At 40.6% G+C, this 72,089-nt stretch overlaps 4 protein-coding genes across 6 annotated transcripts in view; 3 read left to right on the forward strand and 1 right to left on the reverse strand.

The window, feature by feature from the left end:
* Nucleotides 1-595: 595 nt before the first annotated feature.
* LOC135089163 (uncharacterized) lies at nt 596-5,716 on the reverse strand. 2 transcript variants are annotated; one of them, XM_063984462.1, is made up of 5 exons: nt 5,573-5,646; nt 4,509-4,636; nt 1,879-3,048; nt 1,511-1,675; nt 596-935 (listed from the first exon to the last, which is right to left on the reverse strand). In XM_063984462.1, exons 3-5 carry the CDS (start codon nt 3,011-3,013, stop codon nt 745-747), a joined length of 1,491 nt encoding a protein of 496 aa, XP_063840532.1. In that variant the 5' UTR covers nt 3,014-3,048; nt 4,509-4,636; nt 5,573-5,646; the 3' UTR covers nt 596-744. The 2 variants fall into 2 exon arrangements, with proteins under 2 accessions (XP_063840532.1, XP_063840531.1); XM_063984461.1 differs by lacking the exon at nt 4,509-4,636 and having other exon boundaries at nt 5,573-5,716.
* A 7,305-nt stretch (nt 5,717-13,021) lies between these two features.
* Nucleotides 13,022-17,695, forward strand: LOC135089166 (mitochondrial import inner membrane translocase subunit TIM14-like). 2 transcript variants are annotated; one of them, XM_063984464.1, is made up of 5 exons: nt 13,022-13,175; nt 13,873-14,007; nt 14,141-14,203; nt 16,493-16,603; nt 17,333-17,695. In XM_063984464.1, the coding sequence occupies exons 1-5, from the start codon at nt 13,173-13,175 to the stop codon at nt 17,432-17,434; spliced, it is 414 nt and encodes a 137-aa protein (XP_063840534.1). In that variant the 5' UTR covers nt 13,022-13,172; the 3' UTR covers nt 17,435-17,695. The 2 variants fall into 2 exon arrangements, with proteins under 2 accessions (XP_063840534.1, XP_063840535.1); XM_063984465.1 differs by lacking the exon at nt 14,141-14,203.
* A 702-nt stretch (nt 17,696-18,397) lies between these two features.
* Nucleotides 18,398-45,141, forward strand: LOC135089168 (2',5'-phosphodiesterase 12-like). Its single transcript, XM_063984466.1, has 9 exons — nt 18,398-19,093; nt 20,680-20,819; nt 21,296-21,435; nt 36,795-36,957; nt 37,163-37,295; nt 38,197-38,352; nt 43,272-43,392; nt 43,615-43,766; nt 44,800-45,141. Exons 1-9 carry the CDS (start codon nt 18,422-18,424, stop codon nt 44,911-44,913), a joined length of 1,791 nt encoding a protein of 596 aa, XP_063840536.1. The 5' UTR covers nt 18,398-18,421; the 3' UTR covers nt 44,914-45,141.
* Nucleotides 45,142-71,911: 26,770 nt separating this feature from the next.
* LOC135089169 (cell adhesion molecule Dscam1-like) overlaps nt 71,912-72,089 on the forward strand; it is a 181,000-nt gene continuing 180,822 nt past the window's right edge. Inside the window, exon 1 of the mRNA XM_063984467.1 lies at nt 71,912-72,089. This exon is cut by the window's right edge and continues 425 nt beyond it. The gene's annotated coding sequence lies outside the window, so the exon portion shown is untranslated.

A 72,089-nucleotide genomic window follows, 5' to 3' on the forward strand; every position in this document is an offset into this window, starting at 1 on the left:
CATCAGCAGAAGCAGTAGCAGCAGCAGTAGGCAGAGTAGAAGCAATAGTAGGATTAGACATTGTAGAATTGCCATTTCTTAAAAAAAACATTTACCAAAAAATAAATAAATAAATAAAAAATACACAAGAAAGAAAAAAAATGCACAAGAGAAACGTACATAAAAAAGTAAACATAAAGACACAGAATATAAATGAATAATATATCAGCAATAATTAAAATATATATAGCAATAATGTGATAAGTGGAACAATAACAGTGAAATGTAAGCAAGTGACAAAAAATTCTAAGCAACTGCTGGCCAGATATGACAGGAATTAAGCAAATATTGGTTATATATATATATATATATATATATATATATATATATATATATATATATATATATATATATATATATATATATATATATATATATATATATATATATATATATATATATATATATATATATATATATATATATATATATATATATATATATATATATATATATATATATATATATATATATATATATATATATATATATATATATATATATATATATATATATATATATATATATATATATATATATATATATATATATATGGACAAACTATCATAGTGTCAATGGGGTGATAATAATATTGTGGGCGTGGTGTGGAGTACGCTGGACTCCTACTTCGTCTCGCCGCCCCTTCCCTCTTCTTACTGCAGGGTATTGCACAGCTAATGGTGGTGGCCGCCCCTCACACCGCAGTCAAGGCACACGGAAGGTTTTCTGCAGGGTGCTCTCATAGCAGCACGCCTGTTTAGCCTCGCCGTCAAACTTATTCTTGCAGGAAAAAAGAATCTGGTGCATGGTGTTGGTGACGCGCTCCAGCACCTGTGTGATGTTGTGGCCGCGGTGCTGCTCCATCAGACGGCACACGATGTCCACGTACATCGACCCTACAACAAGCCAGCACGTGTCACTTGCCATTGTCTCTTTCACTTACTTTGTTGTATCTCGCGTACATCAGTTCATGAGCAGCAGCTGGGATCACAGTATGTTAACTTACATCAGATGTAAGCATCTCCATTCGCTGGATTTTTAATTCTTAATAGGTATATGTTAAAGTTTTTGTTTTATTTTATTCCTTTTAATGAGAAAAATGTCATAATTAGCGAACACACACACACACACACACACACACACACACACACACACACACACACACACACACACACACACACACACACACACACACACACACACACACACACACACACACACACACACACACACACACACACACACACACACACACACACACACACACACACACACACACACATTAGGGAATCGTACATATTTGTGTTTTATACCAACGGCTACGTGCTTCTCTGAGTAACCACGATTCCTCGCCACAAGACTACGGCATATGTGCATGATTGTCGAACAATGGAATTAATTAGATTAGTGCTACGTGAAAATAGGTTGAGGGTCCGTGCCCTTGCCTGAGTGAATGAGGTGAACACCTTACCTCCATCGGGGTGGCGGAATGCATACTGCCGAGGCAGCGTGGCGCTGGCCACCAGGCGGTCCATCTGGTAGTACACGGCGGTGATGTTTAGGTGGTCCTCAGTCACCTCCGAATATGACACATTGCCTTTAAAATGGCTGTCCATCGTCACGAGCATTGCACTTCCTTGGAGGAAAATGAGGAAAATAAGACTCAAGAAGCTAAAGAAGAAATGAAGGCAGGAAAAATCTTTCATTCTTTAGGCTTCAGTGAAATGACTGCAGTGAAGTGTCATTCAAAATTGACAAAAATACTTCATGAATTAATTTGCATATTCATAACACGTTACATCAGCCAGGTAGTCAGGATGTTATCCTCCCTCTACTCACTTTTCCTTCGTAGGCGAATGGTAGAGTTGCCTTGGCATTGAGTCATGAAAAAGATTTTGGGTTTTTTCCTGAAATGGTCCAGTATAGAAAACTCGTGAATGATAGCTTTCCTCTCAATGCGATAGCCGTCCGCCAATTCCATAGTCTCCTCCGAACCATGAGACATAAACCAGTATACGATGGAGTCATAGTATTTATATTTAGGTTTTCGAAGTAACCTAAGGCATTCTTCTAACTTCTCCTTATCTGGGTTTTCTTCGATTTGCACTGTGTAGCCCAGAGATTTTCCAAATGCGTGTTTCACCTTCTCAATCTCGGCCTCCGCCCCTTTCCTACCACGAGTGACGCAGAACACCACGCAAAGCCCTGCGGGGCGTTCCCCTGCAGGGTAGTCGTCCATGCTGCTGATCGCCTCTGACAGCACACGCCTCTCAGCATCGCTCTCCGTCTGGCTCTGCAACTTTTCCAAGAGAGCCTTTAGCTTACTGGTGTATATGCGGTTCAGCTTGTTGTTTAATTCTAGTGTCCTAATTAAGTAGAAGAATAGAGCTTCTTTGAGGCCCTTCGTTTGTTCTAGTTTGTCGGCAGAAACCTTGAGATGTGTATCCACAAACTCATTCAGCACATTGTTTTCCACAGTAAGGCCGAACAGCTGCATCACTTGGCGGTCGGTGAGCGCGTCACAAAGTCGGAGCATCCTCAGATTCTCAGCATAAATTAACAAGTTTCCTTCTATTTCCTCCTCAGTAAGGCTGAGTTTTTTCTGCACATTCTTGGTTTTCTCTTCGAGGTGGCTACATTCTACGCCTAAATGGCGGCACACGTGTACCAGCGTCAGCAGGTCTTCGTCGTCCTTTCTTACGCTCAAATCATTTGCCAGTGTCCCAGCGGCTAGACTGATAAAGGGATACTCCTGCAGGTGTTTAACTCGGGCCTTCAGTATGTCCGTCACACACACAAATCTGTGCTGCCTGTCCTGAAGCACCGACAGGAAGGCGTCTCTCGCTTTCGTTGGCGCTGAGGTGAGATCGTCTTGGTGGTCGATGTCGTGGGAAGTCATATCGCCGATATCTAGAAGGAATAGGAGTTTCACCTGCACGGCTGGAGCCAGGCAGTTCCACTGCAACACTTCCATCTTCTTTCCTCTCCTGGGAAGCACGTTGCCGTCTCCTGCAAGACACCACGTTTAGAAAACTTCTCCACTATTCAACACTTGCCTGACTACAGTCGTTTATGATCTTATTTTGTCTGTGATGTCATATCCGATGTTGTAATATCATATTACGTGATTATTTTATCCCGAGAGAGAGAGAGAGAGAGAGAGAGAGAGAGAGAGAGAGAGAGAGAGAGAGAGAGAGAGAGAGAGAGAGAGAGAGAGAGAGAGAGAGAGAGAGAAAGAGAGAGAGAGAGAGAGAGAGAGAGAGAGAGAGAGAGAGAGAGAGAGAGAGAGAGAGAGAGAGAGAGAGAGAGAGAGAGAGGGGGGGGGGGAGGAGGGAGGGAGGGATTGCAATGTGTCACGTAGAGCTGCCAAATGTGACACGTGAACGTCCCAAGTGATAAGGAGGGCCAGCATAGTGCTAGACAACAGTTACTTAAGGGAATGGTTTTAATGCTATTACCAATATTACTATTGCTACTACTACTACTGCTGCTACTATTACTACTACTACTACTACTACTACTACTACTACTACTACTACTACTACTACTACTACTACTACTACTACTACTACTACTATTACTACTACTACTACTACTGCTACTAGTATTGCACTCCACGCACTCCACGTCTGTCTCTCGTACCTGAGTCAGCAAATTCTTCAGGATGCACTTAAGCTTTGAAGGGGAACAGAGGAGTGGCGTTCTCATGGGATGAATTTGGGTGGTGATGTGGTGAGTGAGCGGGTGTGTGGAAGTATTGGTGATATGGTGGTATAACCCTGATATGGATAGTATTATGGTGCTATAGGTGAAATATGGTGATGGTGGTGATGTCTTGTGAGGTTTGAGGAGGTGAAATACGGGAACTGTTATTTAGTGATGCGTTGACGGCGTCTGGGAAGATTCCTGCAGCTGGGAAAAATATTCCAGTGGCCTGTGAAGGAGTAAAAGAGTTCTAGTGCTTTGTGAAGAGACGGGAATGTCATGTATTGGTGTGTATAAATTTTACGCAATAAGGGAGGCGATATAAGAGCCTGAGTAAAGAGAAACTTATGGTGATTGAGTGTGGGAATTAACCTGTATTGGTCTAAGGCAGGAATTTGTTCCCTAATTTCCTTTAATTGCACTACCTTAATTTACCTGTAAGTTAACAGGATTTCGAATATATTCTGTTATTATATAGAATACTTATGTTTTCTACCCCAACACTGACTGAGGTGATTTCTGGTGTGCTGTGTGGTTTTGGGTGAGAGGGTTTAATAGCTGGCGATTTCGGATAGGTCGGATAGGTATTTCGAGGCCTTTAAAATCCAGACCTTTAAAACTTTCTGGGATCAGTATAACGTCCACTTTCTTGGAAAGGTAACAGGGATCGTGACACTACTACTACTACTACTACTACTACTACTACTACTACTACTACTACTACTGCTACTATTACTACTACTACTACTACAACCAGCACCAACATAAATAGTAGTAGCAGAAGCCGTTGTTGTTGTTGTTGTTGTTGTTGTTGTTGTTGTTGTTGATGCTGAATCATTGACAGACGTACCACCGACCATCAGCGATCTTTACCCCCTTCAGGAGTACATAACTGTAACACCGATATACGTTTCGATAAAGCAAACTAGTGATGTTGAAATTTAAACAGTGAATCAGCACGAACACCACTGAGAGGCTGGCTATAAATATGAAAAAAAAAAAAAGTCATGTTATGGAGTGGAATGATAAGCTAAACGAATGGTAACGTGACCATCTAATGAAGACGAATCATTAACTTCGCCGAAATTAATGCAAAGTAGCCATGTTTCTGAGATATAATGTATGTAGTGATGCGCTCTTTACATTTCTTCTGTGCTCTTAGAATTCTGGCATAATGTTGCTTCTTCACCAGTCGTTTAGCTATGCTTATGGTTAGACTTCGTAGAAAGGGAGGGTGAATAGGAAGGGAGATTTAGCGGTCATTCAAGAGGGAACCAAACACACTTGCTACACTCGAAAGGAAAGGGGCATTCTTGTTATTTCAGCAAGGCAGATACGATTATAAATGGAAGCGTAGAACAAGGTCAGGAGGTGACTGATGAGATCATAGTGTGAAGTAATTTCGCATGTGTTTTTTAATCATAAGAGTGATATTGTATTTGTGCACTGAACTCTGACCACCATAAGCACATTTGCAACTCGGTGGGCTACTGACCTAAAGTTTGCCTCTGATGGAAGGACTGAAATTTAGATGGAACTTATTTGATACTGACTATGCAACACTCAGGACTTTAGCAAGACATCTTACCCTTTCAGTGCTACACAGCCTGGAGAATACTTAACATATCTACAATTCTCTTGTTTTATGTGGCATGTGATTGTTAACAATGATCTGGATGTTAGTATGAGATGACCGTAGTAGAAAAAGGTGTTACGGCAGCGTAGCGACCTCAAACCACTGGGGAAGACCTTTATCCTGAAGTAAAGCCATATAGGATGATAAAAGAAAATTAAGTAAAGCTAGACCAATATCAGCAGAACTTCTCACCTTCATCCTCCATCGTTGGTGAGTCGTGGTTATGTGTCGCTCCTGTCCTCTGTCCTCATCACGCGTCACTCCCTCACCACAGTAATGAGTTCCTCATCGCCACGGTATCTGCCATCTGCTCTTATCAGCGTTATCGATGTGGATTTTCGTTTATGTTATTAATATGTGGTGCGCGTCACACAAGTTAATCTGAGATATCAACCCACATTGATAACAGTGGTTCGGCTGCGTCGTTTAGGATTGCCACATTTTCCGTAGTTCGTGTGTGTGTGTGTGTGTGTGTGTGTGTGTGTGTGTGTGTGTGTGTGTGTTTACTCATTGTGATACGATAAAAGACTTCTCCTAGTTTCCCTCGGTGTGTTTGTCTTACTGAGCTCCACAAATTATCTAAAAACGCCAATGTGTACGGATTAATGTATTAAAGTAACACGTTTTATAGCTGATGTCACTTACCTAAACAGGAATAGAACTTAAAAAAAAAAAAAAAAGTTAAATTTATGCGTAGGAACTATAAGTGGATACAGGTATGTATGTTTTACACAGGTACTGGTACATGTCAGTCTCCTTAATTACAGCATCCCCTATGTTTTTTATGTTGTTATGCTCTTATTCAGTTACTGGTCGTTGTTATCTACATTAAGATTAAAACTTTATATGATAAGTATATTTACAATTTCCACACTTTTATTAGCACATATTAATTATTTCTTATTGTCCTTGTCGATGTCATTGTTGGTGGCCTTCCTTCAAATACTTCTTTTTCTGATCAGTGAAACGGTTAGCCATCTCACCATGACTATTTTCAAAGACCACAGAGATGATTAGCTGAGTTCTCAAGAATGTTTCTCATGTTAATAATGTAGAATCTTGTTTCAATAGAACTGTAAAACACCTTAAAAAACCATGTAACTTCATCTATAACCTATTGAATGTACTAAAGGTGCGGCCAGAAGTGTTTCAGAATATGGTCTCTGATTGAAAAAACTCATTTCCAGTTATTACTGCACAAAAAGTTCAGTCCGTCAGTCAGTCATTCCCTCCTGGTACATTAACTCCTTCAATGAGATGACTCCTACGTCGGCATCATGAAGCAACAATGGAATATACGATGACACATAAGTAGGCGTCAAGGTTATATTCTACTTTAGTTGTTGTTGAGCAATCCCGTATCCTGTTTTGACTTGTCTTGACAGGCTCAGTATATGTGCTTGAGGTTCTGTTGATCCTCCACCCTCCCTGTTTCCACCGGTCACATAAATGAACTACCCCATGCCTCACCCTCTATCCAGAATGAGGAAGTCTCAATGGCAGAGCCTTACATCATAGTTTCCTTACCCTGTGGTCCTTCCTTTATCTTCCATATCCCCCTATCCTTCTCTTCCTCCTATATCCCCTCCACCAGGCAGGGGAGACCGTAAAGGGGGGTACAGTTCCCCCGTTGCCTTTTTACCCTCCTCTCCCTTCCTCCTCCCTACAATCTCTCTCTCTCTCTCTCTCTCTCTCTCTCTCTCTCTCTCTCTCTCTCTCTCTCTCTCTCTCTCTCTCTCTCTCTCTCTCTCTCTCTCTCTCTCTCCAGGAAAGGGAGATAGTGCGGGGGGTACATTTCCTCCCTTCCTCCCTACATCTCTCTCTCTCTCTCTCTCTCTCTCTCTCTCTCTCTCTCTCTCTCTCTCTCTCTCTCTCTCTCTCTCTCTCTCTCTCTCTCTCTCTCTCTCTGTGTGTGTGTGTGTGTGTGTGTGTGTGTGTGTGTGTGTGTGTGCTGATGCGGCTGGGAAGGTCGTCTTATGATAATTACTGATGAATGAAGATATTGGACGCGAGTCTATTATTTCCTTTCGTACGTGTGTGTATATATATATATATATATATATATATATATATATATATATATATATATATATATATATATATATATATATATATATATATATATATATATATATATATATATATATATATATATATATATATATATATATATATATATATATATATATATATATATATATATATATATATATATATATATATATATATATATATATATATATATATATATATATATATATATATATATATATATATATATATATATATATATATATATATATATATATATATATATATATATATATATATATATATATATATATATATATATATATATATATATATATATATATATATATATATATATATATATATATATATATATATATATATATATATATATATATATATATATATATATATATATATATATATATATATATATATATATATATATATATATATATATATATATGTAATTTCCAAACTATCCTCCTGCGGCTTCTATCCTTCTCTTTGTAACTTCATCTCAAGCTTCCTTTCTGACCGTTTTATTCCTGCTGTGGTAGACGGTCACTGTTCTTCTCCTAAATCTATTAACAGTGGTGTTCCTCAGGTTTCTGTCCTGTCACCCACTCTCTTCCTATTATTCATCAATGATCTTCTAAACCAAACTTCTTGCCCTATCCACTCCTATGCTAATGATACCACCCTGCACTTTTCCACGTCTTTTCATAAACGTCCAAACCCTTTTAGGAAGTACACAGTTCACGCAGGGAAGCCACAGAACACCTGACTTCTGATCCCTCTAAAATTTCTGATTAGGGCAGAGCAAACTTGGTATTGTTCAGTGCCTCAAAAACTCAATTCCTCCATCTATCAGCTCGACACAACCTTCCATACAACTATCTCCTCTTCTTCAGTGATACTCAACTGTCCCCCTCTTCTTTCTTTTCTTTTTTTTTTATGTAGGAAAGACACTGGCCAGGGACAACAAAATTCAATAAAAAAAATGCCCACTTAAATGCCAGTCCCATAAAAGGGTCAAAGCAGTGGTCAAAAATTGATGAATAAGTGTCTTGAAACCTCCCTCTTGAAGGAATTCAAGTCATAGGAAGGTGGAAATACAGAAGCAGGCAGGGAGTTCCAGAGTTTACCAGAGAAAGGGATGAATGATTGAGAGTACTGGTTAACTCTTGCGTTAGAGAGATGGAAAGTCTTGTGCAGCGAGGCCGCGGGAGGAGGGGAGGCATGCAGTTAACAAGATCAGAAGAGCAGTTAGCATGAAAATAGCGGTAGAAGACAGCTAGAGATGCAACATTGCGGCGGTGAGAGAGAGGCTGAAGACAATCAGTTAGAGGAGAGGAGTTGATGAGACGAAAAGCTTTTGATTCCACCCTGTCTAGAAGAGCAGTATGAGTGGAACCCCCCCAGACATGTGAAGCATACACCATACATGGACGGATAAGGCCCTTATACAGAGTTAGCAGCTGGGGGGTGAGAAAAACTGGCGGAGACGTCTCAGAACACCTAACTTCATAGAAGCTGTTTTAGCAAGAGATGAGATGTGAAGTTTCCAGTTCAGATTATAAGTAAAGGACAGACCAAGGATGTTCAGTGTAGAAGAGGGGGACAGTTGAGTGTCATTGAAGAAGAGGGAATAGTTGTCTGGAAGGTTGTGTCGAGTTGATAGATGGAGGAATTGAGTTTTTGAGGCATTGAACAATACCAAGTTTGCTCTGTCCCAATCAGAAATTTTAGAAAGATCAGAAGTCAAGCGTTCTGTGGCTTCCCTGCGTGAAATATTTACCTGCTGAAGGGTTGGACGTCTATGAAAAAACGTGGAAAAGTGCAGGGTGGTATCATAAGCGTAGGAGTGGATAGGACAAGAAGTTTGGTTTAGAAGGTCATTGATCAATAATAAGAAGAGAGTGGGTGACAGGACAGAACCCTGAGGAACACTACTGTTAATAGATTTAGGAGAAGAACGGTGACCGTCTACCACAGAAACTTGAGATAAAGATGAGGTTATAGAGAGGAGAGAAGCCGTAGGAGGGTAGTTTGGAAATCAAAGCTTTGTGCCAGACTCTATCAAAAGCTTTTGATATGTCCAAGGCAACAGCAAAAGTTTCACCAAAATCTCTAAAAGAGGATGACCAAGACTCAGTAAGGAATGCCAGAAGATCACCAGTAGAGCGGCCTTGACGGAACCCATACTGGCGATCAGATAGAAGGTTGTGAAGTGATAGATGTTTAAGAATCTTCCAGTTGAGGATAGATTCAAAAACTTTAGATAGGCAGGAAATTAAAGCAATAGGACGGTAGTTTGAGGGATTAGAAGAGTCACCCTTTTTAGGAACAGGTTGAATGTAGGCAAACTTCCAGCAAAAAGGAAAGGTAGATGTTGACAGACAGAGCTGAAAGAGTTTGACTAGGCAAGGTGCAAGCACGAAGGCACAGTTTCGGAGAACAATAGGAGGGATCCTATCAGGTTCATAAGCCTTCCGAGGGTTTAGGCCAGCGAGGGCATGGAAAACATCACTGCAAAGAATTTTAATAGGTGGCATGAAGTAGTCAGAGGGTGGAGGAGAGGGAGGAACAAGCCAAGAATCATCCAAGGCAGAGTTTTTAGCAAAGGTTTGAGCGAAGAGTTCAGCTTTAGAAATAGATGTGATAGCAGTGGTGTCATCTGGTTGAAACAGAGGAGGGAAAGAAGAAGAAGCAAAGTTATTGCAGATATTTTTGGCTAGATGCCAGAAGTCACCAGGGGAGTTAGATCTTGAAAGGTTTTGACACTTTCTGTTAATGAAGGAGTTTTTGGCTAGTTGGAGAACAGACTTGGCATGGTTCCGGGCAGAAATATAAAGTGCATGAGATTCTGGTGATGGAAGGCTTAAGTACATTTTGTGGGCCACCTCTCTATCATGTATAGCACGAGAACAAGCTGTATTAAACCAAGGTTTAGAAGGTTTAGGACGAGAAAATGAGTGAGGAATGTATGCCTCCATGTCAGACACTATCACCTCTGTTATGCGCTCAGCACACAAAGACGGGTCTCTGACACGAAAGCAGTAGTCATTCCAAGGAAAATCAGCAAAATACCTCCTCAGGTCCCCCCAAGTAGCAGAGGCAAAACGCCAGAGGCACCTTTGCTTAGGGGGATCCTGAGGAGGGATTGGAGTGATAGGACAAGATAAAGATATGAGATTGTGATCGGAGGAGCCCAACGGAGAAGAAAGGGTGAAAACATAAGCAGAAGGATTAGAGGTCAGGAAAAGGTCAAGAATGTTGGGCGTATCTCCAAGACGGTCAGGAATACGAGTAGGATGTTGCACCAATTGTTCTAGGTCGTGGAGGATAGCAAAGTTGTAAGCTAGTTCACCAGGATGGTCAGTGAAGGGAGAGGAAAGCCAAAGCTGGTGGTGAACATTGAAGTCTCCAAGAATGGAGATCTCTGCAAAAGGGAAGAGTCAGAATGTGCTTCACTTTGGAAGTTAAGTAGTCAAAGAATTTCTTATAGTCAGAGGAGTTAGGTGAGAGGTATACAGCACAGATAAATTTAGTTTGAGAGTGACTGTAGTCGTAGCCAGATGGTGGAAAACTCGGAAGATTCAAAAGCGTGGGCACGAGAGCAGGTTAAGTCATTGCGCACATAAACGCAGCATACAGCTTTGGATCGAAAATGAGGATAGAGAAAGTAGAAGGGAACAGAAAAGGGGCTACTGTCAGTTGCCTCAGACACCTGAATTTCAGTGAGGAAAAGAAGATGAGGTTTAGAAGAGGAGAGGTGGTGTTCTACAGATTGAAAATTAGATCTTAGACCGCGAATGTTACAGAAGTTAATGAAGAAAAAGTTGAGGGGGGGTGTCAAGACACTTAGGGTCGTCGTCAGAAGGGCAGTCCGACCTGGGGACATATGTGGTCGCCTCCCCAGATGGGGACTCCGAGGCTGGTATAGGTGTCGCCATGAATTTTGAAATTTTGAGTGAAGGGTGTGTGTGTTATTAGGTGCTTGTAGTTTTGTGTGGAGGAAGAGAGTTGTCTTTAGAGGGCAGGCTGTGACTGCCCCTTTGTGTTGTGAGACACAAAGGGAAACGTTCAGTGAGGTCACAGCTGGGTTTAATGATGAGTTCACAGCACTCCCTGAACAGTGCTTTAGACCTCACTGGGAGTAATTATCGTTTCGGCAGGTGTCTACTGCCTCCTCCTTCTACATAGAACATCCTCGGTCTGTCCTTTTCTTATAATCTAAACTGGAAACTTTACATCTCATCTCTAGCTGAAACAGCTTCTATGAAGTTAGGCGTTCTGAGACGTCTCCGCCAGTTTTTCTAACCCCCCTCCCCCATCTGCTAACTTTGTACAAGGGCCTTATCCGTCCATGTATGAAGTATGCTTCACATGTTTGGGGGTGGTTTCACTCATACCGATGTGGAATCAAATGTTTTTGGTCTCATCAACTCCTCTCCTCTAACTGACTGTCTTCAGCTTCTTTCTCATTGCTGCAATGTTGCATCTCTAGTTATCCTCTACCTCTATTTTCATGCTAACTGCTCTTCTGATCTTGATAACTGCATGCTTCCCACTCTTCCGTGGCCTCGCTGCACAAGACTTTCTTCTTTCTCTCACTCTTATTCTGTCAACCTCTCTAATGCAAGATTTAACCAGTATGCCCAATCATTCATCCCTTTCCCTGGTAAATTCTGGAACTCCCTGCCTGCTTCTGTATTTCCGCTTTCCTATGACTTAACTCCTTGAAGAGGGAGGTTTCGAAACACTTATCCTTCAATTTTTGACTACCGCTTCGAACCCTATTCGGGGAACGGCATCTCAGTGGGCTATTTTTTTTTTTTATTGAATTTTTGTTGCCCTTGGCCGGTGCCCCTCCTACATAAAAAAGAAAAAAAGAAAATAAATAAATAAATAAATAAATAAATAAATAAATAAATATATATATATATATATATATATATATATATATATATATATATATATATATATATATATATATATATATAGAGAGAGAGAGAGAGAGAGAGAGAGAGAGAGAGAGAGAGAGAGAGAGAGAGAGAGAGAGAGAGAGAGAGAGATTATGGTATTAGAAATTGGATAAGTTACCGCTCGCGGGCTATTCCGTATAAGAGCAGCTCAGGTTTTTTAAACATCCAGAGCGAAGTGGTTAAGTAGGTTATTATGATGTTTTGTCATACTTATGTAATTGTTTAGCAGCCTACGCAAGCGCGAAGGAAAAGAGGTGAAGGTGTTATTACGGTGTTACCTTGCATTATCAGAGATAAGCACTCGAGGTGACGAAAGTTTTCGTTACTGTTTTGTTGCGAGAACACACACACACACACACACACACACACACACACACTCTCTCTCTCTCTCTCTCTCTCTCTCTCTCTCTCTCTCTCTCTATATATATATATATATATATATATATATATATATATATATATATATATATATATATATATATATATATATATATATATATATATATATATATATATATAACATCACATAACACAAAGCAGGAAATACAGGAATATTCAAAATATTTTACAAACATAAAAACAAGAAAGATAAGTAAAGAATATTACAAGCTAAATACATAATAATATATCACAGGCGATGTCGACACTTTGCAGACGATACTCTGTCCCCGTGGAGAAGGAGTATAGGTGTTTACATCCCTCTTTTTTTCCGTTCATTTATATTACTCAAGCTGGAGGAACGGAAGGAAGCTGTGGTACACGGGCCAAGCATGGTGAGTGGGTGACAGATAGATATAAGACACTAATATACATATAGGTAAATAAAGCCACTGTAGAAGTTATATAAACAATACTGAGATGGATGCGACTAACCAAAATTTTAGATTATTATTTATTTATTATTTTTTTTTGTATTTTATATGTTAATTTATCAATGTGTATTATATCACATACATCATATTCAGGATCTATTATGTGATATTTTTTTTATTAGAAAATAAGATTCATTCTGGTAAGTGACCAAAGTTAGGAAAGTCATTTATAAATCCTGTCATTATTTTGACAATGTGATCAATCCCTGTTTAGATTTTACCATGGAGAATATTTGAATGTAACATTGGAATTATTTTGGTTGATCACTTCCTTAGCAGTTTTTGGCTTGGTAACAACAGTGATTTCATTTAGTAGACTCCATAAGGTTTTATGAAAATAACCTTATCCTACAAATATCAAGACAATGACTTTAATTTTGGGCAAAAATATGATTTTGTTTTTAAATTCTAGTCTATACAGTGAGGGGATTAGCAGTGAAATGAATCAACTGAATCATTCTAATTCTAATCTCAGATTGAAACACTAATGTTGCTTCAGTATTATTCTGAGTTGCTCCTAGCAGTGGTGGCCACCAGTTGTCTCAAATAAAAGCAGCCTCATTGGCAGAACCTCTCTTATTGGTGCATTGTTTTGCAGGCGAGTAGTGTGATACTGGCAGGCTTGGGACTTGCTGCAGTGGGCTTTGGGGCTCGATTTGTTATCCGCACAATTCCAGCGCTGGGCAAGAAAATGGCTGATACTGTTTACAATGTCCCAAAGCTGGACAGTAAGGTAAGACAGAACCGTTGTGTCAAGTGTTTTGTCTTTGTAACATGACTTAATTCCAGTTGGAAGAGTGATATAACAACATGACAAACATAGTACATTTCAAGTTATATCTCTTATGGACGAAAATCTTGTGAAGTTCCAGCTAGATGAATGGCTGAGCACTGTACCTAGTTATAGCAAGACCAGCTTAATTTGGCAGGTAAGGGGGGTCACGGCTTGGGTGCATTGCTGCCTCTTTTCCCAAAACAAAATCAGATAGGTCACCTCTCAGGGGACGGTGTGGTGGGTGATTCCTGTCAGGGCAAGGTCACCTGCGCTGTGTTGTTCCTGATGAGTTTGTTTTATTTTCATTATAATTTATTTTCTGTTAAGTAAATGATATATTTTCTACTTACATTCCTTCAAATTACCCTATGAGTATTATCAATAAATATAACATACTTGCCCACATTAAACCTGGTGTGAGTTAATAAAAGTAGCATGTCAGGATGAGGTCACTGCCTCCCTAGGGCTTGGGTCAGGCTGAGTGAGTCAGTGTTGTCCTTCATGATGAGTTTAATATATTTTTTCATTAAGTAAATAAAACATTTCCCAGTTGTATGCCTTCAGATTACCTTCTAAATATAGTTATACATAACATAGTTGTGCACCCTAAAGCAGCTATAAAGTTAATGAGAAAAAATTTTCTTAGCAACACTGCACAATATTTATACCACATTTCTTTACTGATGTATAGATTATTACAACTAAGATCCAGCCCCTCTCCCAGCTGCCACTCCTTTGGGTCAGCTTCTCCCTTGGGTACCTTTCTTGTAGCCTAGTGCAGGGATCAAACAGCATGAATCCAGGTGATTGACTGGTCGCATACAGCTATAAAGCCTCAAAAGGTCATCACCCTATTTCATCCACTAACAGGGAAGGAAGAATACACAGTGCCAACTTAGCCCAAAAGCTGAGAAAGGACTCGCCACTTCATGTTATAGTGAGAAACAGTGACGATACTACACTGTGAGGGTATAATATCCTGAGGGCAACCTCTCATAGGCTTCCATCGTCTGTCCAACAAGATATTATATGCTCGAGTCTGAACCCAACTTGTCTTCAGTATCCTGGAGGACAGGCTCAAACCCCCTTAAAATTGGAGAGCCTAGGGAGAGAGGATGGTTGAGCATGGACTGCTATACACTAGTCTTCTGGCCAAGACAAAGACATGAAGGACACACACAGGACCAGTTGCATTTAACAACCACAAGGACACTCAAAATACAGGAACTCCAGCGGAGAAGAGAGGGGACTGGTGCCTGCTCACACAAAATGGATGCCAACAAAACACAACTACACACTTTGATGATTGGTACCCTAAAGGGCACTACACTTGCCTTAATTGCAAAGAGAGCAGTAGCAATAATGTCACCTCTAGGAGCCAATGAAATAATTGTGTAAAGTTTATAACTAGTATCCTCCCAAATACTACCTTAATGTATGCTCCCAAATACAACCTCAGATCTACACCTCTCAAGTACGTCACTTTCTGACTGGGACAAAGATGACGCACATCACTTTCAGTTCTGCGGTAGTTGAATTGCTTGACAAGGGGAAGGGGGATGGAATAGGAAAGGGACGAGGAGGGAGGAAGAAGCTGGACACATGCTTCGCCCTGTTCACTATCTTAGTTTAAAACAAAGGCTAAATTCTAAAAATCACTGTGTTTATTTGGGTGGCTAGGTGAAATCTGACTGCCTTATGATGGAGGGAAACTCCTCTCTTTCATTATTTATTGACTACATTTCTCAGGAATGAGGGGGAAATAAGTGAAAATTTAATAAGATTAAAGTGGGGTAGGGTGCTTGTGGCTATACTTGAATAATGTGCTCACCAGGCTGGGTGACTCATCACTGCATAACATGACACAATTTTTCTTTCTCTGGCTTTATTCTTTTTCTTTGTTCTATTTCCATGATCTCTGTAGTGCTACTCATAAGAAGATAGACATACATGATGACTTTAATTTTTGTGTGATATAATCTTTACATGAAAATTATATTTATTATTTCTCCACTTTACTTTTAGTGCCTTTTTAGATGCATCACAGAAGTCACTTGGCGTAGTTTTTGTTAAAGCAGCAGCATTGAACTGACATTGTGACCCCACCCGAGCTGCCAAATTAGCCTGGTCTTGCTGACTGTTGGTACATCATCCCAAGAAACCAATCAAATGGACTGGCACATGATCCTTGGTCTGATCACATTTCTCAGCCATCCTCATCCCCAGATATCTTTTTATTTTGCAGTGGAGTGCAGAGAGTAACATATAGGAAGGATAGATATTGATGTGGAAATGAATGAACAAGAGAAAATTATATTTTATAAGGAATGGAAATACAGTAGATGCAGATTGGATTATGTCCAAAATATTAGGGTATATAAGAGAAACTGTGATTGAATTGATGCACAGGATATTACCTATGCTTTGTTTGTGAACTTTTCAGATTTTTGCAAGCAGTAAATACTACAAAGGTGGATTTGAACCCAAGATGACGAAACGAGAAGCAGCACTTATCCTTAATGTGTCTCCTAATGCCAGCCAGCAGAAAGTGCGGGTAATACAGTAGATGAGTTTACGTTTTTCTTTTTTTATAACTATTTCTGTGGAATTATTGGACAGTTCCTTATTAATAAATACTTATATACATATACCATGGAGAGATGCCCTTTAAAGAGAAATAGCCCAACTAATGCATCATGTTGACCTTGTGTGTGAATGTTCCTTCACATCACCCCTATTAATCACTTTTTATAATGCATAGGGAATATGGTGGTGGTATTCATCTAACCTGATTGAGGAGTGTATGATGAGGATGTCTCGTGCATCACTGTGGGAGCCATATTTAAAGTGCCTGAAGGTTTCAAATGTGTAGCATACAACTGTTGTTAAAAGAAAGGCAAGGCTTGGAAGGCTAGGTGGAAAAGAAAATGAAGAAACAGGAAAATCTGTGAAGTATTATTGTATTGCCCTACACTGAAACACTGAAAAATTAATCTGAAGGCAGATAAATTGGGCTTTTGAAACCATCTCCACCCAAATATTAGGTTGTTATTTATATAGAAGTATGTATGTTAGTTAATTGAGATTTTTACCTCTTGTTATCAATGTCATACCCCTCTGGATAATCCATAGAAACTGAGAAATTGATCTAAGAGTGAGATAAATATTTAGCCATGAGAGGTGTTAGACGGGGATTGAACCTCCTATTGTGAGGACTGAAGGACAGTGCCTAAGCTGTTGTGACCATAAAGATTGTCAAAGGCTTGTGTTTATATATTTACAGGCTGCTTATAAAAGAATGATGCTCACAAACCACCCAGACCGAGGTGGCTCACCTTTCATCAGCTCCAAGCTCAGTGAGGCCAAGGATCTTCTGGACAAGTAGTTCACCCTGACATCATAGACTTTATGATGAAATATTTAATAGCGCAATATTACATTTTCTCAAGCTGTGCTGTCTGAGGAAATTTTGCATTTTGTAAATATCTAATCATGTAAGATTTACATCTAGCTTGTTTTCATTTAAACATGGAATTATATAAAACTTGGTACTGAATATCTTTAATTGCTGATGATGATTAAGAGATGGGTGTTTCTCAGACATGCTGTTATTCTGTGTTCTGAAAAATAATATATTTTGAGAAAACTTGCATTTTATTAACACTTAAAATGTTTGGAAACTATAAATTTAGACCTATTGACAGAGTGCTTATCTAGGCAGAGGTAAACCAGTGATACTTATAGGTTTAATGCAGATAGATCCAAGCATGTTACATGAACAACTGGTATTTCATCAAGGTTTAAGCTCATTAAATAACTTACAATGACAACATTTCTGCTCTCAGATAATTACACTATCCACGATCTGTCAAAGCAACAGGGTCGGATATACTTTTTTTTCTTTAAGGATTTAACTTTTTGTAGGGTATGAATTTGACATTTTCTTGCATAAAAGACAAAGAAAGCTTTTCTTTTTAACAGCTTAGAAACAGTACAATATCATCATCAGCACCAGCAGTAGTACATAGTAGCAATGTTGATGGTAGCGGCAATGATTGAGTCTGTATACATACAAACTTAGTATTATGTACTATACTACTACTACTACTATTAATAATAATAATAATGCTACTACTACTACTGCTGCTGCTGCTACTGCTGTACTACTACTACTACTACTACTACTACTACTACTACTACTACTACTACTCCTGCAATTGCTACCAATACTGATTACCATGGAAAAGAAACGATGATGCAAAAACAAATAAGACATATGCAAGAAAGTAAATAAAACATTATCAAAGGATAACGAGCAGCTTGAACGAGTGAGAGAAAAGTCTCCGCATTCGGCACCAAAGTGACGTAAACAATGCGGCTTTCTCTCCTCTCGTTACACGTGTTCTCGCGTCTCCCTCACCTGCGCTTTTATTCCCCTCATCTTCGTAGACTGTACAGGATGGAGGACAGGAAGGTGGTAGTGACGCACGACGAGGAATCCATGACGGTGGGGCTTTCATTTAGGTTCCAGCACTGTAATGTAGACAGAACGTTTAACTTGAAGCGTTCCAGCGAGGAAGGCCTGAGCAGTGTATTGACGAGGATCAGCGGCAATATACAGAAGGTCCTGGACAAGAAGAAGAAAAGGAACGAAGACCCCGCCCCCGTTGTTCCCATTGATATAAAGACACATGCAGGAGAGAGTGTGAACAAGGATATGAGTTGCTATGAGTGCTTCGTGGCTCAGGCAGATCACCACTTCTTGGATATTGGTGAAAAGTCATATAGTCTAGATGTGAATCCCCCCATAGTTAAAGTTCTAGAGCTCCCCAAGAACATCATGGCAGGCTTCCCTCTCCATCCCAGCAAGTTAGAAATGACCAATGGAGTGAATGAGGACAGTTCATTCACGTGGTACAAGAGTGATGTGAAGTTCAATAGTATAGAGGAGACCAAGTCCCAGATGAACAAGATCAAGTGGGTAGAGATGGCTACCGGATACACATGTTTCACCGATAATGATGATGTTGGAAGGTTATTGAAGGTATGAAGATTTCTGGGTTAAATTGTTGGTATTTCTTGATAAGAAGTCTTCCCCCCACTCCCCCCAACCCCCTCTAATCCCTCTAACAAGAAGCTTTAGGGCCTGTGGGGAATCGGGGGTTTTGGGGTGATGAAAATAAGAGAAATATGAACATCCAAATAACTCTAAGGGAATTTACCTTAATATTTCGAATTTCCCTTACCTATCCTATCCCTAACCTTTCTCCAACCTATCCTAGACACCTCCCTCACTAGGACGTTAACCTAATCTAGCTGATGGGGCTGTGCACCCCTCCCCCTGGATTCCCCCCTTGCTAGGACGTTAACTTAACCTAACCTAATCTAACCTAGTGTAACTTAACCTAACTTAATTTAACCTAGCATAATCTAACCTAACCTAGCATAATCTAACCTAACCTAGCATAATCTAACTTTATCTAGCATAACCTAACCTAACAAGGGAGCTCAAAAATTATACTGTTTTGCCTTACTGGTGTGGTGTTGATATTCTCAGATTGATGGAGGTGAGTATAATTTAGCGGCTTTGTTCCCAACTGCCTGGGCAGTTGGGAACAGCTGTGGCTCTGACTCATCCAGTCACTTTCTGTGGGGAGAACAATCACACAACAGGGAGAGGAAAACATCCTTTTCCTTATTCCCATAAGTATACAGTATACAAGTCACCTTTCAGTACAGTCACAACACACAGGCAAGCACAGTTGGGGATTGGGTACTCACACTGTCAATAAGTCAGTTTCACATGAAAACTCTACTCTCTAGGACTTATCTCACGTTCATTCTCCCGCTTACATGTCTTATTGTACTGAGGTCTCAATACTTTTTTCCCTCTGTCCCTCAGTGCCACAGAGTGCTTCAAACCCTGCTTCACGTCATCACTTCTGCTAGACAATACCTAACTACACTTATTCTAGCTTGTAAGATATAACTACCAGCCATGCTGATTACTAATACTGCTAATGGTAATTGCTACTTACACTTTACACACACACACACACACACGCACACACACACACACACACACACACACACACACACACACACACACACACACACACACACACACACACACACATGGACACCACCATGACCCCAGGTCCTCAGAAGTTAACTGATACACTTATGTCAGCTCTCCTTCCATTAGTGCTATAGATAATGGCGTCAGCCTCTATAGAACAAGTAACACAATGCAGCTAGCTACATGTACTCATGTGTACTCACATGTGTACTCATATGAGGGTATATCATAGACACAGCATGCTCATGTGCTCACCTATATAGCTGGTACATACATGCATTTGTAACAATATGTTGAGATCATTGGCTTTATTGCATCTCATGCTATTTGTTGCATTTTATGATGTTAGAAGTTCCACAATTTTACTGATTCCTGTGTTTTAAGTCATTTTGGAACTATTATTTCAGCAATAATAATTTTTTAGTAATGTATGTAAATTCATAATTAGATTTGAGCTCCTTTTTGATGTTTGATGTTAAATAACCTCTAATCTTGAGATGCAGTGTCTAGTGCATTGTACAGTGTTATACTCAGTCCATTGAATAATTCAGGTTGTGATGAGTCCCAGACGAGGTGAGCGCTGTGGGGAGGACACAGAGGCAATAGCGTCTGTGTTGGTGTCTGCTGGGCCTGGTCTGTGCCCCTTTGAACGGCGCCACAAAGTCACCAAGAAACCGACAGGGCAGAATTGGTTTGTATTGGTCCTCTAGGGATTTTGTTTCATTAGTTGTCATAGAAGGGGAAAATTAGTACTCATGTATTCATTCTTTCAAAGAAATAAATGTGAGGAAGTATAAAATAATATCCCATTAAAACTAAAGAAAAATTGATTATCAAGAATGACTGATTATTAATATATCAATTTGTTAAAGTTCTTAAGCTTCATTACTTTTAAAGAAGTATATCATTCATATTATTGTTGATTAAGTAAGAAATTATTGAAATAGCCTTAGCCTACAAATTTTGAGATTGATTATTTATTTATCCAAAGTATGCTGCTTTTTGCAAGTTGATATCTACACAATGAAAAGATCTGCACTGTAATTACAGAATTAATTTATTAAACTTGACCCAGTCTGATCTAACACATCCTAACCTTCATAATGAAATGTTAATGTTATTTCAGTGTTATATGTTAAGTGCACATTTGTTTCATTTCATGTTCAGTTTGCGTGTGATCTCGTACAACATTTTGGCTGACCAGTATGCAGACAGTGAGTTTGCCCGCAGCAACCTCTTCCCCTCCTGCCCATCTTATGCCATTGATGTGGACTACAGAAAACAGCTCCTCATTAAAGAAATCTTAGGTGAGAAACAAAACTAAGTGATTTCCTTAAGTAACTTATCAAGGTGCTGTTTTCATCACATCACAGCATACATGATAATTCGTTTGCTTCCTGTTTTTTGGTTTTCATTAAGTTTTCATGTATGTGTAAAATTTGTATCTTGTTGATTGTTTTAAATTGTACACACATTCAAAAAAGTATTGTTGCACATTCCGCATGATACAAATTGACACTAAGGATGGATCCATTGATAACTGACTACTTAGCTTGATATCCTTGCATGTATTTAGTGCAGCTGCACCTGCATTAATCAACTGAGCAGCACTTGTAAGTGAAACATTATATAGTTAGCTAGAGAGATATGCAGATACTGATTGGTGTTATTGAATAATTAACCCTATTGCTCAAGCTATACTAAAAGAGGTACATTAAATGAAATTTGTATTAATGTTTAGGGACTTTATTTGTGAGTTTTTATATGCAGAATTCAATAAGCCGTGTTTCCTCCATGCATCTCATGAACAGCTTGAATTTGGCTTGGGTAGGACTGTAAAAGCAACTTAAAGAGTGTGGTGTTGTCGCTCGTGTTCTGAAGCAGTTTGTTGACTTTCTCCTTCAAAATGGCACAAGAAAAACAACCATGAATGATCATGGCATCAGACCTTCAACTTGATCCCTCAAGATTGCACCCATGTGCTCACAAACATTGAGGTCAGGTGAATTGTTGGGCCACTCATCATTTCTGAAAAAGTCGATCTCATTGTCTTTGAGAAGGCACTGAGTCGTGAGGGCCTTCAGGCAGGGCACTTTGTTGTGAAGAAATGTAGCCTTTTGCATATCCAGAACAGAACAGGTAGTGTCTTTCATGAAAAGGAATGAAATCCTAAGAGAGAATCACAGTTTGAAATTATGACCCATCCCAGCTAGTTCTGCCTGACATGATGATCCATATTAATATCTTGAATGAAAACGTGATGAACACATGAATGCAGTCTGGGGAATTGACAGCTTCACAGTACCTCTCTTCATCAGGAATCTCATAAGGAGTCCTCAACCATTTGATGTAATTTTATGAATGTTGCATATCTAGCTGTCTTCTACCGCTATTTTCATGCTAACTGCTCTTCTGATCTTGCTAACTGCATGCCTCCCCTCCTTCCGCGGCCTCGCTGCACAAGACTTTCTTCTTTCTCTCACCCCTATTCTGTCCACCTCTCTAACACAAGAGTTAACCAGTATTCTCAATCATTCATCCCTTTCTCTGGTAAACTCTGGAACTCCCTGCCTGCTTCTGTATTTCCACCTTCCTATGACTTGAATTCCTTCAAGAGGGAGGTTTCAAGACACTTATTCATTAATTTTTGACCACTGCTTTGACCCTTTTGTGGGACTGGCATTTCAGTGGGCATTTTTTTTTATATTGGATTTTTGTTGCCCTTGGCCAGTGTCCTTCCTACATAAAAAAAAAAGGTAATATGAATGAAGAATTCATCACTTACCATCAGGTGCAGAAAATCCTTCTCAGACCAGTCATGCAGGAAATCACAAAACCAAAGATGATCCTTGATGTTCAGCTCCATCTTTTGAGGTTTGGCTAATTTATGCCATGGTTTTAGACCTTGAACCCTCAGCTGGTACACACCATGGCAGCTGACCTTTTTGTTTCAAGGGACAAGGATTTCTTTAGCAACTTCTCTTCCAGTGTCTTGAATCTTCAAGGATGATATTTTTGGATTCCTGAGACAACTGTTCAGGCCAGCCACTGTGAAACTCAGTCTCACAGTCTTCAATAGCTTTCCTCCAATTTCTTTTCACAAAATCTTCAGATCACTTTAGTCTCAGAGCAACCCATGAACAAGTGATAAAAGCTGCTCCTGCATCACAAGCACAGATGTGGTCAAGGTAACACTTCTCAGAATCTCCCAAAATTCAGAAGCCATGATAAGCTGTGGGCAATTACAAATATAGATGTAGATTATAAAGCAAAAAGACCCATGTCTCTATCTGCTCTTGTTTCTGCTGTGCAGAAACAAGAGCACCCTAGAGATAGGTATTAACTACAGACAAATCTCTTCCTTCACATGAAACTACAAGCACCTAATTACACACACACCCTTCACTCAAAATTCAAAATTATCATGGTGACTTTACACCAGCCTTGGAGTTTCCATCTGGAGAGGGGACCACAAATTTTCCCAGGTCAGAGTGCTCTTCTGGTATCGACCCTAAGTGTCTTAATCACACCCCCTCAACTTTTTCTTCATTAACTTCTAATTTTCAATCTGTAGAATACCACCTCTCCTCTACTAAACCTCATCCTCTTTTCCTCACTGAAACACAGGTGTCTGAGGCAACTGACAGTAGCCCCTTTTCTGTTCCTCCTGCTTTCTCTATCCTCATTTTCAATCCAAAGCTGGATGTTGTCTGTTCTCAACAACAAATGCCAAATTCCAGATTCCTTCATCATAGGTGGTTTCATCTCAGAAATGAAAATGCCATTCAGCAACTCTCTCAAACACTGTCTCAATCCATGCATTCCTTTTAATAAGTATGTAACTGATATACAACAATGCTTAAGACAATAGAACTTACTGAAACAGCATTAATGTACACAGTATTTTTTTTTTCTAAATATATAAAATACATGTAACAAGTATTATCAGTTTGCTGATAACATAACCATATGGGAATGGTAGACAGCCTAGGCCAGAAGACTGTTGTGTTCTGCTTAGTAAAGTAACTAGTCATTTATACCAATATGTAACGTAATTACCCAGATGTCTCCCATAATCACATTGTAGTGTAATGCATTAAGGGAGGGTGTGTGGACATTATTTTTGACTGAACCTTTTAATTACCCTACTGATGAGGAAACAATAAAACATGTAACAATGTTGGTGAGACAATGAACATAAGAACATAAGAAAATAAGGGAAGCTGTAAGAAGCCGTCAGGCCTACACAAGGAAACATACCTACCTATATCCAACTGTCATGTCTATCCATAAATATGTTTAATCTTCTATTAAAGCTTCATAATGATTCAGCACCAATAACCATATTAATGAGTGCATTCCATTAATCTATCACTGTTTGAGAACCAATTCCTTCCTATCTCTTTCTTGAACCTAAATTTTTTAAGCTTAAACCCATTATTTCTTGTTCTATCCTGATTACTGATCCTGAGAATTTTGCTTATGGCCCCCTTGTTATAACTCCTATACCACTCAGAGACTTCTATCAGGTCCCCTCTTACCCTGCATCTCTCTAAGGAACATAAATTTAATAGCTTGTCTTGTTTTGTAAGGGATACCCTTCATCCCCTGTATCCTTTTAGTCATTCTCCTTTGTATTGATTCTAACAGACCTATACCCTTCCTGTAATATGGGGACCAGAACTGCACAACATAGTTTAGATGCCAAAAAATAACTTTAATATTACTTTGGGACTTCTACTTTTAACACACTCAAAAATTAATCCTAATACCCTGTTTCTGGCCTCTTTGCATTATTTTCTTAAACAGAGATCAGAGCTAACTATAAATCCTAAATCTTTTTCATTCTCTGAGCTTCATTGTTTATTGTGTACCTACTGTGTGGGTTTCTTCTACCTACACTAAGTACTTTGCATTTGTTGATATTAAACTGTGTTTGCCATCTGTTTCTCCATTGTTCACCCTTTTCAAATCCGCCTGCAATGCAATGGCATCCAAATCTGACAATTAATCTGCCTATCTTTGTCTTTTCTGCAAATTTACTTACATCACTACTAATCCCACTATCCAAGCCATTAATATCTATTAAAAACAACAATGGCCCTATAGCTAATCCCTATGCCACCCCACTAATTACTTGACCCCACCCAGATTTAGAGCCATTTATTAAAATTCTGTCATGTTGCCTAACCATGACCTTATCCAGCCTAGCACCTTCCCATATATCCCAAGTGTCATAACCTTTCTCAGGAGTCTCTGATGTGGTACCTTAGCAAATACTTTACTAAAGTCCAGGTATAGGATGTCATAACTATTTTTAAAGACAACTTTCTTCCAAAACACAAAACTACATGCACCTAATTACACACATCCTTCACTCAAAATTCAAAATCAATATGGCGACTTCTACACCAGCCTGAGAGTCCCCCATCTGGGGAGGGGGCCACAAATGTCCCCAGGTTGGACTGCTCTTCTGGTATTGACCCTAAATGCCTTGACACCCCCCTCAACTTTTTCGTGATTAACTTATGCAACATTCGCAGTCTTAGATCTACAGTGTCTGCAAAAAGTTTTGAACGCCTTACAATAGAAATCAATGGTTAGAAGCAGACTGAATGCTTGCGTCTTTCCTCAATGTCGTTTGGCTGACAGAAGTTATCATACATCTGGGAAATCAGGAATCCCTCTGGACCTCTACACACATTTTCCTGTTCAGTGCTTGGTGAGCTGTAGCAGAGAGGGGATGTATATTGGTCTGTTTCATGCCAGAATTCTGCATTTTCAGTTTTTCACTTGTTTCTGCTGGAGTTTTGTTACAGCTTTGCTCAGATGGCTCCAGACAACCTCTCTAATGAGGAAAAGGCTAGAATTTTGACCTATAAGAATGAAAATTTCACTAAGAAAGAAATTGTTAGGCATACAGGTCAGACTGAGAGGACTATAAGTGTGTAGTTGCTGATGCTTGGGACAATCCTCCACTTATGGTCCCACCTTGAAAACCTGTCTCTGGGAGACCAAGAAAAACCTCTAAGGGTACTGGCAAGCTTTTGAAGCATGAATTATTGAAGGATCCATAACTTACAGCCAGTCAGCTGAAGAAGACTCATCCCAAACTGATGGAAAATGCCTCAAAATGTACAATACAGCACAGGCTGCAGAAGGAACTTGTCCTCCCAACATTCAAGCCTGCTCAGAAACCGCTGCTGCCCAAGGTGAGGGCAAAGAAAAGACTTGCTTTTGCCCACAAATATAAGAGTTGGATTGAAGAGCAGTGAAGTAAAGTGCTTTTCAGCGATGAAGGCACCATCAGGAGCATCAGATCACAGCCTGGAAGGCTGTGACCACTATGTGCCTCAGTATATGGAAAAAACTGTGAAACATCCAGTGTGATGGTCTGGGGAGCATTTAATGGTGCTGGGGCATGTGTAGGGGTATATTTATTGCCTAAGAACCAAAACAATGTGAGCTGATCTTTATATTCAGGTGCTGGATAATCATATGCTCTTTTTTCATGATTTGCATGGGTGTCACACTTCCATGCAGGATGGTGCACCATGCCATAAGGCAAAAAAGTGATGAAGTGGTAGGAAGAACATGACACAACTTCTTGATTGCCCAGACCTCAGATCTGAATCCAGTTGAGAACTGTTGTAATCATATGAAGGGACCCCTTGCAACATGTGACACATCTTTGGTATCATGGCTGATTGATGCAATCAAAAAACTGTGGACCATTGAGTATAGAGGCATCTGTTAACACAGCTTGAACACTGCCATAACTTCTTTATTACAAGCGTTTGGACCTGTCAAAATCATTACAATAAACACATCTCAAAGTTTTTTTTTTTTCATCTTAAGTACCCAAGCATCATTAATAAGTAGATCAATATGAAAATTGAGAATGGATGTATGTAGAATTCACCATATGCTAAGTACAATTAAAAATCAATCATATAACCAATCAATCACATTGATTTTCACTTATAATAATCATTAGAATTATAACTCACAACGGTAGCTCCAGCCGCATATGGATTGCCTCCATGAACTTTCCGAACGAGTAGTTGGATTCATAAACTGTAATACATGAAATATTCCCTGAGTAACTATCAATCTTAATAGCCGACTGCACAATCACATTAACACTGTAATCATAAAAGATCATCACTAATACAAACATTTTGTCGATGAACATCACAAATGTTTTACATGAACACCAGCTGATAAACCACCACACAGTACTATTATAACCAAACATAGCCATACATACCAGCATAATAGAATAATCCCAAGTCTTGAATAAATATTACATCCAGTGATCCATCACAACACACTTCAGGTTAGGGCGGACAGCAACTAACCCTGGCTGACCGTTCGTTGCCACCTCACCTCACCTCCCCACTGCCACGTCACAAAGACGTGCGGCTTGCGCACCGTGTACAGAGCTTAATCCTCGTCTACATAAATACACTGATACACGAACTAATTTAGAAATAAACAAATAAATAAAATAATTGATATTCCAATTATCATCAGACTGATGATACACTCCACCCCACAAGCAAAGAAATGCCTATGTACATTGTTCCTCAACAGGGAGTAGAACTACTAATTTATGAATGGACCTCTTTACCATCATATCAGGCTCACCTTCATATTTCATGCGAGGTTTGGGATTTTTGTATCTTACAATCACGTTCCTTATTTTACCATCCTGACTCGGAGTTGCCTCTGCTATTTGAGCCAGTTTCCATTTTCCCACCACTGCATTATTATCTTGTAACAGAACAATATCTCCAGGTACAACATTTCTTTTAGATACGTGCCATTTCTGTCTGACTGCGAGAGTAGGAAAGTAATCACGTTGCCACCTCCTCCAAAAGTTTGACACAATATTCTGGATAAACTTTAATCTAGGTTTTGGGTCAATAGTATTAGTCCACATTCCACTGGGAACTTTAATGCATGTCCTTCCAAGAATAAGATCATTGGGACCTAAATAACTTCCAAGGTCCAAGTCAGTTCCAGGCTTAATACCAATTGGTCTCTCATTGGTAAGGTTAGCTACTTCAAACAACGCAGTCTGTAGTTCTCCGAACGTTAGGGTGCTGTCTCCAACCGCCATCGTGATGGATCTTTTTATCACCTTTATTAGAGCCTCGCTACATCCATTTTGCCAAGGGGCATTAGCAGCTTTGTTAAAGGACCAAGTCATACCTTGATTTGATCCAAACTGCAAAATATCTGATAAATTCCAAGTGCTCATCATTTGTCTAAGTTCCTTATTAGCTGCAACCAGTTGACTTCCTCCATCAGAATATATCATTTTGGGAAATCCCCTCAGAGGTACAAATCTTTTGAAAGTGGTTAGAAAATCCTTTGTACTGTAACCTTCAGTCAAGTCAATGGGAACTGCTCGGCACACAAGACAGTTGAATATTACTCCATATACTTTGCGCTTTGTTCTACGCTTGACAGTATCTATAACATAAAGGGGACCAAACAGATCAAGGGATGTGTGGTAAAATGGAGGAGAAGGCTTCAGTCTTTCTGGTATCAATTGACCCATTTTCTGACCTTCACAAATCTTGTTCCACTCTCTGCACTTTACACATTTATTCTTGATAGATTTTATTTCTCTACGAATTCCATGAATCCAGTATTTACTTTGTAGTTTGGCCAAAGTCACATCAGTTCCAGCATGATCAATGTTATGTAAATGCTTAATATATAACTTGGAAAATGGATGCTTACAAGTAAGAAGGGTAAAGCTATTACAGTTCCAGTTATCTTTGAGCCATTTCGATATTCTCTCCCCAACTACAATAATACCTTCATCATTTATGCTAGGACTTAATCTTTGGTATCTGGTATTCCAGTCAGAGGGAATATCCCTTTGTACTTCCTTAACCCATGATGTTTCAGCGAGATTTAGCATCTCAGCAGATGGATTGGTAAATATGGCTTTGAAGGATTTTTCTCTGAACACCGTGAATACTCTGGCGGTTACTCTAATAAGTTTGTTATAACTACTGTATTTATCTATGTTCATTATACTAAGGTTCAGATTTGGAGATTTTTTTGTTAAGTTACACAAGAGAGTCACACCCACTTTATCAGGCAAAGAGTCTTCGCTAAGTGATTTACTAATGGGCCAACTTGTCATTTCATGTGTTAAGTAGTCTGGACCATTTTGCCATACTGACCCCTTTCCTAAGCAAGTAGGGGGAGAGGGCCTTGTAGTTAGATCAGTAGGGTTATCCTTTGATTTGACCCACCACCACTCATTCGGACTTGATTTTGTCTGAATCTCTGCAATTCTTATTGCAACAAAGATACTGAATCCATATGATTCTTTCTGTATTTGTGTCCTCACAATAGCAGAGTCTACAATGTGAACAACATAATCAAATGTCCAGTTAAATTCTTTAACAATTACCTCCCTTAGTCTACATGCTAAAACAGCTCCACATAATTCCAGTCTTGGAACCGTTAGTTGCCTGGAAGGAGCAATCCTACCTTTAGCTGCAATGAGATTTGTCTCATAATTGCCAGGTTCCAGTTTCCACCGAATGTATGCACAAGTACCATATGCTTGAGTGCTACCATCAGAAAATACAACAAGTATTGGGTTTCCTATAACAGATGCAGGTCTTAGACATCTCTTAAAGAAAATGGTTTCTAAATCATAAAGCTCTATGAAGAAGGACTTCCATGTTTCTCTTTCATCATTTGATAGTGGGTCATCCCATCCCCTGCACTTCACCTTGTCACCTAAGGTAGAATTACTGCTTTGAGTCACCAATTTCCTCATCAATAATTTAGCTTTTAATGTGAAAGGTGTAATTAGTCCTAGTGGATCATAAACTGAAGGAATCTGACTCAATATTATTCTCTTAGTCAGCACATCTGGAAGCTTGGCTGTAATGTCTCCTCTAGTTAGGTCAGGCCCTATGTGTGAACTTTACGTTGCTTTTCAGAAAAATTCACCCTAACTTTGTATGTGAAGTCATCTTCCTTTGGATTCCAAATCAATCCTAGAAATTTTTCTTTATCAGTGGAACGTAGATTGACATTACTAAATGCAGTATTTATACCAGAAACTATCCAGTGCTATATCTTGAAGCTTCCAGATGACAACACTTTCTCAACATTCTTTATCAAATCATAAGATTCAGCCTTTGTGTCTGTGGAATATAATATGTCATCTACATAGATGTTATTGATAATCATATCCGCTATTATAGGATAGTTGTTTACATTAATTTCAGCAGTATGTTTCAAAGCCAACATTGCTATAATTCCACTTGGTTTATCGCCGAACGCTACAGCTGTAAGAGCATAATGGTCGGGTACATCTTTTAGTCTCATATCTCTCCAGACGAACCTGTGAGTGTGTTGATCTAATAAACTGAGTTTGATAGTGTGGTACATTTTGCTGATGTCACCGACAATTGCAATCTCTCTTTGACGAAATCTAAATAAAACAGCCAACTGATCATTTAAGACATTCGGACCTTTACACCAGTAGTCGTTCAAGACATGACCCATATATGATGCTGATGAATTAAAAACAATTCTGAGAGGTGTTGATAGTGAATCAGGTTTATGGACTTCATGATGCTGCACATAGTGAATAGGACCATTATAAGTTTGCAGTTCTGTTTCTGATAATTTCCTGCATACATTTCTGATGACCATGTCCTCTATTTGATCCTGATAAGATTTGGAATAATTAGGGCCTAATTTAGCAAGTCTTTTCTCTGTGGATTTCATCCTAGCAATAGCTACTGAAATATTATTAGGCAAAAGTCTTGGGTCTTTTATCCAGGGATACTCCACCGTCCAGTGGCAGTTTACTTCATCATAATGTAATCCCTTTTCTATGATGGCTAATTCCTTTTCTTCCTTTATAGTGTAATCATTATTTCCAATAACACATTTGTCACACTTACAATTAACACATTTGGGAATACAATGAGTTCCTAGATTGTCTACATCAAAGAAATTGTCAAGACTCGCTTTAATGCTGGATTTAGATTCCACCAATACATCATTGATATGAGAAAAGTTAGCCAAATGATTCACTCTGACACTAACGTGGCTATTACTGTTACCATGGATTTAATACGGGGATGAGATCCTCTGATACAAAATCCGAACTGATTCTGCATTAACTGCAATTTGCCATTTACTCCTACAACAGTGGGCAATAGTTCGCAATTGTCAGCACCTACAAGTAGATCAATACTTCCACTGGGTCTTTCAATGTCACAATGTGATATCTTGTGCTCTTCAAACAGACTGACAACATCAGAGACGTCCACTTCCACTAGGTTAGAAGATATTTCTTTCATTCCTACTGCTCTTATGAACAATTCGTTTCCATCCTTGTCTGTGAGAGGGAGCATGTATTCTTTGCTAGGGAATTTTTCAGTTTTATTGCCTACTTTTGTCATTGATAGATCTATGTCTCTGCTCTCTAATCCAAATTTTGAAGCAAGCGCGTGCATTATGATAGTTATATCAAACCCTGAATCCCAGAGTGTCGTTACAGGTCGTCCCTGACTGAATACTTTACTGATCATTAACAGTGTCTTTCTTATCAGTGGTGTATTTTGCCTTTGACTTGTGCTGTGAAACATAATTCCCTCTACGTGAGCTCGATGCAACATGTTGTGATGAGGTCTGCTACAGCAGATGTTATTGTTCCCTTTGACATCACATGTTCTTTTCAAGTTACATTGACTTGCTACATGAACTCCTCTGAGGCAGTTGAAACAGATACCATTCTTCCGCAGAGCATCAATCTTCCCATAATTATCCAACCTTTGAAATGTCGTGCACTCCAGGATATCATGATTATCAGTATCATGAAACCAGCAGTTATACCTAATTGTGTCTCCTGCATGCGAGTTTTGACTACCACTATTCATCATACTCATCACAATGTTGGCTAAATTGGTCATACATTGCCCTAGTTTCTTACTCTGACATTCTTGGTTTTCCTGAAGCCTTTTTATAGCTTCCATTATGTCACCTGAATCATCCCGCACTCCAAAATCAGGAGTAAGCGATCCTGCAACATTATGCACATTAGATTTGTCTATATTTCCTGTCACTCGTAAACTGGAATCCATATACTCAAGTACTCTTTTCTCTTAGTAAGAATTTAAGCAGCTCATCAAAAATCTGATCAGAGTTAGTGATGCTTTCAGCTAGTATGACCCATTCCCGTTTTTGTGTCATAGGCAAAATTTTTTTCAATATGATTCACTGTGTTACTTGTCTTCATTTCAGCTGTTAGGTTCATCCTTTTCAGATCCAGCCAACATCTTTCCACCTTTTCGACCATTTTCACAAATCCTTTGGTATCTCCATCAGCAAGTTTTCTTAATGTCTTAAGATGACAGAGAACTACATCAACAATTTTCCTACTGTTACTATACCTTTTATTAAGTTTCTCAAACATTTCATCATAGTCAGTTTCTACACCTTTGACAGTTTTAAGTGCTTCACCTGTCAAACATTGTTTCAAAGCGAATGGATCTTTCCCGAATGAATCTTTCATTAACCTTTCAAAATCTGCCTTGAATGTTGGGTATTCGCGTACGTCACCATCAAACATAGGAGGTTCCAACGCTTTAACTTTCACCTTTTTATCACCCGCATTATTTACCTTTGATAGCTGATCCAGATTTTTAACCAATAATATGTGACATTCCTTCCTTTTTCTCTCTAAGTCAATGATATATTGATCCTCTTCATCTAAAACCTTGTCCTCAGCACCAGTTACACTCAAAAAGTCTGTATACGCTTCATGGGCACTTTTGACTTCCTTATAGACATGACTAACCTCATCATAATTGTGTTGTAGCACTGGTATAGGATCCTCTTGCAGTACACTATATGAAAATTGTACTCAATATGAAAATTGAGAATGGATGTATGTAGAATTCACCATATGCTAAATACAGTTAAAAATCAATCATATAACCAATCAACCACATTGATTTTCACTTATAATAATCATTAGAATTATAACTGACAATGGTAGCTCCAGCCGCATATGGATTGCCTCCATGAACTTTCCGAACAAGTAGTTGGATTCATAAACTGTAATACATGAAATATTCCCTGAGTAACTATCAATCTTAATAGCCGACCGCACAATCACATTAACACTGTAATCATAAAAGATCATCACTAATACAAACATTTTGTCGATGAACATCACAAATGTTTTACGTGAACACCATCTGATAAACCACCACACAGTACTATTATAACCAAACATAGCCATACATACCAGCATAATAAAATAATCCCAAGTCTTGAATAAATATTACATCCAGTGATCCATCACAACACACTTCAGGTTAGGGCGGACAGCAACTAACCCTGGCTGACCGTTCGTCGCCACCTCATCACCCTGCTGCCACCTCACCTCACCTCCCAACTGCCACGTCACAAAGACGTGCGGCTTACGCACCGTGTACAGAGCTTAATCCTCGTCTACATAAATACACTGATACATGAACTAATTTAGAAATAAACAAATAAATAAAATAATTGATATTCCAATTATCATCAGACTGATGATACACATTGACATGGGCCTTGGTTATTTCCAGAAACTTCCTGATTCTATCCTAAGAGACTTAAGAAGGGCTAGATGATTAAACACTAATATATGAGTATTTTTGTATTTGTATTTCATTTACCTTTTTGTGTGTGGGCTGTAGGTGTGGGGATGAGGTGGTCAGTACCTTTTTGCAGGCACTAATTTTCAATCTGTAGAATACTGCCTCTCCTCTGCTAAACAACATCTTTTCTTACTTAAACACAGGTGTCTGAGGCAACTGACAGTAGCTCCTTTTCTGTTCCCTTCTGCTTTCTCTATCCTCATTTTCAATCCAAAGCTGGATGTTGCGTCTATGTGCGCAACAACTTAACCTGCTCTTGAATCTTTTGAGTTTTCCACCTTCTAGCTATGACTACAAAGTCACTCTTAAACTAAATTTATCTGTGCTGTGTACCTCTCACCTAAATCCTCAGACTATAAAAAATACTTTGAGTACTTAACTTCCAAAGTGGAGCACATTCTGACTCTCTTCCCTTTGGCAGATATCTCCATTCTTAGAGACTTCAGTGTTCACCACCAGCTTTAGCTTTCCTCACTCTTCATCCAACATTCTTAACCTTTTCCTAACTTCTAATCCTTCTATCTTCTCTGTTGGGCTCCTCCAATCACAATCTCTTATCTTTATCTTGTCCTTTTGCTCCATCAAGGTGGAGATGCTTATGATTTTCTTTGGAATGATACTGCTTCTGTATCGGAGACCTATCTCTGTATGCTGAACACATAACAAAGGTGATAGTGTCTGGCATGGATGCATACATTCCTCACTCTTTCTCTCAACCTAAACTTTCCAAACCTTAGTTTAACACAACCTGTACTTGTGCTATACATGAGAGAGAGGTGACCCACAAAAGATACTTGAGACTTCCATCACCTGAATCTTGTGCACTTTATATTTCTGTCCGGAATCATGCCAAGTCTGTCCTCCAACTAGCCAAAAACTCCTTCATTAATAGAAAGTGTTAAAATCTTTCAAGATCTAACTACCTTTGTGACTTCTGGCACCTTGCCAAAAACATCTCCAATAAATTTGCTTTTTCATCTTATCCTCCTTTATTTCAACCTGATGGCACCACTTCCATCTCATTCTATTTCTAAAGCTGAACTTTTTGCTAAAACCTTTGCTAAAAACTCTACCTTGGATGATTCAGGACTTGTTCCTCCCTCTCCTCCACCTCCTGACTACTTCATGCTGCCCATTAAAATCCTTTGCGGTGATGTTTTCCATGCTCTTGCAGGCCTAAACCCTCATAAGGCTTATGGACCTGATGGGGTTCCTCCTATTGTTCTCTGAAAATGTGCCTCCATGCTTGCATCTTGCCTAGTCAAACTCTTTCAACTCCATGCATCAACATCTACCGTTCCTTCTTGCTGGAAATTTGCCTACGCTCAGCCTGTTCTTAGAAAGGGTTACTGTTCCAATCTATCAAACTACATCAAATTTCCTGCCTATTTTAAGTTTCTTGATCTATCTTCAATAGGAAGATTCTTAAACATCTATCACTTCACAACCTTCTATCTGATTGTCACCATGGGTTCTGTTAAGGCTGCTCTACTGGTCATCCGGCTTTCCTTACCGAGTCTTGGTCATCCCCTTTTAGAGATTTTGGTGAAACTTTTTCTGTTACCTTAGACATATCAAAAGCTTTTGATAGAGACTGACACAAAGCTTTGATTTCCGAACTACCCTCATACGGCTTCTATCCTTCTCTCTGTAACTTCATCTCAAGTTTCTTTTCTGACTATTCTATTGCTGCTGTGGTAGATGATCACTGTTTTCCTAAATCTATTAACGGTGGTGTTCCTCAGAGTTCTGTCCTGTCACCCACTCTCTTCCTATTATTCATCAATGATCTAAACCAAGCTTCTTGTCCTATCCATTCCTACGCTGATGATACCACCCTGCACTTACGTCATTTCATAGATGTCCAACCGTTTAGAAAGTAAACAGTTCATGCAGGGAAACCACAGAATGCCTGACTTTTAATCTCTTTAAAATTTCCGATTTGGGCAGAACAAACTTGGTATTGTTCAATGCCTCAAAAACTCAATTCCTCCATCTATCAACTTGACACAACCTTCTAGATAACTATCCCCTCATCTTCAATGACGCTCAATTGTCTCCCTCTTCTATATTGAACATCCTCGGTCTGTCCTTTTCGTATAATCTAAACTGGAAACTTCACATCTCATCTCTAGCTAAAACAGCTTCTATGAAGTTAGGGATTCTGAGACGTGTCTGCCAATCCCCCCTCCTTACAAGACAACATTATTCCGGTGATTAAAAATACTCCTTTAAAATGCTACATGGCATCATCACCCAGGTGTTTTCAAGGTCGCTCGGACTTGTTCCCCCTTCCTCCTTTTCTTCGATGATGACACATAGCATTTTACAGGAATACTTTTAATCACTGCAATAATTTTGTCGTGTAATGCTTATTGGCAAATTACATGCTTTTTAATACAACTTGTCTTGTTATGAGGTACTGTAGTATTCCACAGCTTGCAAAAAATAAGATTAAACCATTCATAATTTGACCAAGCGGCACCTCCAAGGCTGTGCCAATGCAACCATATGTCAGTCACCTCATAGCTACATGCAGAGCACACCCGTGAGTCCCATTCATTTTGAACTCCTCTGACGGGTAAACAAAGCTTTAAAATGCATATGTGTATAGAACATTTTCTACTTAGAATTACATGTTCTTTCACCTCTCAGTATTTGCAGAAACTCATGTTACACCTTGTAAATATATATATATATATATATATATATATATATATATATATATATATATATATATATATATATATATATATATATATATATATATATATATATACTCGTATATTACTTTTCCCATGCATGTTTCTGTCAGGTCCTATTTGGCACGCTGCACGCTGACATGCTTACCAGCCCTGCCAAGACTACCAAGTTATTCACTGTGAAACTCGTTCTACTGCACTGTAGTGATACTTTTTCTGGGTTCATGTACATATCACTTACTCCACTCCCCACTACAGGTTACAATGGGGATTTGATCTGTCTTCAAGAAGTTGATGAAAAGGTCTTTATGCATGGTCTTCAAGGTGCATTAAGGAAGGAAGGTCTTGAGGGTGTGTATGCAGCCAAGGGTGGAACAGTCACTGAAGGTGTGGCTCTCTTCTATCGGCTCACCAAACTAAGGTGAGTTGACTGAATGGAGGGAAATGAAGTGTTTATGCTGATGTCACATTATAAATAATAAACATATGGTGAATGAATTACCCTCAAATATTTAATACTTGTACTGAGACTTGTTAGCTCTTTATAGAATACAGAGAGATATTTGGATTTTATTACAGGACTTGGATTATTTGTGATATCAGTTGCACATATGTATTCTTCACAGATTATTGGAGACTCAGCGCTTCATCCTGAGTAAAGAGCTGCAGAGCAGTGTATTATTTGCTGAGATATGGAAACAGATACAGTGTTCTGAAGACCTCAAGGAGAAAGTTGTCTCTCGCTTTACTTGTCTGCAGGTATGTTAACTTGTGGCTTGTGTTGGGAGGATTACTGTGTGTGTGTGTGTGTGTGTGTGTCAGTGTGTGTGTGAGCCCCCCTTCATGTATTTTATTTTATTTTACAAGTTGTAGCTCACAGAAGTCAGCTAGACATGTTTTTCTTTCTCTATGCAACTCTACCTTTGTCAATCTTAATCATAACTCTCTCTCTCTCTCTCTCTCTCTCTCTCTCTCTCTCTCTCTCTCTCTCTCTCTCTCTCTCTCTCTCTCTCTCTCTCTCTCTCTCTCTCTCTCTCTCTCTCTCTCTCTCTCTCTCTCTCTCTCTCTCCTCTCTCTCTCTCTCTCCTCTCTCTCTCTCTCTCTCTCTCTCTCTCTCTCTCTCTCTCTCTCTCTCTCTCTCTCTCTCTCTCTCTCTCTCTCTCTCTCTCTCTCTCTCTCTCTCCTCTCCTCTCTCCCTCTCTCTCTCTCTCTCTCTCTCTCTCTCTCTCTCTCTCTCTCTCTCTCTCTCTCTCTCTCTCTCTCTCTCTCTCTCTCTCTCTCTCTCTCTCTCTCTCTCTCTCTCTCTCTCTCTCTCTCTCTCTCTCTCTCTCTCTCTCTCCTCTCTCTCCTCTCCTCTCCTCTCTTTTCCCTCTCCTCTCTCTTCCCTCTCCTCTCCTCTCCTCTCCTCTCCTCTCCTCTCCTCTCCTCTCCTCTCCTCTCCTCTCTCCTCTCCTCTCCTCTCCTCTCCTCTCCTCTCCTCTCCTCTCCTCTCCTCTCCTCTCCTCTCTCTCTCTCTCTCTCTCTCTCTCTCTCTCTCTCTCTCTCTCTCTCTCTCTCTCTCTCTCTCTCTCTCTCTCTCTCTCTCTCTCTCTCTCTCTCTCAGTTTAGAATACCAATCTTTCTGCACATATCTGGCAAGACAAATTCCCTTGGCTTGCAGGTTAGTGTGCTGGAGAGTACGGAGAATCCCAAGCAGTTGGTGGTGGTTGGGGTGACTCATCTCTATTTCAGTCCTGAGGCAGATCATATCCGTCTCCTGCAGGCGGGTATAGGTCTCCAGATCTTACAGCAAGTAATGGCTCTCTATCAGAACAAGGTAAGCCTTTAAATGAAGGAACAGAAAATGAAAATGGACAGGAAAATGCTTTTTTTTTTCTCCCAACTGATTAAGTGATATGTGTATGATATCAACTTGATTATTGGTTAGTATGTAAATTAATGAGGAGGGAGTATGCTAAGCATTAAAGACTGGAAGCAAATAAGGTGTATGTGAGAGAGAAAACATAAAATGAATCCACAACAGTTGAGAATCTTTTATCATAAATTCCAAAATCTGAAAGTTTTTAATGGGATCATGACATGTCACAAATGGAAAATTCCACAAAGTGGTGGGAAAGTTTACACCGCAAAAAAATAATAAGTTGTAAATATGACAGTGTTCCCAGAGATCAAAACTCCAATGCTTGGTTTACTGCCATGGAAGGTATCAAAAAGTGGCAAATTATCACCCATGGCAACTTTGTCAAGCACAGTTGGAGATGTCTTCCATGCTCCCCCTGCATGTTTCTCCCTTGCTGTGACCTTCTCATTTCATCGCTCACATTTAATACTTTTTACATTATAATGGGTCCCGGGAAATTTAACAATGAAGAAAAGTGTTGTGATGGCATGTGTTCGAAAGTGGCTCAATAATTGTCAAACTGAAAGGAAGATTGGAAAATCAGGTGCAGCTGTCAGATGGATGATGAAAGTTGCATTAGTGCTGGGAACAGCTATGAGTGACATTCCCTGTCGCCTTGCAGCTCACAAGCCTCTTTTTTTTTTTTTTTTTATGTAGGAGGGACACTGGCCAAGGGCAACAAAAATCCAATAAAAAAAAAAAGCCCACTGACATGCCAGTCCCCTAAAAGGGTCCAAAGTGGTAATAAAAAATTGAAGGATAAGTGTCTTGAAACCTCCCTCTTGAAGGAATTCAAGTCATAGGAAGTGGAAATACAGAAGCAGGCAGGGAATTCCAGAGTTTACCAGAGAAAAGGATGAATGATTGAGAATACTGGTTAACTCTTGCATTAGAGAGGTGGACAGAATAGGGGTGAGAGAAAGAAGTCTCGTGCAGCTAGGCTGTGGGAGAAGGGGAGGCATGGAGATAGCAAGATCAGAAGAGCAGTTAGTATGAAAATAGTGGTAGAAGACAGCTAGAGATGCAACATTGCGGCGATGAGAGAGAGGCCAAAGACAGTCAGTTAGAGGAGAGGAGTTGATGAGACGAAAAGCTTTTCATTCCACCCTGTCTAGAAGAGTGGTATGAGTGGAACCCCCACCAGACATGGATAAGGCCCTTGTGCAGAGTTAGCAGCTGAGGGGAGGGGGGTGAGAAAAACTGGCAGAGACGTCTCAGAATACCTAACTTCATAGAAGCTGTTTTAGCTAGAGATGAGATGTGAAGTTTCCAGTTCAGTAAAGGACAGACTGAGGATGTTCATTGTAGAGGAGGGGACAGTTGAGTGTCATTGAAGAAGAGGGGACAGTTATCTGGAAGGCTGTGTCGAGTTGATAGATGGAGGAATTGAGTTTTTGAGGCATTGAGCAATACCAAGGTTGCTCTCACAAATCAGAAATTTTAGAAAGATCAGAAGTCAGGCGTTCTGTGGCTTCCCTGCATGAAATGTTTACTTCCTGAAGGTTTGGGCATCTATGAAAAGATGTGGAAAAGTGCAGAGTGGTATCATCAGCATAGGAGTGGATAGGACAAGAAGTTTTTGTTTAGAAGGTCATTGATGAATAATAAGAAGAGAGTGGGTGACAAGATAGAACCCTGAGGAACACTACTGTTAATAGATTTATAAGAAGAACAGTGACCATCTACCACAGCAGCAATAGAACAATCAGAAAGGAAACTTGAGATGAAGTTACAGAGAGAAGAATAGAAGCTGTAGCAGGGTAGTTTAGAAATCAAAGCTTTGTGCCAGACTCTATCAAAAGCTTTTGATATATCCGAGGCAACATCAAGAGTTTCATCAAAATCTCTAAAAGAGGATAACCAAGAATCAGTAAGGAAAGCCACAAGATCATCAGTAGAGCTGCCTTGACAGAACCCATAATGGTGATCAGATAGAAGGTTGTGAAGTGATAGATGTTTAAGAATCTTCATGTTGAGGATAGATTCAAAAACCTTAGATAGGCAGGAAATTAAGGCAATAGGATGGTAGTTTTAGGGATTAGAATGGTCACTCTTTTTAGGAACAGGCTGAATGTAGCCAAACTTCCAGCAAAAAAGGAAAGGTAGATGTTGACAGACAGCTGAAAGAGTTTGACTAGGCAAGGTGCAAGCACGGAGGCACAGTTTCGAAGAACAGTAGGAGGGACCCCATCAGGTCCATAAGCCTTCCGAGGGTTTAGGCCAGTGAGGGCATAGAAAACATCATTGCGAAGAACTTTAATAGGCAGCATGAAATAGTCAGAGGTTGGAGGAGAGGGAGGAACAAGCCCTGAATCATCCAAGGTAGAGTTTTTAGCAAAGGTTTGAGTGAAGAGTTCAGCTTTAGAAATAGATGTGATAGCAGTGGTGCCATCTGGTTGAAATATAGGAGGGAAAGAAGAAGAAGCAAAGTTGTTGGAGATATTTTTAGCTAGATGCCAGAAGTCACAAAGGGAGTTAGATCTTGAAAGATTTTGACACTTTCTGTTAATGAAGGAGTTTTTGGCTAGTTGGACTTGGCATGGTTCTTGGCAGAAATATAAAGTGCATAAGATTCAGTTGATGGAAGGCTAAAGAACCCTTTGTGGGCCACCTCTCTGTCATGTATAGCTTGAGAACAAGCTGTGTTAAACCAGGGTTTGGAAGATTTAGTTCGAGAAAAAAGTGAGGAAAGTATGCCTCCGTGCCAGACACTATCATCTGTTATGCGCTCAGCACACAAAGATGGGTCTCTGACACGGAAACAGTAGTCATTCCAAGGAAAATTAGCAAAATACCTCCTCAGGTGCCCCCAACTAGCTGAGGCAAAACAGCAGAGGCACCTTCGCTTAGGGGGATCCTGAGGAGGGATTGAAGCGATAGGACAAGATACAGATATGAGATTGTGATCAGAGGAGCCCAACGGAGAAGAAAGGGTGACAGCATAAGCAGAAGGATTAGAGGTCTGGAAAAGGTCAAGAATGTTGGGTGTATCTCCAAGACAGTCAGGAATATGAGTAGGGTGTTGCACCAATTGCTCTAGGTCTTGGAGGATGGCAAAGTTGAAGGCTAGTTCACCAGGATGGTCAGTGAAGGGAGAGAAAAGCCAAAGCTGGTGGTGAACATTGAAGTCTCCAAGAATGGAGATCTCTGCAAAAGGGAAGAGAGTCAGAATGTGCTCGACTTTGGAAGTTAATTAGTCAAAGAATTTCTTATAGTCAGAGGAGTTAGGTGAGAGGTATACAGCACAGATAAATTTAGTTTGAGAGTGACTCTGTAATCGTAGCTAGATGGTGGAAAACTCGGAAGATTCTATAGTGTGGGCACAAGAGCAGGTTAAGTTGTTGCGCACATAAATGCAATATCCAGCTTTGGAAAGAAAATGAGGATAGAAAAAGTAGGAGGGAACAGAAAAGGGGTTACTGTCAGTTGCCTCAGACACCTGAGTTTCATTGAGGAAAAGAAGATGAGGTTTAGAAGAGAAGAGGTGGTGTTCTACAGATTGAAAATTAGATCTTAGACCATGAATGTTGCTGAAGTTAATGAAGAAAGGTTGAGGGGGGTGTCAAGACACTTAAGGTCGTTGTCAGAAGGGCAGTCCAACCTGGGGACATTTGTGATTCCCTCCCCAGATGGGGAGTCGCCATGATAATTTTGATATTTTGAGTGAAGGATGTGTGTGTTATGTGCTTGTAGTTTTGTGTGGAGGAAGAGAATTGTCTTTAGAGGGCAGGCTGTGACTGCCCCCTTGTGTTGTGAGACACAAAGGGAAATGTTTAGTGAGGTCACAGCTGGGTTTAATGAGTGGGTTTAATAATGTGTTCACAGCACCCCCTGATTCATTGCTTTAGACCTCACTGGGAGTAATTATTGTTTTGGCTGGTGCCTACTGCCTCCTCCTGGGACTGAGAGAAAGAGGGCGCAGCAATTCAGTTTTTACAAGGCATGCATCCTATGAACTTACTATTTCTGTATATGTCTTCTTTTTTTGCCCAGAACCTTTCTTTCTCTTGGGAGGGACAGCTGTTTGCAGCGCCAGTGCAGCTTTCACCACCTGTATCACAGCTGTCTCTTATCTTTATATTTTCCTCCCACTCTCACAGTTAATGAGCCCCTTTCAAAGGCCATCAGAAAACTCTTCTCTTCATTGTTAAGCTTGCTAAGACCCATTATGATTATAAGGATAGTGAAATGTGAGTGATGAAATGAGAATGTAACGGCAAAGGGGAAACTGGCAGGGGAGTGCAGGAGAGATAAGTCCCTCTGCTATGCCTGACAGTATAGAACCTATAGATTCCCACTGTCAGTGATTAAAAAACTGAGTGTTCAGGGTATGTGAGTTGCCATGTGTGAAAATTTGCCATTGTTTGATGCCTTCTGTGGCTGTAAATTGAGCATCAAAGCTTTGCTGTGTGGGCACTCTGTTTACACTTCATCAATATTTTTTTGGGGCCATTGTAAAACTACATTCAGGGTTTATGTACAAGCTATATTATGAAATGTAAATGTATATCGTGTTTAGACTTGGATGCCATCCCCAAGTTGTCCTATTTTATAAATCTAATTAAAAATATTTCAAAAAATGGAGAAATCCAAAATCCACAACACTTTCTGCCCCAGGAATTCTGGATAAGGGATTCTCAACTCTATTGTCTATAAGTGACATCAATGACTGTTCTCTTGCAGTCTATTAGAAGCTGAAAAAAATCTAGTTAAGGAATTTAGAAGGATAAGTGTGAGAAAGAGTTTGAAAGAGGCCATGACATAGATATGACTATTAAAGGGAAAGGAACAGTAAGATAATTAACTGATTTTTTTTTTTTTGTTCACTTTCCCAGTATCCAGAGAAAGAAGTGTCAATGCTCTTCGCAGGGGATTTCAACAGTACTCCAGAGTTTGATGTGTATCGCCTTATGACCTCTCAGATGGCAAGCTTTGATGACATCGACTGGTCTGACAGTAAGCTTGTGTGGCCACACACATAATTCTAGTATCTCCATGAATGTCCAAATTTTATCAGCTGTTTTTATTATTGTTTTGATGTACTTCTTGATAATATTTCCAAATACCATTAATTTTTTTCTCAGCTGTGTAAGAAAGTGCCGTACTTCATATGTAAGTGAGCAGAGAGGGAGAGAAAGAGAACATCATGATTAAAGCAATATTGTCTGCTTTCCACAGAGGAAAATGAGCGTGTGTCAGGTGTCAGCTTTAGCCACGACCTTGAGCTGGCCAGTGCATGTGGCTGCCCACCTTATACCAATTACACCAAAGACTTTTATGGCTGCCTTGACTACATCTACTACCAAACAGACAAATTTTCAGTCAAGCAAGTAAGAATCTGCTCTCAAATCTTGTCTATTTTCCTCACCTGTTTTTTTCTTTTCTTGTTCCTCCATAATTGTTTCACCAGACTTTGATTTAGACAGCACTTGAAGTAAACTCCTTTATTACAAAATCCAGTCTGTAATAAAGGAGTTTACTTTAAGTGCTGTCTAAATCATTGATATGCATGAAGAAAATTTGAGTGTTGAAGGAAGTTTAGAAATGTTTTCTTTGAATATTTCAAGGACCTGCCTCAGCTAGGTTGGAACCATAATAGTTTTCTGTTTTTGTTTTCATTTTAACTCTAAGATGAATTGAGTCTAACATTGGCTGTGAACAGAGCTGAAACCCAGCATTAGCAGTAATTTGACTGTATAATTCTTAATAACCTATGAATACAGAATTTAACCTTAATAGCACTATTGTGCATTGTGAGGTTCTTGTGCATGATAAGTTTGTCTTCTTGCCTAATGTTTGCATGGTACATATGCATACATTTACATATTTATACTTATTTATTTATGCATATTCATGTGAATATAGAGGCAAACATACATACTATTATATACATAAATCTGTATTTGGCGAGCTGACACTGTGACCTCTGACCCTTTATGATTTGATATTTGTAGATGAATTTGGGTTTGTGTAAATTTTTCCTGAATATGAAGGAATAATGTTGTGGTGTGATTGTTATTTATTTGTAAATTTGTTTATAAATTTCTCAGCTATCAATAAGACATTGCCTAACCATTTTTCTTTCACAAACCAATTATTGGTCCTCTCCTTGTAATAGGGCAAAAGGCTAAGGTTTAAGGGAATGCCTGTGAATGTATGCATGTAATGCCAGATTTTGGGCACACCTGCTTTTAATGACCATGTCAACCTGGTGTATAAACTCAGACTTTGTTGACTTATGAGACTTGCACTGTCCTTGTGCTAGTTTTGTCTCCTGTCATGATCTTAATGGGGGTTCTAAGGTGTGTTGAATGGATGGAGGCTTAGGGGTGGGATGATGAGCTGAGCTCGTTCTCTCCACAGGTCGTGGAACTGCCAAGCCATGAGGAGGTGACGCAACACGAGTTCCTCCCCAGCATCACCATTCCATCAGATCATCTTGCTATTATAGCGGACTTAGAATTTAAAAAGAAATAGTGCTAGGGTACAGGGGAATAAAAATACTTTGAACAAGCTTCTGAGCTTTAAAGTTTGTTGATATGTGTCACTTTCATTTCATATTTTTTTAAGTGGGATTTTTAAGGTGTGTCACTTGTTCACTGTTATTTATGAGGAATTTAAGTTATGATTCAGGGACTTAATATTTGATCTACAAGTAGAAAGGAAAACTAAGAGATGGAGATAAATATATACATATATGTATTTTTTTTGGCTTTCATGTTCAGTTTCCTTAGTCTGTTAGTGCTAGGATGGTGTCTCCTACAGGTGGTTCTATTTCAGAAAAGGAAAAGCTGTTTGGCAAATCTCTCAAACAGTCTTAATTTGTGCATTCCTTTTAGCAATTAAGGAACTGATATTTTTTTTTTTTTTGTATGTAGGAAGGATACTGGCCAAGGGCAACAAAAATCTAATAAAAAAAATGCCCACTGAAATGCCAGTCCCATAAAAGGGTCAAAGCAGTGGTCAAAAATTGGTGGATAAGTGTCTTGAAACCTCCCTCTTGAAGGAATTCAAGTCGTAGGAAGGTGGAAATACAGAAGCAGGCAGGGAGTTCCAGAGTTTACCAGAGAAAGGGATGAATGATTGAGAATATTGGTTAACTCTTGCATTAGAGAGGTGGACAGAACAGGGGTGAGAGAAAGAAGAAAGTCTTGTGCAGCGAGGCCACGGAAGGAGGGGAGGCATGCAGTTAGCAAGATCAGAAGAGCAGTTAGCATGAAAATAGCGGGAGAAGACAGCTAGATATCCAACATTGCGGCGGTGAGAGAGAGGCTAAAGACAGTCAGTTAGAGGAGAGGAGTTGATGAGACGAAAAGCTTTTGATTCCACCCTGTCTAGAAGAGCAGTATGAGTGGAACCCCCCCAGACATGTGAAGCATACTCCATACATGGACGGATAAGGCCCTTGTACAGAGTTAGCAGCTGGGGGGGTGAGAAAAACTGGCGGAGACGTCTCAGAACACCTAACTTCATAGAAGCTGTTTTAGCTAGAGATGAGATGTGAAGTTTCCAGTTCAGATTATAAGTAAAGGACAGACTGAGGATGTTCATTGTAGAAGAGGGGGACAGTTGAGTGTCATTGAAGAAGAGGGGATAGTTGTCTGGAAGGTTGTGTCGAGTTGATAGATGGAGGAATTGAGTTTTTGAGGCATTGAACAATACCAAGTTTGCTCTGCTCCAATCAGAAATTTTAGAAAGATCAGAAGTCAGGCGTTCTGTGGCTTCCCTGCGTGATATGTTTACCTCCTGAAGGGTTGGACGTCTATGAAAAGACGTGGAAAAGTGCAGAGTGGTATCATCAGCGTAGGAGTGGATAGGACAAGAAGTTTGGTTTAGAAGATCATTAATGAATAATAAGAAGAGAGTGGGTGACAGGACAGAACCCTGAGGAACACCACTGTTAATAGATTTAGGAGAAGAACAGTGACCGTCTACCACAGCAGCAATAGAATGGTCAGAAAGGAAACTTGAGATGAAGTTACAGAGATAAGGATAGAAACCATAGGAGGGTAGTTTGGAAATCAAAGCTTTGTGCCAGACTCTATCAAAGGCTTTTGATATGTCCAAGGCAACAGCAAAAGTTTCACCAAAATCTCTAAAAGAGGATGACCAAGACTCAGTAAGGAAAGCCAGAAGATCACCAGTAGAGCGGCCTTGACGGAACCCATACTGGCGATCAGATAGAAGGTTGTGAAGTGATAGATGTTTAAGAATCTTCTTGTTGAGGATAGATTCAAAAACTTTAGATAAGCAGGAAATTAGAGCAATAGGATGGTAGTTTGAGGGATTAGAGCGGTCACCCTTTTTAGGAACAGGTTGAATGTAGGCAAACTTCCAGCAAGAAGGAAAGGTAGATGTTGACAGACAGAGCTGAAAGAGTTTGACTAGGCAAGGTGCAAGCACGGAGGCACAGTTTCGGAGAACAATAGGAGGGACCCCATCAGGTCCACAAGCCTTCCGAGGGTTTAGGCCAGCAAGGGCATGGAAAACATCATTGCGAAGAATTTTAATAGGTGGCATGAAGTAGTCAGAGGGTGGAGGAGAGGAAGGAACAAGCCCAGAATTGTCCAAGGTAGTTTTTAGCAAAGGTTTGAGCAAAGAGTTCAGCTTTAGAAATAGATGTGATAGCAGTGGTGCCATCTGGTTGAAGTAGAGGAGGGAAAGAAGAAGAAGCAAAGTTATTGGAGATATTTTTGGCTAGATGCCAGAAATCATGAGGGGAGTTAGATCTTGAAAGGTTTTGACATTTTCTGTTAATGAAGGAGTTTTTGGCTAGTTGGAGAACAGACTTGGCATGGTTCTGGGCAGAAATATAAAATGCATGAGATTCTGGTGATGGAAGGCTTAAGTACCTTTTGTGGGCCACCTCTCTATCATGTATAGCACGAGAACAAGCTGTGTTAAACCAAGGTTCAGAAGGTTTAGGACGAGAAAAAGAGTGAGGAATGTACGCCTCCATCCAGACACTATCACCTCTGTTATGCGCTCAGCACACAAAGACGGGTCTCTGACACGGAAGCAGTAGTCATTCCAAGGAAAATCAGCAAAATACCTCCTCAGGTCCCCCCAACTAGCAGAGGCAAAATACCAGGGGCACCTTCGCTTAAGGGGATCCTGAGGAGGGATTGGAGTGATAGGACAAGATAAAGATATGAGATTGTGATCGGAGGAGCCCAACGGAGAAGAAAGGGTGACAGCATAAGCAGAAGGATTAGAGGTCAGGAAAAGGTCAGAAATCTTGGGCGTATCTCCAAGACAGTCAGGAATACGAGTAGGGTGTTGCACCAATTGCTCTAGGTCATGGAGGATAGCAAAGTTGTCGGCTAGTTCACCAGGATGGTCAGTGAAGGGAGAGGAAAGCCAAAGCTGGTGGTGAACATTGAAGTCTCCAAGAATGGAGATCTCTGCGAAAGGGAAGAGGGTCAGAATGTGCTCCACTTTGGAAGTTAAGTAGTCAAAGAATTTCTTATAGTCAGAGGAGTTAGGAGAGAGGTATACAGCACAGATAAATTTAGTATGAGAGTGACTCTGTAGTCGTAGCCATATGGTGGAAAACTCGGAAGATTCAAGAGCGTGGGCATGAGAGCAGGTTAAGTCATTGCACACATAAACGCAGCATCCAGCTTTGGATCGAAAATGAGGATAGAGAAAGTAGGAGGGAACAGAAAAGGGGCTACTGTCAGTTGTCTCAGACACCTGAGTTTCAGTGAGGAAAAGAAGATGAGGTTTAGAAGAGGAGAAGTGGTGTTCTACAGATTGAAAATTGGATCTTAGACCGCGAATGTTGCAGAAGTTAATGAAGAAAAAGTTGAGGGGGGTGTCAAGACACTTAGGGTCGTCAACAGAAAGGCAGTCCGACCTGGGGACATTTATGGTCCCCTCCCCAGATGGGGACTCCGAGGCTGGTGTAGGAGTCGCCATGATGATTTTAAAATTTTTGGGTGAAGGGTGTGTGTGTTATTAGGTGCTTGTAGTTTTGTGAGGAGGAAGAGAGTTGTCTTTAGAGGGCAGGCTGTGACTGCCCCCTTGTGTTGTGAGACACAAAGGGAAATGTTCAGTGAGGTCACAGCTGGGTTTAATGATAAGTTCACAGCACCCCCTGAACAGTGCTTTAGACCTCACTGGGAGTAATTATCGTTTCGGCAGGTGTCTACTGCCTCCTCCTACAATGCTTAATATGACAAAACTTACAGAAACTTTAGAACACACAGAATTTATTTTTCTAAATATATAAATGCATGTAACAGGTATTATCTGTTTGCTGATAACTCATATTTCCCATTGACTGCTCATCACCTACTTTTTTAGAGCAGAAGAGAATGAGAAGCTGATAGATATTTCCATAACTAAGGAGATTGTGGAACAGAAGACAGATAGGATGAAAAATTCAAGGCACCAAGACCAGACGAAATATATCCCAGAGTACTTAAGGAATGCAGAGGTTATTAGTTAACCACTAGTTTCTGTCTTTAGGAAATTGCTAGACTCAGGAGAGGTACCAGTAATATGAAGACAGGAAAATATAGTATACCCATTTTTAAGAAAGGAGATAAAACATTAATATCTAATCATAGACCTGTCAGCTTAACTTCAATTATAGGTAAAATAATGGAGTCAGCAATAACGAGGAACTATTTAGACTATTTAGACAAGCAGGACTTGATTAATCAGTCACAGCATGGCTTCATGAAGGGAAAGTCTTGCCTTATGAACTTATTGAGTTTTTACAGTGAAGTTTATGAGGTGGCAGATAATGGATTTTTTTTACTTTTGTAAGAGGGTCACTGGCCAAGGGAAACAAAACTGAGAGAAAAAATCCCACAGAGGTGCCAGTCCTAAAAGAGATGTCAAAAGAATCATAAAGAACTGAAGGATAAGTGACTTGAAACCTCCCTCTTGAAAGAGTTCAAGTCAAAGGAAGGAGGAAATACAGAAGCAGGCAGGAAGTTCCGGTTTACCATAGAAAGGGATGAATGGTTGAAAATATTGGTTAACTCTTGCATTAGATAGGTGAACAGAATAAGGATGAGAGAAAGAAGAAAGTCTTGTGCAGTGAGGCCATGGGAGGAGGGGTGGCATGCAGTTAGCAAGATTAGAAGAGATGTTAGCATGAAAATACCAGTAGAATATAACAAGAGATGCTACATTGCAGCAATGAGAAAGAGGCTGAAGACAGTCTGTTAGAGGAGAGGAGTTGATAAGATGAAAAGCTTTTGATTCCACCCTGTCGAAAATAGTGGTATGAGTGGAATTCCCCCCCCATACATGTGGAACATACTTCATACATGGACAGATAAGGCCCCTGTACAGAGTTAGCAGCTGGGGGGGGTGAGAGAAACTGGCAGAGACAATTCAGAATGCCTAACTCCATTAAAGCTGTTTTAGTTAGAGATGAGATGTGAAGTTTCCAGCTAAGATTTTAAGCAAAGGACAGACTGAGGATGTTCATTGTAGAAGAGGGAGACAGTCAAGTGTCACTGCAGAAGAGGGGATAGTTGTCTGGAAGGTTGTGTCAAGTTGATAGATGGAGGAATTGAGTTTTTGAGGCATTGAACAATACTAAGTTTGCTCTGCCCCAATCAGAAGTTTTAGAGAGATCAGACGTCAGGCGTTCTGTGGCTTCCCTGTATGAACTGTTTACTTCCTGAAAGGTTACACATCTATGAAAAGACATGGAAAAGTCCAGGGTGGTATCATCAACATAAGAGTGGGTAGGACAAGAAGCTTGGTTTAGAAGATTATTGATGAATGATAGGAAGAGAGTGGGTAACAGGACAGAACCCTGAGGAACACCACTGTTAATAGATTTAGAACATTGGTTGTCTATCACAGCAACAATTGAATGGTCAGAAAGGAAACTTGAGATGAAGTTAAAAAGAGAAGAATATAAGCTGTAGGATGGTAGTTTGGAAACCAAAGCCTTGTGCCAGTCTATCAAAAGCTTTTGATGTGTCTAAGGCAACATCAAAAGTTTCACCAAAATCTCTAAAAGAGGATGACCAAGACTCAGTAAGGAAAGCCAGATCACCAGTAGAGCAGCCTTGACAGAACCCATAGTGACAATCAGATAGAAGGTTGCGAAGTCATAGATGTTTAAGAATCTTCCTGTTGAGGATAGATCCAGAAACTTTAGGTAGCCAGGAAATCAAAGCAATAGGACATTAGTTTGAGGGATTAGAACAGTAACCCTTTCTAGGAACAGGCTGAGTGTAGGCAAATTTCCAGCAAGAAGGAAAGGTAGATGTTGATAGACAGAATTGAAAGAGTTTGACTAGGTAAGATGCAAGTATGCAGGTGCATTTTTAGAGAATAATAGGAGGGACCCCATCAGATCCATAAGCCTTATGAGGGTTTAGGCCTGCAAGAGCATGGAAAACATCACTGCAAAGGATTTTAATGGGCAGGGAGGAACAAGCCCTGAATCATCCAAGGTAGAGTTTTTAGCAAAGGTTTTAGCAAAGAGTTCAGCTTTAGAAATAGATGAGATGGCAATGATGCCATCAGGTTGAAATAAACGAGGGAAAGATGAAAAAGCAAAGTTATTGGAGATGTTTTTGGGAAGGTGCCAGAAGTCACGAGGGGAGTTACATCTTGAAAGATTTTGACACTTTCTATTATTGAAGAAATTTTTGGCTAGTTGGAAAACTGACTTGGCATGATTCCGGACAGAAATGTAAAGCGCATGAGATTCAGGTGATGGAAGGCTCAAGTATCTTTTGTGGGTCACTTCTCTCTCATGTATAGCACAAATACAGGCTCTGTTAATCAAGGTTTAGAAGGTTTAGGTCGAGAGAAAGAGTGAGGAATGTATGCCTTGATGCCAGATACTATCACCTCTGTTATTAATTTAGTACACAGAGACAGGTCTCTGATATGGAAGTAGTAGTCATTCCAAGGAAAATCAGAGGCACCTCCACCTTGATGAAGCAAAAGGATGAGATAAAGATACAAGATTGTGATCGGAGGAACCCAATGGACAAAATAGGGTAACAGTAGAAGCAGAAGGATTAGAGGTTAGGAAAAGGTTAAGAATGTTGGGCATATCTCCAAGGCAGTCAGGAATATGAGCAGGGTGTTATACCAGTTACACAAGGTTTATGGAGGATAGATTAATAAAATACAAAAACAAAAATATTCATATATTAGTATTTAATCATCTGGCCCTTCTTGATAACTATCTTGAGACTCTTAGGCATAGAATCAGGAAGTTTCTTGAAATAACCAAGGCCCATGTCAATAGTCCCCAGTTTTTTTATTGTATCAATCAACCTTGATACCGAAGATGTCACATGTTGCAAGGGGTCCTTTCATATGACTCCAGCAGTTCTCAACTGGATTCAGATCTGAGGTCTGGGCAATCAAGAAGTTGTGTCATGTTCTTCATACATCATCACTTTTTTGCCTTATGGCATGGTGCACCATCCTGCATGGAAGTGTGACACCCATGCAAATCATGAAAAAAGAGCATATGATTATCCAGCACCTGAATATAAAGATCAGCTCACATTGTTTGGTTCTTAGGGAAAAAATACAGCCCTGCACATGCCCCAGCACCACTAAATGCTCCCTAGACCATCACACTGGATGTTTCACATTTTTTTCCGTATACTGAGGCACATAGTGGTCAGAATTCTGTGGTTGTGTGATCCTTCCAGGCTGTGATCTGATGCACCTGAAAGTGCTTTCATCGCTGAAAAGCACCTTACTCCACTGCTCTTCAATTCAAATCTTATATTTGTGGGCAAAAGCAAGTCTCTTCTTCCCCATTGCCTTGGTCAGCAGTGGTTTCTGAACAGGTTTGAATGTGGGGAGGCAGAGTTCTTTCTCCAGCCTGTGCTGTATTGTCCATTCTGAGGCATTTTCCATCAGTTTGGGATGAGTCTTCTTCAGCTGACTGGCTGTAAGTTATGGATCCTTCAATAATTCATGCTTCAAAAGCTTGCCAGTACCCTTAGAGGTTTTTCTTGGTCTCCCAGAGACAGGTTTTCAAGGTGGGACCATAAGTGGAGGATTGTCCCAAGCATCAGCAACTACACACTTATAGTCCTCTCAGTCTGACCTGTATGCCTAACAATTTCTTTCTTAGTGACATTTTCATTCCTATAGGTCAAAATTCTAGCCTTTTCCTCATTAGAGAGGTTGTCTGGAGCCATCTGAGCAAAGCTGTAATAAAACTCCAGCAGAAACAAGTGAAAAACTGAAAATGCAGAATTCTGGCATGAAACAGACCAATATACATCCCCTCTCTGCTACAGCTCACCAAGCACTGAACAGGAAAATGTGTGTAGAGGTCCAGAGGGATTCCTGATTTCCCAGATGTATGATAACTTCTGTCAGCCAAACGACATTGAGGAAAGACGCAAGCATTCAGTCTGCTTCTAACCATTGATTTCTAATGTAAGGCGTTCAAAACTTTTTGCAGACACTGTAGATCTAAGACTGCGAATGTTGCATAAGTTAATGAAGAAAAAGTTGAGGGGGGGTGTCAAGGCATTTAGGGTCAATACCTGAAGAGCAGTCCAACCTGGGGACATTTGTGGCCCCCTCCCCAGATGGGGACTCTCAGGCTGGTCTAGGAGTTGCCATATTGATTTTGAATTTTGAGTGAAGGATGTGTGTGTAATTAGGTGTATGTAGTTTTGTGTTTTAGAAGAAAGTTGTCTTTAAAAATAGTTATGACATCCTATACCTGGACTTTAGTAAAGTGTTTGCTAAGGTACCACATCAGAGACTCCTAAGAAAGGTTATGACACTTGGGATATATGGGAATGTGCTAGGCTGGATAAGGTCATGGTTAGGCAACAGATGACAGAGTTTTAATAAATGGCTGTAATTCTGGGTGGGGTCAAGTAATTAGTGGGGTGGCATAGGGATCAGCTATAGGGCCATTGTTGTTTTTAATATATATTGATGACTTGGATAGTGGGATTAGTAGTGATGCAAGTAAATTTGCAGATGAGACAAAGATAGGTAGATTAATTGGGTCAGATATGGATGCCATTGCATTGCAGGCAGATTTGGATAGGGTGAACAATGGAGAAACAGATGGCAAATACAGTTTAATATCAACAAATGCAAAGTACTTAGTGTAGGTAGAAGAAACCTACACAGTAGGTACACAATAAACAATGAAGCTCTGGTAAGTTCAGGGAATGAAAAAGGTTTAGGAGTTATAGTTAGCTCTGATCTCTGTTTAAGAAAACAATGCATAGAGACCAGAAACAGGATATTAGGATTAATTTTCGAGAGTGTTAAAAGTAGATGTCTCTAAGTAATATTAGAGTTATTTTTGGCACTGGTCAGACCTCATCTAGACTATGTTGTGTAGTTCTGGTCCCCATATTACAGGAAGGATATAGGTCTATTAGAATCAATATGAAGGAGAATGACTAAAAGGATATAGGGGATGAGGGGGTATCCTTACAAAACAAGACAAGCTATTAAATTTATGTTCCTTAGAGAGATGCAGGTTAAGAATCTAGACTAGAATGAAGTGGTTGACAAGGACACTTTGAATTGAGCAGATGAACTATGGAATGGTTCATATTATATATATATATATATATATATATATATATATATATATATATATATATATATATATATATATATATATATATATATATATATATATATATATATATATATATATATATATATATATATATATATATATATATTGTGTGTGTGTGTGTGTGTGTGTGTGTGTGTGTGTGTGTGTGTGTATGAATGTATGTATGTATGTGTATATGTTTGACACATTGCTTTTCTTTTATTAACATTAGAATGAGATATATGATCGTGTGCTGCATTCTGTGATAATATACAGTATAGACATGAATTATGTATATATGAAGATTTAATATACCTAATGTTGCTTTAAGAAGCACCTAGTTGTTTGTTATCAGACTGTGAATTATCATTCTTATGTAATCTCATGATAAGAAGTAAAAAATTCACATAGTGGAAAAGATTTTTGAGTAATATGAAGATGAATAAGTGATCTGGTTTACCAAAAGTAACACAAAGTCATCTTGTCAGTCATCAGTTCTTGCTGTTGTGGTTATACTTTAAGAGGATTTTACTTTGACCGGATGTAAAGCATTTGTTCTGAGCATTCATCCTCAATAAATTCCTGAAATTTCATAGAAATTAATAACATTCCAGATGTGTGATCAGCAAAGGCACAACTATTAAAGATAATATCTACATCTGTGTTTACATTAATGTGTCTGTCTGTCCATATACCAGACTGAGATCAGTCATGAAAGAGTAGCAGAGAGAAGACAGTGCATGGTTTTATTACAGGAATAAAAATGCACAGGGAAGGATCCCCATTTTCTGTATTATACATCTTTTTAGTTGCCTCATCACAGAAAGACTGTTACTATATAGCAAAGGGATGCTATTTCTTTCAGATGGTGAAGCTCTGTTACAAAGTAGATTAAGTATCATCGATGTCTGTAGTGTAAAGATATCCTTAAGTATAGCAAGGACTGAAGACATTGTACAAACTGTTTACCTTGAAAAATGGTGTTACAAAGCCATACATGTCAAAGTACAAGTGACAGGCAAGCATGGGAAAGAGTAAGAATAGTGGAGCAAGGAAGAGGTCATTTGAGCGCATAGGAAGAGAGAGAGAGAGAGAGAGAGAGAGAGAGAGAGAGAGAGAGAGAGGAGTGTTATGCAATTGTATATGCAGATCACTCTGACACTGGTCCTTTTGAGGTGGACTGTCTTTCATGAGAGAGAGAGAGAGAGAGAGAGAGAGAGAGAGAGAGAGAGAGAGAGAGAGAGAGAGAGAGAGAATTACACACATATACAGTCCGGATTATGTAGTCTTCTCGTAAATGTAGAGAGAGAGAGAGAGAGAGAGAGAGAGAGAGAGAGAGAGAGAGAGAGAGACTGGTTGACGAACTAACAGACTGAACATTACATACGTTCATACCTACCCAGCTACTTTTCTCGTTTAATATTAAAGCAAACTAATATTTCCACCATCGAAAACCTGGTTCAGAAATTGGAGACCCAGCGTGTAGAGGGGATCCTTCGGGAGTGGCGGGGAAGGGGGAAGGGAGGAGAGAGAGGGAGGGAGGGAAGTGGTGGCAGCAATCAATAACTTCATTCGGGCGTAATTTTTATACCTGGTTGACTCTCATTAATGGGTCCCAACGTGTCGGTGGCGATATATTAGTGGACTAGAGCACCTAATTAATTATTCCCGCTTTGTGATTGCTTTATGCGTGTCGCGGATCGCTTGCCATCAGAGTTTATGAGATGTAAGTAAATCCCGGAGTGTAGGTATATGTAGAGTTGTTTTGTTTGCAGAAAATACATGCTCGCTATCGTGCTGTTTGCGTGGTTATTGTACTTACCCATGTTTTGTTTAAGGTAGCTAATGTGTAAGGTTTAGAGAGAGAGAGAGAGAGAGAGAGAGAGAGAGAGAGAGAGAGAGAGAGAGAGAGAGAGAGAGAGATTACAAATTCAAATTCACCCTGACACCGTGGTCCTTATAATGTGTGTGGCCTGGCCTGCATAAGAGAGAGAGAGAGAGAGAGAGAGAGAGAGAGAGAGAGAGAGAGAGAGAGAGAGAGAGAGAGAGAGAGAGAGAGAGAGGAGAGAGAGAGAGAGACGAAGAAAAGGACAAGTCGCCTCGTGAAGTAACATATTGGGCTTCACCGCTAGGGACTCTGCAATACGATCTCTCCTTAAGCATTATTACTATTCCTATTACCGCCAGCGCCCCTCACATCCCTCCCTCCCTCCGAAGCCCTGCAGCAGAAGTGAGAACGTGTTAAGATTTGCTGGCGATGCGGCTTAGCAGAGCGAGAAACTCCAATAACTCAAGCAAATGGGGAAGAAATACACATTCCGCACGCTATCTCTTATTTTTTTTCGCTTGATTGCGATCGTATCTGTTTATTTATTGTTTATCTATGATTTATCAGTGCTGAAAAAAAAGGTAGAGAGTGGTTTTCATAGGAATCTGAGCGCCACTACCTGGTCTGCGTTAGTATTAGTCGTCTTGGCACTTCTCAATCTGACGGTGGGCGGGTGTCGATGGTCCGCTTTCAGACAGACTCGAAGGTCTTCGGGATTTGCCACAGAAGCCTCCGCGGTGATCCGGTGAGGCGTGGAGGAGGCGCACAGGGAAGAGGGGGGGGGGGAAAAAATAGGAATGGGTAAAGCAGAGTATGTCTCTCTCTCTCTCTCTCTCTCTCTCTCTCTCTCTCTCTCTCTCTCTCTCTCTCTCTCTCTCTCTCTCTCTCTCTCTCTCTCTCTCTCTCTCTCTCTCTCTCTCTCTCTCTCTCTCTCTCTCTCTCTCTCTCTCTCTCTCTCTCTCTCTCTCTCTCTCTCTCTCTCTCTCTCTCCGTCGCCGCTGGTTGTAATAACGAACGACCTCACCTCATTTTCTGCAATCTTGTTCTCGTATGAATGTAAGGTTTGAGATTTTTTTTTAGCTTTTATTTGTTTTTTTTTATGTCATGTCGCTATTTTTCTTTGCATTTTGTCTTCACATGCAAACTAGCTTTTACTTCTTTTTATTGATATCGCCATGAAATATTCTGCAACTGCACTCACTCTTTCTTGCTAACCTGTCACGAAAAAAAATAAGGGAGAGAAAAAGAGAAAAAAGAAAAAACTTTCAGATTCTTGCATCGTGGACTTTTTGTATTAATTTTGTTGCTTATTTCTTTCCTTCCTCGTCGTTTCATCTCAGTTTTTCTGTTCTTGTCGAGACCAATATGTCGTCATAACGTAAGTCAACATTTGGATGAGGTTCGATGTTTTTGGCGTGTCGTTCCTTACTTCTCGTCATCTCCTTGTCTATCTTCCCTGTTTCCGTTCGTCGACCTCTTTCCTGTTTCCCCTTTCCTTCCCTTCCCTCCACTCCCTTTCCCCCCTCGCCAGCGTACGTGGAGTTTGATGTGTTTACGTTCCTCTTTCCTTTTAGTTCCCCTTCTCTCCTTACCCCCGGGCCTGTCTCATCTCCTGCCCTCGCTCCTCCCCTTCAGATTCACCTCATTCCTTCTCGAGGCTGAAATTCATCAAATAGTTTTATCTACTCGGATTTCGAATATCTTGATTTATGGCTTCTATTGGATATGTATAGCATTGTTCGGCTCCCGTTATGCATTGCTTGGTCATCTTGAAGGTATCGCAGTATCAGTATATCCTAAGCTCACATTCAAGCCTTATAACGTCTTCCAGTAACTTTCGATAGCTACTGTGAATAATACAACAAAGATAGCTTGCTATGTACCGCCCTGACGAAGAACGTCTGTGAAGACTGTTTGAATAGCCTTCTTTTGTTCATGCGGAAAAAAAAAAAATTGTGAAGTGAAAAAAAAGATCGAGAACAAGTATACTGCAACAAAATTAAGCCTTGAACCCTTGAAGAGCTTCCAGAGATAATGAAGCCTGTGTCTCGAGCAATTAACGAAGAACATTGGGCCAACTTTTAAACGAGGAGTCACGGCCGTAATGAGGATAAAAGCCAAAAGATGCGGTGAGAGGTTAAGAGAAGCCCCAGACCAGCTCATCTCCAGGCAGGGCTGTATCCTTCTCCTTGACCTTAGACTCTATAAAATCGTCTTGTAAACACAGTGCGTCAGTTCTACTGATACGTAAGTGTTGCATTGATTCAAAACGCTGTAGAAACTCGCTTTGTAAACACAGTACGTCAGTTCTTTGGATACTTAAGTGATGCTTTGATTCAAGGCACTGTATAAACTCGTCTTGTAAACACAGTGAGTCAGTTTTGTGGATAGTTAAGTGAGGCATTGCGAAGACGAATCGATTTGGTAATGGTGGGATCGTACGCTACGCCATCACGTACGTTTTCACGGTCCGAGTGTACGATTGATGCCAGTATTTACACTGCAGTCGTATTTACCTCCTCTATGACGTCATTCATTTGTTTTACTGCTGTCGAATACACGAATCCACGTGGCAAACAAATGAGTGGATGAGTTTCGTGATTGTATTGCAGGTGTGAGTACGTGGCACTTACGCACCCAATGATCGACTGTCTACGCGGGCAAGGGAGGCGGTGGCTGAATGAATGTATTTTACTTAATGCCAAAATATCGTGAGTGTAACGCAGGGGTTGTTATGGCCGGGGATTAGGGTCGGGAGGGAGTAATGGATGGGTTTAGGGTGATGGGAACGGCCGGCAAGGGGAAAGTTCTTTATCAAGTTGGGTCATAAATATGAGCTTGACGTAGCCGCGTACACGGACGAAAATTTAAGAGAGGATACAAGCGTCGGGCCCGCCAGAGGTTTAGGAGCCGTGATGGATTGGCCGGGAAAAGGAGGAGATCGATTTTAATTTATTTCGGGACGTAATGAAATGGAACAGTGCTGATGAGTTGTGCGTAAAGGTGAGGGAACGCGTGCGGGTTAAGAATGGAGAGAGAGAGAGAGAGAGAGAGAGAGAGAGAGAGAGAGAGAGAGAGAGAGAGAGAGAGAGAGAGAGAGAGAGAGAGAGAGATTTGATACTTTATTGGCCTCTTAAGATGCATCCATAAGAGAGAGAGAGAGAGAGAGAGAGAGAGAGAGAGAGAGAGAGAGAGAGAGAGAGAGAGAGAGAGAGAGAGAGAGAGGAAGAGGGGGAGTAGCTAATGGCGTGTAATCTAGTTAATGGAAATGCAATTAACATTTTTAAACGCATCTATTTAAGTTTTCCACAGCAAATGCGAATTATTACGATGATTTAAAGGGACGCAATCAAAGTTGTGGCATCATTAACTACCATAATTTTGAGAGCTTAGGCTGGAATCACATTAAATTCCAAAATATGAAACCATAAAAGCACGAACCATTTCACATGTTGGGGTTGGGGAGAGGAAACGTGGAAATTTAGCAACTTGTGGGGGAAAAAAAAGAAGGGGAAAAATAAAAAAAAAGGAAGAACCAGTAAAAGCAGAGAGGAGTCGGGTTGCTGCCGAGAAATGCTGAACAAAAAAGCACTGTTTATTTACATCACAGAAGCGGAATAGCTGCCGGGAGACTTAGTAAAACCGGTGATTATCCTGCATCTGCACTCCTCCCGATCTGCATAATGTCCAACTCAGTTCAGTTCGTTCCTCGCCGCTAGACGCTCTGTTGACGAGAATGTGTGTGTATGTGTGTGTGTGAGAGAGAGAGAGAGAGAGAGAGAGAGAGAGAGAGAGAGAGAGAGAGAGAGAGAGAGAGAGAGAGAGAGAGAGAGAGAGAGATGTAAAGACGAGGACTAATTCTAAAAAAAAAAGGGAATGAGAGGAAAGGAAGGAAGGGTAAGAGAGAGAGAGAGAGAGAGAGAGAGAGAGAGAGAGAGAGAGAGAGAGAGAGAGAGAGAGAGAGAGAGAGAGAGAGAGAGAGAGAGATGTAAAGACGGGGACTAATTCCTCTCCCCTAAAAAGAAGAAAAAAATGAGGAATGAGAGGAATGGAAGGAAGAGTAGAGGAGAGATAGATAGATAGATAGATAGATAGATAGACAGAGAGAGAGAGAGAGAGAGAGAGAGAGAGAGAGAGAGAGAGAGAGAGAGAGAGATGAGTAGGAAAAAAAAAAACTGGGAAAACAAGCAGAGATTCCGGTGAAAGTGAACACGGAAAAGACCAAGCGTGCCGATGCGTAAGTCAAGTGACACAAACACGAGAACAGAACGAAAGGAAGAGAAATGCATCGGAAGCTGAACTAAAACTGGAGAGAACATTTTGCCGGCGAAGCTAACACACACTCTCTCTCTCTCTCTCTCTCTCTCTCTCTCTCTCTCTCTCTCTCTCTCTCTCTCTCTCTTTCTACCCATTTATCACTCTGTCCACACCCGTATCTATGTGTCTATGTACTTTACTGTCTATACATGTGCCCAAGTGATCTGTACATCTTTATACTTATCTCTATCCACTATAATTTAGGTGGGCAGAATATAAAAGGCGAGGAAGTCAAAGATTTATGGAAACTGATAGAGATTTCGGAGAGAGAGAGAGAGAGAGAGAGAGAGAGAGAGAGAGAGAGAGAGAGAGAGAGAGAGAGAGAGAGAGCAGAGTTTAGGGAAAATAAGGTTAGGTTCAGGGGAGGCGAGGGGGTAGCGGAAGGCAGGCCACTGACTGCCGTGTCGTTATTAACTCTGCTCCTGTAATGGAAACACAGTGAGGCGGAAAATCTCATCAGCCCTCACCAAAAATACCTCGATTAATTTATACTTGAAGCCCAGCCGACCGCAAAGCAAAATTAAAAGAAGTCTCCTGAAACTTGCAAGCCAAGGAAGATAAATAATTAAACTCGAGAAAACTGGAGATTCCAAAGAACGGAGTAGACATGTAAACAGACTGGCAAGGTTTCTCTCTATCTCCCCCCCCTCTCTCTCTCTCTCTCTCTCTCTCTCTCTCTCTCTCTCTCTCTCTCTCTCTCTCTCTCTCTCTCTCTCTCTCTCTCTCTCTCTCATATCTAGAAAGCAAAGAATTGACAATATGCGAAAGAGAAAAAAATAAATAAAAATGTAAAATATGAATGCTCTTTTACGTAGAATCTCTCTCTCTCTCTCTCTCTCTCTCTCTCTCTCTCTCTCTCTCTCTCTCTCTCTCTCTCTCTCTCTCTCTCTCTCTCTCTCTCTCTTTCGCTCCCTCTGATGCTGCGACTTTACGTAGGCAAACATAAACAAACGAGAAGTAAGCAGGAGGTAAAATAAATCGTTCCCTCGCATTTCCCCTTCAATCTGAAGGTAAAATTGTTTCATATTTGTGTCGTTATGTTTAATGATCCATGGCATTATGCATTTCATGACTTGAAATACATGTGTTTAGATATTTGGTGGAGGCGGTGATGAACGATTTGTGTAGTAGTGGAAATAGTGATGTCTGGCGTCTCATTGGTGATGATGGTGGGGGTTGTGGTAGCGCGTGTGATGATGGTGATGTGATTGGTACAGTGGTTGTGAGGTGATTTCTTGTGGTGACGAATGCGTAGAAGTAGTGGTGTTTTTAGTGAATGGCGTTGTGGTGACTATGCGTGTGATGGTGATGATATTTGGTGTTGATGGTGATATGTTTCTTTGTAGCAGCGTTTGGGTAATGATCTTGTAGTTGTAGTGGTCATGGTGTGGTAGTGAAAGTCGTGGTGGTGAGGTGGTGATAGCGTACGTGTTGCGATGGAAGTCATGATGTTTGGTGGTGGTGGTGCGCGTTGTTGTGGTGTTGTAGCACCAAATTATGCAGCATATTTGTGTGGTCATTGCTTTTGTTTGCTTAAAGCTGCTGTTTTGTGGAAAGTGGATGCAGCGACTGGTCATGATTTGGGTTTGGAATGAATTGTAATCGTGTGGAGTGGAACGTGGCAATGCTAATTAAGAGAAGTGGTGGTGGTGGTGGTGGTGGTGGTGGTGGTGGTGGCGTCGGTGGTGATGGTGGTTGTGGAGGTGAATGGCTGCTAGTGTTTTTTTTTTTTTTTGCAGGGGAATGCTCATGTGTTAGATTTTTACTGGTGAGGATTGCAGTGATGGATGTAGTGTGGTAGGAGTGTCTAGAGTGGTGTATATCTCTCTCTCTCTCTCTCTCTCTCTCTCTCTCTCTCTCTCTCTCTCTCTCTCTCTCTCTCTCTCTCTCTCTCTCTCTCTCTCTCTCTCTCTCTCTCTCTCTCTCTCTCTCTCTCTCTCACACACACACACACACACACACACACACACACACACACACATATGTAGATAGATAGATAATTAGATATTCTATTGACCACAGCTAGGAGTCACATTCTTTAATCACACACAAACACACACACACACACACACACACAAGGAGACAGTCACAGCCTGCCCTCTAAAGACAAATCTCTTCCTCCACACAAAACTACAATCACCTAATAACACAAACACCCTTCACTCAAAATTTCAAAATTCATGGCGACATCTATACCAGCCTCGGAGTCCCCATCTGGGGAGGCGACCACATAATTATTATGTCCCCAGGTCGGACTGCCCTTCTGACGACGACCCTAAGTGTCTTGACACCCCCTTCAACTTTTTCTTCATTAACTTCTGCAACATTCGTGGTCTAAGATCTAATTTTGAATATGTAGAACACCACCTCTCCTCTTCTAAACCTCATCTTCTTTTCCTCACTGAAACTCAGGTGTCTGAGCCAACTGACAGTAGCCCCTTTTCTGTTCCCTCCTACTTTCTCTATCCTCATTTTCGATCCAAAGCTGGATGTTGCGTTTACTTGCACAACAACATAACCTGCTCTTGTGCCCGCGCCCTTGAATCTTCCGAGTTTTCCACCATCTGGTTACGATTACAGAGTCATTCTCAAACTAAATTTATCTGTGCTGTATATCTCTCACTTAACTCCTCTGACTATAAGAAATTCTTTGACTAATTAACTTCCAAAGTGGAGCACATTCTGATTCTCTTCCCTTTTGCAGAGATCTCCATTCTTGGAGACTTCAACGTTCACCACCACCTTTGGCTTTCCTCTCCCTTCATTGACCATCCTGGTAAACTAGCCTTCAACTTTGCTATCCTCCATGACCTAGATCAATTGGTGCAACACCCTACTCGTATTCCTGACCGTCTTGGAGATACGCCCAACATTCTTGACCTTTTCCTGACGTCTAATCCTTCTGCTTATGCTGTCACCCTCTCTTCTCCATTGGGCTCCTCCGACCATAATCTCATATCTGTATCTTGTCCTATCGCTCCAATCCCTCCTCAGGATTCCCCTAAGATAAGGTGCCTCTGGCATTTTGCCTCTGCTAGTTAGCGGGACTTGAGGAGGTATTTTGCTGATTTTCCTTGGAATGACTACTGCTTCCGTGTCAGAGACCCGTCTTTGTCTGCCGAGCGCATAACAGAGGTGATAGTGTGTGGCAGGGAGGCGTACATTCCTCACTCTTTTTCTCGACCTAAACCTTCCAAACCTTGGTTTAACACAGCTTTTTTCGTGCTATACATGATAGAGAGGTGGCCCACTAAAGTTACTTAAGCCTTCTATTACCAGAATCTCATGCACTTTATATGTCTGCCCGGAACTATGCCAAGTCTGTTCTCCAACTAGCCAAAAAACTCCTTCATTAACAGAAAGTGTCAAAATCTTTCAAGATCTAACTCCCCTGGTGACTTCTGGCATCTAGCCAAAAAATATCTGCAATAACTTTGCTTATTCTTCTTTCCCTCCTTTATTTTAACTAGATGGCACCACTGCTATCACATCTACTTCTAAAGCTGAACTCTTAGCTCAAACCTTTGCTAAAAACTCTACCTTGGACGATTCTGGGCTTGTTCCTCCCTCTCCTCCACCCTCTGACTATTTCATACTACCTATTAAATTTCTTTGTAATGATGTTTTCCATGCCCTCGCTGGCCTAAATCTTCGGAAAGCTTATAGACCTGATGGGGTCCCTCCTATTGTTCTCCGAAACTGTACCTCCGTGCTTGCACCTTGCCTAGTCAAACTCTTTCAGCTCTGTCTGTCAACATCTACCTCTCCTTCTTGCTGGAAGTTTGCCTACATTGAACTTGTTCCTAAAAAGGGTAATCGTTCTAATCCCTCAAACTACCGTCTTATTGCTTTAATTTCCTGCCTATCTAAAGTTTTTGAATCTATCCTCAACAGGAAGATTCTTAAATATCTATCACTTCACAACCTTTTATCTAATCGCCAGTGTGGGTTCCGTCAAAGCCGCTCTACTGGTGATCTTCTGGCTTTCCTTACTGAGTCTTGGTCATCCTCTTTTAGAGATTTTGGTGAAACTTTTGCTGTTGCCTTGGACATATCAAAAGCTTTTGATAGTCTGGCACAAAGTTTTGATTTCCAAACTACCCTGCTACGACTTCTATCGTTCTCTTTGTAAGTTCATCTCAAGTTTCCTTTCTGACCGTTCTATTGATGGTGTGGTAGACGGTCACTATTCTCCTAAATCTATTAACAGTGGTGTTCCTCATGGTTCTGTCCTGTCACCCACTCTCTTCTTATTATTCATCAATGATCTTCTAAACCAAACTTCTTGTCCTATCCACTCCTACGCTGATGATACCACCCTGCACTTTTCCACGTCTTTTCATAGAAGTTCAACCCTTCAGGAAGTAAACATTTCATGCAGGGAAGCCACATAACGCCTAACTTCTGATCTTTCTAAAATTTCTGATTTGGGCAGAGCAAACTTGGTATGGAGCAAACTTGGTATTGTTTAATGCCTCAAAAACTCAATTCCTCAATCTATCAACTCGACACAACCTTCCAGACAACTATCCCTTCTTCTTCAGTGACATTCAACTGTCCCCCTTTTCTACACTGAACATCCTCGGTCTGTCCTTTACTTATAATCTTAACTGGAAACTTCACATCTCATCTCTAGCTAAAACAGCTTCTATGAAGTTAGGTGTTCTGAGACGTCTCCGCCAGTTTTTCTCACCTCCCCCCTCCAGCTGCTAACTCTGTACTGTAACTGCTCTTCTTATCTTGCTAACTGCATGCCTCCCCTCCTCCCGCGGCCTCGCTGCACAAGACTTTCTTCTTTCTCTCACCCCTATTCTGTCCACTTCTCTAATGCAAGAGACCAGTATTCTCAATCATTCATCCCTTTCTCTGGTAAACTCTGGAACTCCTTGCTTGCTTCTGTATTTCCACCTTCCTATCTATGACTTGAATTCCTGCAAGAGAGAGGTTTCAAGACACTTATCCTTCAAATTTTGACTACCGCTTTGGACCCTTTTCTGGGACTGGCATCTCAGTGGGCTTTTTTTTATTTATTTGATTTTTATTGCCCTTGGCCAGTGTCCCTCTTACATAAAAAAAAAAAAAAAAAAAATATATATATATATATATATATATATATATATATATATATATATATATATATATATATATATATATATATATATATATATATATATATATATATATATATATATATATATATATATATATATATATATATATATATATATATATATATATATATATATATATATATATATATATATATATATATATACACACACACACACACACACACACACACACACACACACACACACACACACACACACACACACACACACACACACACACACACACACACACACATAGCAGTCTTCCCTGTTCTACACATCTTACTACCCTTCCCGAAAAAATACATTAAGCCGCAGCTCGATGTTCAGGGAGAAAAGAATCATTTGGCAGTCCATGTTCCAGCTCGGCCTCGCGCTCCCTGGCGAGTGAGAGAGTCCAGCATACGAGATCTGGGCGAAGAAAATTCTCTTGAACACTGAGCCGACGCCGCCCGGGGAATAGGGAACCCTGCGCCTAAACAACAAGATGAAAGTTAGGATTGGTTACATATCCCACGATGCCCCACTGGTGAAAGATTAAGAAATATCAGCCACGTGAAGTTCCCGACATGACCACGGATAAAGCTTGGTCATGTTGAACACACACACACACACACACACACACACACACACACACACACACACACACACACACACACACACACACACACACAGGTAGCACACTACCTGATACACTACATTACTGTACACGCCACGATTCTCTGGTTGAATTCTTCTTCCATTCTCTTTTTTAAATGTCACAATAGTTTCCGTGCATTAAAATGGTTCCATTGTCACAATAATCATGTGTCTCGCTCGCTTCATTCCGCCTGTCCATCCTTCCTGGACTTCACAATGAAAGTTTTTTTTTTTTTTTCTCATTTGCACTTCAACATCATATTTCTCCCATTCTTCACACACACAGTCCAGTCTGTTGTCTTTGCTCCCTTCATGGCTTCAGGTATCATGTTTGTATTATCACTAACACAAGGACGATGATGCTGTTATGTAGGGTTTTTGTTTCGGTGTATTGGGTTGGTCCTGATATCTTCTTTAACACAGAGATACTGGAAACTGAATAATGGCAATGCAACAATTAGGTAATTTTGCCGACTAGCTTTACGAGGGAGCGTTGCCTCCCATACCGAGAAACTGCCTGAGTCAAGACTGAACCAGTAACCTTTAGGCCGCTAACTAGGTACTCTACCACAGAGCCACGGAATCTAGCACTTGTAACATTATATGCCATTTTTTCCCCCTTTCTTTTCCACAATAGGAGCCTTTTACTGCGCTGTCCTGGCTTTTCTAGTTTGCCCTGAGGAGTGTAATCAAACTGCGCAGGAAGACCAGTTGTTATTTTTTTGTCCTTTGCAATCCTTTATAGTATCTTAAATACCTTGTACATAACTATTTCTCTATGATTTATAATATCTTGTCTATATTACGCAGTGTGAATCTCGTGGCCAGCTTACCCTGATCATATCCAACTTTTATCCCGCCAGCTTCGTGTTTCAATAGTAATTCAAGGGTACTGTATCCCCCCTGCACTTTTGTATTTAACTTTCTTATCGTTTTGCATGGATAAGATATTGGTACTACAACTCAACACCATTTGGTGGAGTGCTAGTATTAATGTCCATACATTTGTTATTATTTTGTGGAACTTTCGTAAACTCTTATAAGTGTACTTCTCTCCATATGATGATTGTATATCCCTGCATTTTCCTATTTAGCTTTGTCTTCCCTCTATATACATCAGATGCTGGTAGGACTACAATTCTTCGCCAGCTGGTGGAGTACTGGTATTAATGTATATTTGTCATTAGTTTCTGGGGCATTCATGAGTTCCTTAATGTATACCTCTCTATGTAGTAATATCATCTCGCGTCCTCCCAGCAAGTCACTCCTCGCCTCGCGTATTGTCTGGTTCCTGGCCTGCAAGTCACGTTTCACTCGTTTTACTCCTTTCACTTTTTGGTAATGACTTTCTACTCCTCCCATATTTGCATTCCCTCCTGTCCTATCCAGTTTCTGTTCACGAACTCCCTCATCTCTCTCTCTCTCTTTCTCCCTCATCTCTTTCATTCTCTCTCTCTCTCTCTCTCTCTCTCTCTCTCTCTCTCTCTCTCTCTCTCTCTCTCTCTCTCTCTCTCTCTCTCTACATTTACGAGAAGACTACATAATCCGGACTGTATATGTGTGTAATTCTCTCTCTCTCTCTCTCTCTCTCTCTCTCTCTCTCTCTCTCTCTCTCTCTCTCTCTCTCTCTCTCTCTCTCTCTCTCTCTCTCTCTCTCTCTCTCTCTCTCTCTCTCTCATCTCTCATTTTCTCTAACTTTTTTTCTCTCTCTCTCTCTCTCTCTCTCTCTCTCTCTCTCTCTCTCTCTCTCTCTCTCTCTCTCTCTCTCTCTCTCTCTCTCTCTCTCTCTCTCTCTCTCTCTCTCTCTCTCTCTCTCTCTCTCTCTCTCTCTCTCTCTCTCTCTCTCTCTCTCTCTCTCTCTCTCTCTCTCTCTCTCTCTCTCTCTCTCTCTCTCTCTCTCTCTCTCTCTCTCTCTCTCTCTCTCTCTCTCTCTCTCTCTCTCTCTCTCTCTCTCTCTCTCCTGAATGTACGTTTGGCCGCGCTCCTCTCCTCCCTGACAAATCCACATTCCTCATTGTTGTCTCCTTCCTACACTCGTCTCTTCCACAGTCCCCTGCCTCCCATTGCTGCCTGGGTGCATTCATTATCAAACCATGGCTTATGCCTCCTACCCTCCACCCACACGCGGCGGGGATGCTGGGCGAGTCCATTGTCAAGGAATGTGGAAGGGTTTATGTTGATTAGCGATGGAATGCATTCGTGGTGGGTGCGATTTAGGGTTTTCATATGAGATGGTATACTTGGAAAGAGGTGTGTATGCGTCTGGCGAAGAGAAGGCTGGCACGTACTGGTTTGGCCGCCGTCTAATGGGGCAGATGAATATATATATATATATATATATATATATATATATATATATATATATATATATATATATATATATATATATATATATATATATAAGTAACACACACACACACACACACACACACACACACACACACACACACACACACACACACACACACACACACACACACATACAGAGAGAGAGAGAGAGAGAGAGAGACGTTATTACTGCCATATCAGCTGACTTATGTAATTTTTGTGTTGATATAGAGTTCTGTTGATGTATCTGATGTGTATGTATAATTTAGCGTCTGTGCTCCTGTATGAGTGCATGCATTGATATGAGTGAGTAACATTGTCCATGTACGAGTAAACCAGTGGTGAAAAGAGGCGCGGTGCATTAGTAAGTGAAACGCGGAGACCATTCACTGTAAAGTTTATCGGCGACTGTTACCTTCACCCAAGGGCACCGCGGGAACAAAAAATATTTTATCGGGAATGCAGTATGGTAGCTTTTACCGCCATTGTAGCTTCATTTCCTATGATCACTGCGCTTCCATTTACGGAAAATCGTGTAGTATGTAACCAGGTTCATACGCACGAACGAAAGGGTTGACCTGATACACTATGGACACTGAATATTCCAGCGTCTGGCGAGGCAGTGAGAGAACGCGCTTCAGTTTAAAAACGAAGAATAAGTACGAAATATTTCATCAGTTCGTTCCGGAAATTTTTATTCACCGGCTAGGTGACTGTCTACTCCTATTTTTCATTATTTCTTTCTATCCCTCCACTTCTGCTCCTCTTCGTGCTTCCTCCCCTCATTGCCTCCATACCTCCGCTCTGGCCCCTCATCTGTGCCTGGCCCTCTACCGGCGGGAACTAAAAGATTTATATCCGGGAGTGTGTGTGCCCGTTCTGATGGATATTTCATTTGCCGGATGTACGCTCATTTTTGTCCAGCCGGCGAGCACTGACACGGAAAACTATCAAGGAAGATGAAATAAAAATGGAGAATCGATGTCGCCGTCGGTTCGCAATTTTCCAGTTACGTGTGCCTGACAGAAAGACTGCGCATTTTTACCATTGTTTTTGCTTCCCAGGATAATGGAGGAAAAAGATCGGGCGGCAGGGAGAGGAAAATACGCACGTAGAGGGAGGGAGGGTGAGATTTGATGGAGAGGATGCTGAAGGTGTAATGTGTGTGTGTGTGTGTGTGTGTGTGTGTGTGTGTGTGTGTGTGTGTGTAATTGATTTTTGAAATTATATTTTGACTTGTAACTTGGATTAATCTCTCTCTCTCTCTCTCTCTCTCTCTCTCTCTCTCTCTCTCTCTCTCTCTCTCTCTCTCTCTCTCTCTCTCTCTCTCTCTCTCTCTCTCTCTCTCTCTCTCTAACCGATCATAATTCATAGTAATTCTTCCTTGTCTTGACAATTTCTCCTCCTCCTCCTCCTCCTCCTCCTTCTCTCATACCATCCATGTCAGCCCACACCTTTACCTAACTGCTTCCATGATTCTCAGAGTAGATGGTGTAGTTCGTGTCGTTGGTGAAAATTCTCCTCGTAGGGACCAGTAGCTTTGTTTCAGCATGTTTTCCTTATATTTTTCTCCATATTTTTCTTTTCCTCTTTATTTTCCCCTTTCGCCCGTCCCTGCCTCCTCTCCAGCCGCCATTTCCTATTCCAGCTCTTCTGTTTTTGGCCTCGAGCTAGTAGGTCTGTAGAATAGAATACTCGTAGTTTAGTAGTCTCCCCTCAAGCAGCAAACTCCATTATTGGTCTTCTTCTGACTGCTATCTCTGGTCTTATGTTCCTGTGTTTCTCTTTATTATACTCATTGTTGTTTTCTTGTTTTTTTTTATTTATTTATTTATTTATTTTGCTATCATGAGTGTTCACCCTCCCTCCATCCTCCTCCTCCTCCTCCTCCTCCTCCTCCTCCTCCTCCTCCTCCTCCTCCTCTACTTCCTCTACGCGGCACAAATGGAAGGTGTGTGTATGAACCAGTTAAATATTCCTCCAAAAAAAAAAAAGGTTGGTTGTCATGCCAGGATGGTCCCGCGCGTGAAGGAAACTGGATGTGTTGCAGGGGCCACTCATGATATTTTTTGGTACTTTTTTTTTTCACGTTAGATATTTCCTGCTTCCTGATAAATCTCTCTCTCTCTCTCTCTCTCTCTCTCTCTCTCTCTCTCTCTCTCTCTCTCTCTCTCTCTCTCTCTCTCTGAAGCTGTGTAGAAAGGAATTCACCCAAACAGTATCATATTTTCCTCGCCACTCTCACGCACCGCCACAGTCTTACTAAATATTGCACCTTGCTCGTTTTTTCACGGGGTAGAATATCACACTTGCTGACCTTTTCTTTTTTTTCTCTCTCTTTTTTGTTCTTTTTAAGGATATATGCTGAGTGTAACGCACCAGAGAGAGAGAGAGAGAGAGAGAGAGAGAGAGAGAGAGAGAGAGAGAGAGAGAGAGAGAGAGAGAGAGAGACTGACTCCGTTTTTAATTTTGTGTACTATGTTCTGTTATAGATTTTTCTTCGACCATTTCTCGTTTTTTCCCGTCTTTGCATGCGGTTTCACTTCATTTTAGTCATCCCCTTTGTTTCTTTTGTTTGGCAAGAGAGAGACAGAGAAAGAAAGAAAGGAGAAGGGTCAGGAGAGAAAGGGAGAGAGACAGTAGAGCAAGGACGAGAGGAGGAGGAGGAGGAGGAGGAGGAGGAGGAGGAGGAGAAGCAGGAAGGGAAGGTTTGTTGGGAGGAGGAGGAGGAGGAGGAGGAAGAGGAGGAGGAGTAGGCTTATTTGCATGTCTTTGTTATGTGGCTTCATTATGAGAGCGTAGCTGATGTTCTTTTTTTTCTAGCTTTTGTTATTATTTCGTTTTACTAATGTAAGATGAAGCCTCATTCGGCATTCCCTGTTAGCATTTCTTTTGCGTCTTGTATCATAGGCAAAAGTCTCCTTCATTTACGTATTCGCTATGGTCCGGAATATTATTTTTCTTAACACTGACGACGAATTCCCTTTGCCTCGGTGGACTTAAAGGCTTTTAGGATCGCTGCAGGCGCACGTATAAAATCATTTCCCACGGAGTTTCCTGCTTCATTTCATGGTTTGCTACTCCCGACACTAATGCCGCGGGGAAATGCCTCATACCAAGGCATCATTCGGAGTGCTGCTGCAACACGGCCCGTTTTCTATATAGGTTCCAGGGGAGTCTTCGTTCCCCTACTTTGGCTTACCCGGGGAGGCCCTGCATTCATCTCTGTGCGAGGTATTAATCGTGCGTGCCTGAAGGGAAATCGAGGGACTGAGAGAGAGAGAGAGAGAGAGAGAGAGAGAGAGAGAGAGAGAGAGAGAGAGAGAGAGAGAGAGAGAGAGAGAGAGAGAGAGTAAGCAGATATTCATTAATTTCGCATAAAGGCATGAGGCAACAGGGAGCATTCCAGCGGTCACACGTTCACTCGCCGGTACATCCCACACACACACACACACACACACACACACACACACACACGGAGAGCGACGCGCGGCCTCGAATGTTACACTTTTCCTAGTTGATGTGTCCTTGATTACGGCACGTGCAATATACGGCACAGCATGAATGGATAAAAAATCAAGCGTCAGGGTGAGGGATGGTCAGAGAGAGAGAGAGAGAGAGAGAGAGAGAGAGAGAGAGAGAGAGAGAGAGAGAGAGAGATTATTGTAGCCGCCCTAACACTCCCACGCTGCCTGGTCGTCGTGCATCAGTCAGCCTCGTTTCCCCTCGCACGAGTCGCCTGCTGGTCTCACTTTCCCGCGATGCCAGTTTCCCGCCAAAACTCAAGGCGCGAGGCTGTCCACCTTCGCGCGCCGTTCCCGCCTCTCCACGTGGTCTTTTCGGCTTGAGTGCGGAGACCTTAAGCCTTTGAAGATTC

Source organism: Scylla paramamosain, chromosome 32 (assembly GCF_035594125.1).
Source record: "Scylla paramamosain isolate STU-SP2022 chromosome 32, ASM3559412v1, whole genome shotgun sequence".
NCBI classification, from domain to species: domain Eukaryota; kingdom Metazoa; phylum Arthropoda; class Malacostraca; order Decapoda; family Portunidae; genus Scylla; species Scylla paramamosain.

Excerpts from the sequence above, each read along its gene's own strand:
- LOC135089163 (XM_063984461.1), bottom strand. Across the intron at positions 1,676-1,878 it reads CATTCGCCTACGAAGGAAAA|GAAGTGCAATGCTCGTGACG; the intron begins GTGAGTAGAGGG and ends TTTTCCTCCAAG. Across the intron at positions 936-1,510 it reads ATTCCGCCACCCCGATGGAG|GGTCGATGTACGTGGACATC; the intron begins GTAAGGTGTTCA and ends GGCTTGTTGTAG.
- LOC135089166 (XM_063984464.1), top strand. Across the intron at positions 14,204-16,492 it reads AGACCAGCTTAATTTGGCAG|ATTTTTGCAAGCAGTAAATA; the intron begins GTAAGGGGGGTC and ends TGAACTTTTCAG. Across the intron at positions 16,604-17,332 it reads CCAGCCAGCAGAAAGTGCGG|GCTGCTTATAAAAGAATGAT; the intron begins GTAATACAGTAG and ends ATATATTTACAG.
- LOC135089168 (XM_063984466.1), top strand. The coding sequence starts at position 18,422 with ATGCGGCTTTCTCTCCTCTCGTTACACGTGTTCTCGCGTCTCCCTCAC. Across the intron at positions 20,820-21,295 it reads AAACCGACAGGGCAGAATTG|TTTGCGTGTGATCTCGTACA; the intron begins GTTTGTATTGGT and ends TTTCATGTTCAG. Across the intron at positions 43,767-44,799 it reads ACAAATTTTCAGTCAAGCAA|GTCGTGGAACTGCCAAGCCA; the intron begins GTAAGAATCTGC and ends TTCTCTCCACAG.